Genomic DNA, 72089 nt, shown 5'->3' with positions numbered 1-72089 from the left:
TTGAATAATCACCTTCAATGGTTTATTGAATCTCGATCGTAGTGTTACACATGTTCATGATATTGGTGCCAAAAGATACGAGGTAATGATGATAGTACCACTTACTTGTGGCACTGCCGCTTGAGTCATGTTGGTATAAATTGCATGAAGAGGCTCCATGCTGATGGATCTTTATACTCACTTGATTTTGAATCACTAGTGACATGCAAATCATACCACATGAGCAAGGCCTTGTTTTCATTGAGATGAAACAAGATAGTAACTTGTTGGAAGTGATACATTTTGATGTATGCAGTCCAATGGGTGCTGAGGCATGCAGTGGATATCATTATGTTCTTACTTCAATGACGATTTGAGTAGGTACAAGAGTATTTACTTAATGAATCACAAGTCTGAAATATTGAAAAGTTCAGTTCTGTTTCAGGAGTGAAGTTCGTCGTAACAAGAGGATAAACTATCTACGATATGATCATAGAAATGAATATCTGAGTTACGAGTTTTGGTACGCAGTTAAGACAATGTGGAAATTGTTTCGCAGTTCATGCCACCTGGAACATCATAGTGTGATGATGTGTGTGAACGTCATAGCCACGCACTATTTGGTATGGTGCATGCTATGATGTCTCTTATCGAATTACCACTATCGTTTATGGGTTATGCATTAGAGACAACCGCATTCACTTTAAATAGGGCACCGCGTATGTCCGTTGAGATGACACAGTATAGACTGAGGTTTAGAGAAATCTAAACTGTCGTTTCTTGAAAGTTTGGGGCTACGACACTTGTGTGAAAAAGTTTCAGTCGAATAAGCTCAAACCCAAAGCGGATAAATGCATCTTCATAGGATATCCAAAACAGTTGGGTACATCTCCTATCTCAGATCCGAAAGCAAAGTGTTTGTTTCTAGAAACGGATCCTTTCTCGAGGAAAGGTTTCTCTCGAAAGAATTGAGTGGGAGGGTGGTAGAACTTGATGAGGTTATTGAACCATCACTTCAACCAGTGTGCAGCAGGGCGCATGTAGTTGTTCCTGTGGCGCCTACACCAATTGAAGTGAAAGCTGATGATGGTGATCATCGAGCACCGGATCAAGTTACTACAAACCTCGTAGGTTGACAAGGTCGTGTACTACTGCATAGTGGTACGGTAACCCTGTCTTGGAGGTCATGTTGTTGAGCAACAATGAACCTACGAGTTATGGAGAAAGCAATGGTGGGCCCGGATTCCGACAAATGGCTGGAAGCCATGAAATCCGAGAGAGGATCCATGTATGAAAAAAAGTGTAGACTTTGGAAGAACTACTTGATGGTCATAGGCCTATTGAGTAAAGATGGATCTTTAAAAGGAAGACAGACGATGATGGTGATAAGTCACTATTAAGAAAAGCTCGACTTGTCGCAAAGATGTTTCCGACAAGATCAAACAATTGACTATGATGAGATTTTCTCACTCGTAGCGATGCTGAAAGTCTGTAAGAATTATGTTAGTAGTTGCTGCATTATTTATGAAATATTGCACATAGGATGTCAAAACATTGTTTCCTCGACGGTTTCCTTGAGCAAACATTGTATGTGATACAACCAGGAGGTTTTGTCGATCCTAAAGATACTAGCAATTATGCAAGCTCCAGCGATCCTTCAATGGACTGGTGCAAGCATCTCGGAGTTAGAATATACACTTTGTTGAGATGATCAAAGATTTAGGGTTTGTACAAGGATTATGAGAAACTTCTATTTCCAAAGAAGTGAGTGGGAGCACTATAGAATTTCTGATAAGTATATGTGGTTGACATATTGTGGATCAGAAGTAATGTAGAATTTCTGTAAAGCATACAAGGTTGTTTGAAAGGAGTTTTCAAAGGAGTACCTGGATTGCGCTACTTGAACGTTGAGCATCAAAGATCTATGGAGATAGATCGAAAGCGCTTAATGGAAGTTTCAACAAGATGCATGCCTTGACAAGTTTTTGAAGGAGTTCAAAATAGATCAGCAAAGAAGGCGTTCTTGGTTGCGTTGTGAGGTGTGAATTTGAGTAAGACTCAAAACCCGACCCCGACAGAATAAAGAGAATAGACGAAGGTCGTCTTCTATGCCCTGGCCGTAGAATCTGAAGTATAACATGGTGGGTACCGCAAGTGATGTGTGCCTTGACTCAAAGTCTGTTGAGAGGTACAGAGAGTGATCCATGATTGAATCACTAGCAGTGGTCAAAATTTATCCTTAGTAACTGATGGACTAAGGAATTTTTCTCGATTATGGAGGTGGTTAAAGAGTTCGTCGTAAAGGGTTACGTCGATGCAAGCTTTGACACTAATCCGAATAACTATGAGTAGTGAAACGGATTCGTATAGTAGAGTAGATATTTGGAGTATTTCCGAATAGCACATAGTAGCAACATCTATAAGATGCCATAAAGATTTGTAAAGAACACACGGATCTGAAAGTTTCAGAACCATTGACTAAAACCTCTCTTACGAGCAAGACGTGATCAGACCCCATAACTATATGGCTGTTGGATTCGTTGGAATTACATGGTGATGCGAACTAGATTATTGACTCTAGTGCAAGTGGGAGACTGTTGGAAATATGCCCTAGAGGCAATAATAAATTAGTTATTATTATATTTCTTTGTTCATGATAATCGTTTATTATCCATGCTATAATTGTATTGATTGGAAACACAGTGCATGTGTGGATACATAGACAAAACACTGTCCCTAGTAAGCCTCTAGTTGACTAGCTCGTTGATCAAAGATGGTCAAGGTTTCCTGACCATAGGCAAGTGTTGTCACTTGATAACGGGATCACATCATTAGGAGAATCATGTGATGGACAAGACCCAAACTAATAGACCTAGCATGTTGATCGTGTCATTTTGTTGCCACTGTTTTCTGCGTGTCAAGTATTTGTTCCTATGACCATGAGATCATATAACTCACTGACACCGGAGGAATGCTTTGTGTGTATCAAACGTCGCAACATAACTGGGTGACTATAAAGATGCTCTACAGGTATCTCCGAAGGTGTTCGTTGAGTTAGTATGGATCGAGACTGGGATTTGTCACTCCGTGTGACAGAGAGGTATCTCGGGGCCCACTCGGTAATACAACATCACACACAAGCCTTGCAAGCAATGTGACTTAGTGTAAGTTGCGGGATCTTGTATTACGGAACGAGTAAAGAGACTTGCCGGTAAACGAGATTGAAATAGGTATGCGGGTACTGACGATCGAATCTCGGGCAAGTAACATACCGAAGGACAAAGGGAATGACATACGGGATTATATGAATCCTTGGCACTGAGGTTCAAACGATAAGATCTTCGTAGAATATGTAGGATCCAATATGGGCATCCAGGTCCCGCTATTGGATATTGACCGAGGAGTCACTCGGGTCATGTCTTCATAGTTCTCGAACCCGCAAGGTCTGCACACTTAAGGTTCGACGTTGTTTTATGCGTATTTGAGTTATATGGTTGGTTACCGAATGTTTTTTGGAGTCCCGGATGAGATCACGGACGTCAATAGGGTTTCTGGAATGGTCCAGAAACGAAGATTGATATATAGGATGACCTCATTTGATTACCGGAAGGTTTTCGGAGTTACCGGGAATGTACTGGGAATGACGAATGGGTTCCGGATGTTCACCGGGGGGGGGGGGGGGGAGCCCACCCCGGGGAAGCCCATAGGCCTTGGGGGTGGCGCACCAGCCCTTTGTGGGCTGGTGGGACAGCCCAAGAAGGCCCTATGCGCCATAGATAGAAAATCAAAAAGAAAAGAAAAAAAAGGAGGTGGGAAGGAAGAGAAGGACTCCACCTTCCAATCCTAGTTGGACTAGGATTGGAGGAGGACTCCTTCTCCCCTTGGTGGCGCAGCCCTTGGGGCTCCTTGAGCCTCAAGGCAAGCCTCCCCTCCCCTCCTCCTATATATGTGGAGTATTAGGGCTGATTCGAGACAACTTTTGCCACGGCAGCCCGACCACATACCTCCACATTTTTTCCTCTAGATCGCGTTTCTACGGAGTTCGGGCGGAGCCCTGCTGAGATTAGATCACCACCAACCTCCGGAGCGCCGTCACGCTGCCGTAGAACTCATCTACCTCTCCGTATCTCTTGCTGGATCAAGAAGGCCGAGATCATCGTCGAGCTGTACGTGTGCTGAACGCGGATGTGCCGTTCGTTCGGCACTAGATCGGAGAGGATTGTGGGACGGATGACGGGACGGTTCGTGGGATGGTTCGTGGGGCGGATCGAGGGACGTGAGGACGTTCCACTACATCAACCATGTTTCTTAACGCTTCTGCTGTGTGATCTACAAGGGTACATAGATCGGAAATCCCCTCTCGTAGATGGACATCACCATGATAGGTCTTCGTGCGCGTAGGAAAATTTTGTTTCCCATGCGACGTTCCCCAACAGTTGTGACATTTGATACACCGAAAGCACTCCTATGGTATCCGGGTGTTGCACAATCTCACGGTCGCAGGAAAAGACACTTGACATTAGAAAAGCTTTAGCATACGAACAATACGATCTAGTGCTATGCTTAGGAATGGGTCTTGTCCATCACATCATTCTCCCAATGATGTGATCCCGTTATCAATGACATCCAATGTCCATGATTAGGAAACCATGATCATCTATTGATCAACGAGCTAGCCAACTAGAGGCTTGCTAGGGACACAATCTGATCTAACTATTCACACATGTATTACTGTTTCCTGTTAATACAATTATAGCATGAACAATAGACGATTATCATGAACAAGGAAATATGATAATAACCATTTTATTATTGCCTCTAGGGCATATTTCCAACATTTTCCTGGTCTACGGGGAGAGGCTGTATTACCAAGTGACATCAGACATGATTCACCACGAGTCGCTACTTATGTGGAACAGGACAACGAGTTGGCGCGTAGTGCTCCGGTTGATTCATGACCACATTGGTATGCATAAATTGTCACCCCCATGGGAAGGACCGTTTTTCATCAGCAAGAATCTTCGGAACGGTTCATACTACTTGGTGGATCTTCGCCCTGATAGGCCAACTACAGAGGTTGAGACAACTCGCCCGTGGAATATTGCCCACTTGCGGCCTTACTACACCTAGAGCCATGAGCTCCTTTCTTTTCTGCAAATCTCAGAACTTGTAATTTTTTATTTATAAAGCAATAAAGCCGGCACCCACGAACTTCGGGGTCCTTTGCCGTGTCAGCTTCTTGAAAGCATGAGTCTTTATTGTTCCATAAAGTCGTCCAAGCATGGACGCTATCAATGCCAAAGAGCATAAGTCGCCATGCTGCACTTATTTCAAAACTAGGTACTAGTAAGCCAAAGAGGATCAAAGTTGCCGCATCGCACGGTTCAGACATGGGCGCTTTATATGATTTTGAGAATTAAGCCGGCTTACTTGGGGGCTACTAGTTCCCAAGTCGTTTTGCAGTAAGAGCGTAAGCGCTTCTGCAATCCTATGCCCGACTTTTCCCTAATCATAGGTCACTTGGGGGCTTCGACTCACTGAGTTTAGCCTGAATACCCTCTTGGCTAGCGAAAAATTACCGCATTACAAATGGTTATATTGGACTATGTGTTGGACGAGTCGCCCTATGGACCCATGTACTCTGGGTGAGTCAATCTGTTTTTTGGACCCTGAACTCGCCTAGGTTAAAACATGAAAGGTACCAGCCAGAACCACACATGGAAAATAGGGAAACCATTGGTTCACTGAACCTGCTTCACTAAAACTTGACTCGCGCCTGATCAGCCGGTCTAAATAACTTGGGCTGTTGCAAAAGCCTTCTTGGGGTAGCACTAGAGTTTTGCAAACTCGTCCTATCCTGTCGTAGCTCATCGAGCCGACGAATTTTTACGACTATCTTCATGGCACTGCTGTAAGGTTTCGTAAAACCTTTTTATGACTCGCCGCAACTCACTGAGCTGGCTCTTTGTTTATAACTCACCATGACCCAAAGGCTGGTTTATCTCTTGCCGCAACTCATTGAGTCGGTCTATGGTGTTTTCCCTGGCAAACAGGTTGAAGAAATTTTTCCTGTCAGATTATGACAGTTCCTAACTATCAAGCATTAGCATTGGTAAATGCAATTCACGATTCACAAAAGGATAACAATTCAAGAACTGTCAAGCACAAGGCATAGCTGGAAGATTGTTTCCCTGAAACCTAACAACTATCACATGGCTCACTCGACCATACCGGGCGTCATCTCCCGGTCACAAAGAGATCAAGTTGTTTTTTGAAGAACTGGTTACATGCTGAGTAACCTCAAGCCGCCTTTGGGTCACCCTGCCTTGAGCTCTCTCCATCTTCGATTTGTAAGTCGCCCAATTTCCAATTGCATTTGGACAAAGTGACATATTCACCTTCATCGTTCAGGACGACAGATAGATCTGCTTCAAAGTCGAAGGGGTTCTTGCGCCGGCGGGGATTCATGCTGGTAACTTCGAATGAAGGAGGGGTCACCTTTTTATTGTTGACGTCATACGCAGCCTGGTATTTGTTCAAATCCAAGCTGGCCGCTAGTTAAGTCGCTGCAGAGCGAGACTCTTTCACAACCCGGTGGTAATCTTCTTCGGTGAACTCCGACTCGTGATCTTTCAGTTCAGGATAACCAGCAGCTACCTCATCTGGCTTGAGTTCAGGAGCATAGGCCAGGCACCGGCTTAGGGTAGTCAGAGCTCCCTTGCGGGCGGATGACTGATACGCCTCCGTCGTATCTACTTTTCCGAACTCTTTTGCCCTTGTTTTGGACTCTAATTTGCATGATTTGAATGGAACTAACCCGGACTAACGCTGTTTTCAGCAAAATTGCCATGGTGTTGTTTTTGTGCAGAAATAAAAGTTCTCGGAATGACCTGAAAATTTACGGAGAATTTTTATGGAATTAATGAAAAATACGTGCGCAAAGATCCACCGGAGGGGGTGAGCCAGTGGGCCACAAGCCCAGGGGCCGCGGCCACCCCCCTGGCCGCGCCGTGAGGGCTTGTGGGGCCCACGAGTCTCCACCGCCTCCAAACTCAGCTCTATATATTTCGTTTTGCCCGGAAAAAAAATCAGAGAGAAGGATTCGTCGCGTTTTATGATACGGAGGCGCCGCCACCTCCAATTCTTCATCTGGAGGGCAGATCTGGAGTCCGTTCTGGGCTCCGGAGAGGGGAAATCATCGCCATCGTCATCATCAACCTTCCTCCATCGCCAATTCCATGATGCTCTTCACCGTTCATGAGTAATCTCATCGTAGGCTTGCTGGACGGTGATGAGTTGGATGAGATCTATCATGTAATTGAGTTAGTTTTGACGGGGATTGATCCCTAGTATCCGCTATGTTCTGAGATTGATGTTGCTACTACTTTGCCATGCTTAATGCTTGTCACTAGGGCCCGAGTGCCATGATTTCAGATCTGAACCTATTATGTTGTCGCCAATGTATGTGTGTTTTAGATCCTATCTTTCAAGTTGTAGTCACCTACTATGTGTTATGACCCGGCAACCCCGGAGTGACAATAGCCGGAACCACTCCCGGAGATGACCATAGTATGAGGAGTTCATGTATTCACCAAGTGTTAATGCATTGGTCCGGTTCTTTATTAAAAGGAGAACCTTAATATCCCGTAGTTTCCATTAGGACCCCGCTGCCACGGGAGGGATGGACAATAGATGTCATGCAAGTTCTTTTCGCTAAGCACGTATGAATACATACGGAATACATGCCTACATTAGATTGACGAACGGGAGCTAGTTACTTATCTCTCCGTGTTATAGCTGTTACATGATGAATCACATCCGGCATAATTACCCATCACCGATCCAATGCATATGAGTCTTTTACTACTGGTCCTTGCTACTTACTTTGCCTCTACTGCTGTCACTACTGCTGTTACTTGCTACTGCTGTCACTACTGCTGTTCCTTGCTACTGTTGTCACTACTGCTGTTACTTGTTACTTTGCTATTACCTGCTGCAACACTTTTCTGGCGCCATTGATACAACAAGTCAGGAATAGTCTACCGTCAACAGACCATTTTCTGGCACCGTTGCTATCATACCACTTTGCTACTAATACTTTGCTTGCAGACACTAATCTTTCAGGTGTGGTTGAATTGACAACTCAGCTGCTAATACTTGAGAATATTCTTTCGCTTCCCCTTGAGTCGAATCAATAAATTTGGGTTGAATACTCTACCCTCGAAAACTGTTGCGATCCCCTACACTTGTGGGTTATCACTGACCTCTTTAGTTCATCTACTTGGGGTGGCAACGTTGACAGGTAACCCAACATATTCTTGATGGATTAAATTGGCTCCTTGTTACCCATCACTGCCTTCATCGTCATCATGCTTCCCGTATACAGCTGCTCTGTAAAGGTGTAAATCGCCTTCAGCTTCATGATGCAGTCGTCTTGGAGATTGGCGGCTCGCGGACCTACAAAGGATAAACTGTGACAATTAGTATTTGCAAACTAAAGTGTGGTTTTTCTTTCCGACGAAGGGAATGTATCCTTACCAAAGATGGCTTGGGTCATGTTGGAGATATCCTTTTTTTAACCCGGAGAGCTCTTGTAGGGCGGCTTCTAGCTTTGCCTCGGCTTGTTCCGCCCGCTTCATGATGGCGACTTGATCAACATTGGCTTTCTTCTCAAATTTTTGGTATTCAGCCTTCATTTTCTCCATATCATCCAGGGCCAACCGACATTTCTCTTCAGGTTCAGTCCGAGCATTCTGTTGTTCGGCTAAGTTTTTCTTCAAGTCAGGAAGGGATGACTCGGCCCGGGTCACAGATTCCTGCAAACAAATTTTGGGGAGACAAGTTTCAGAACTGTTGCAAGCAACATCCCTGACACTTGGGGGCTAATGTATGATTCTTTTCCAAGTCATACAAAATTCAAGACCCGGCTCATCTTTCAAAAGATGACCCGGCCCTTGGGGGCTACAGGTTGAAGTTTTTATCTAATTCAAGACCCGGCTCATCTTTCAAAAGATGACCCGACCCTTGGGGGCTACAGGTTGAAGTTTTTATCTAATTCAAGACCCGACTCATCTTTCAAAAGATGACCCGGCCCTTGGGGGCTACAGGTTGAAGTTTTTATCTAATTAAAGACCCGGCTCATCTTCCAAAAGATGTCCCGACCCTTGGGGGCTATAGGTTGAAGTTTTTATCTAATTAAAGACCCGACTCATCTTCCAAAAGATGACCCGGCCCTTGGGGCTACAGGTTGAAGTTTTTATCTAATTAAAGACCCGACTCATCTTCCAAAAGATGACCCGGCCCTTGGGGGCTGTGGACATATATGGGTCTACCCAATATTGCAATAAATACAATTCATCAAATAAGACTAGTTCTCTGGAAGGCTAATGGGTGGAAGTACACATAACAAAGGACGTACCTCGTGTTTGATTCGCATCATGTTGATCAAGCTTTTCTGCATTTCATAACTAGTCTCCAGGAGACTTACAAAGCCAGAGCAGAGTTACTCAAATTCAAGTTTCTCGTAATGAGGAAGTTTCAGCTTAGTGATGTCTTGCTCTACAGAAGGATGGGCCTCTCTGGATGCATGCTTGGATAATATTGCTGTTGCAGGCTTGGAATAGCGAGTACCAGTAACAATTATGGTATCTGGATCTCCAGTCGCCTTGGAAGAGCTCGGCGGGTTAACATTTTCAGCAGTCTCCTTCAGAGGGCCTGGAGAGTCAGTCCGAACGTCAGGAATGTCATCCACATGATCATCACGAGCCGCCGCTTGGTCTTCGTCAAACTATGGGACACACGTGCTCATACCAACCACCTCAGTTGTCTTAGGAGCAGAAACAAGTCAACAGTTTTTCTCTTTTTTGCTTGTGCTCTAAGATGAAAAGACATCAAAGTTAGAACAAGTATCATTTTGGGAAGGAAAAAGGTTAAGAAAAGAATTTACCCCTATACACGAATCATTGGCGGAAGAGCCGACATTACCGAGTTGCCAGATGAAGGAGGAGAGACCCGAAGAACAAAAGTTCAAGGAGTGTAATAAAATTTTCTACAACAAGGAGAATGTGTTAACCGGAGTATACCTCACTTGGTTGTTTTCGACCAGTTGTCTTTTCGGGTAACCCGGAAACTAAGTCGCCAGAATGGCTTCGGGTCTGACGTTTGGGGGGCATACCTCGCCTTCTTGAAAAGGAAATCAAGGTCCAGATAAGCATTTGGGTGAGACATGGGAACCTTTCCACAAATCCGCCTGGACGGCCTAGGTGAAGAGGAAGTTGAGTCGGAAGAAATAGAAATTACCTCGACGACGTCATCCTGGCTTTCATAACCATCATCCTACGCACAAAGGTAACATGGCATAAGCATAAGTCGGGACATAGTGATGATAGACAAAAGGGTAAGTTTTTACCTTGGATTGTTCTCCGTCGGCTCGAGACTCGCCGACGATGGATGATTCCTTGACGGCGGCTTTGCCCTTTCTCTTCTTTTTCTTCTTCGGTGGCGGCTTAGTTGTTTTCTGGATAGTCACCTTTGGCCTTCGAGACCAAAATGTTGATCCTTTCTGGTTGATAGAATGACAAGTTAAAACCTGGGACATTGGTGAATACGTTGAAAAAGTAAAAAAAGCGGAGGCGACTTAGATTGTTACCGGTGGAGCCGGGTTGGAGAGGGAGAAAGGCTTGAGACCAATCTTGGCATAGTTTTCCGGTGACTCGCCGATTAACTTCCTGATTATGTCGACAATGTATTTTTCGGTGAGTTTTGTATGAAAAAAGCATTGGGGATGGTTCTCGCTGCCATCGTACTCGCACATCAGACCACCCCGACGACTCAAAGGAAGAATTCTCCACTCCACCCAACAGCGGACTTGGTCAACCCTGGTGAGCCCATTATTGGTCAAAGACCTTAGCTGGGAAAAGATGGGCATAAATTACGATTCTTCTTCTTCGGTAAGTTTCTCTGGCAGGTTGAAATCCATGGGTAAGCGATCTTCTCTATAACCCGGAAGTGGGTTCTCGCCGGGAGAAGTGTCACGACAATAAAACCATGACTCGACCCAGCCTTTGGGATGGCTGGGCAGGACGACAGACGGGAAACCACATTCGCGGCACCGCTGGATGTTGACCCCCAAGTTCCTAGTTGGCCTCGCTGGTAAATTCGGTCTGGCGGTTCAGATGGAAGAAGTTCCAAAACAGTAGTACTGTGGGCTCTGTCTGTAGATAGGCTTCACAAAATACTTGGAATTGGCATAGGTTACTGATGGAGTTGGGCCCCAAGTCTTGAGGGTGAACATTGAGGAAGTGCAGAGCGTCTCTAAAAAACTTTGACCCGGGAGGCTTGAAGCCTCGCTCAAGACGATCAACAAAAACAACTACTTCCCCCTCGGCAGGATTGGGAGTCACCTCGCCTGGGGCGGTCCGCCAACCAACAACTTCCTTACGATCAAGATAACCCGCCAAAGCATATTTCTCGAGATAGGCGTCAGTGGTCTTGGTTGGTAGCCAATTGCATTTCGAGATACTGACCATGACTACAAAAAGAAGGAACAAGGCGGTTTATTAATGACCATAAAAAGTGGTAACTCGCCAGTTGGGAGATCTTCAATATGACTATAGGGATGTTATGACTCGCCATTCGTTAACCAAAGGTGTGGATATGGGGATATTCTAACTCGCCAATTGAGAGATTTACGACATGTATGCAAAGGCATTATGACTCGCTATTCAGCAATCAAAGGCGTAGCTATGGTGATGTTCTAACTCGCCGTGGTGGAAGAAGGTGAGTGGCGACTCTAAAAGGAGTTTTTCCTTAGGTATATTCCCGGGAGGAGGATAAACATGTTTCTAAAGGCGAGCAGTAAATTATGGATCTACGGGTGGACAAAATTGAAAATATAGTGCCTGGCGAAATCACAAAAGCTATGAACGCGGAAAATGCGATGGGGATGCCGTATGAATCCATTAAGTGAAACATGAGGTGGCCGAGGGATGCAGCGAAACTACCATGATCTACCGCTACAAAGGATCTACCATAAAAATATTGATGAATCTAAAATAGAGGGAAATGTTCATCGCATTACTGAAGATAACCTAGAAGAACATGGGGGCAAGTTCTAACCCTAATGAATTAAAGGTGCTTACCTGAGAAAGGAGGACGATTCCAGGAGGTGGATGCAGAAGATTTGTTGCGGAAACTATGCCTTCTGTTTGCCTGGAGGCGTCCGGACCAAGATGGCTGGCGATGGAGCTTCGGGAACGGCGAGAAGGCAGAGGCGCAAGCGCGAGGAAGACGAAGCTGACGAGGAAGATGAAGTGGGGGTAGGTGACGGCGCCCCCACTCCCCCCTGCGGTTATTTAATGGCTGGGCTCTCGAAACAAAATGGGAGGCGCGGGAATAGAGGCGACAGATTGAAAATTCGCAATGATGGTGCCTGGATTTTTGGGATAACCAAATGACGGTGAAAAAGATCCGTTGGGTAGTTACATCATTAAATCCCGAAACTGGAGGGAAAAGGTGATGTCATCAAAAACTACTTGGCGGCTCAGATAATTCATGATGGACAGCGGCTTGTTGTTCGTCAAAAGATGGAAGTGATACAAGTCGCCCAAAGTGAGCGTGGAAGTTCATTGGCATGAATAAATTCAAGTCAATCTGGGGCCTAATGTTGGGGATAATACCTGCGGTGTAACCCGCCCTAGTTGGGCCGGGTCCCTAAGGGGCGACTCATCGTTTGTTGATGCAAGCCTTAGCCCAGGGGCATGGGCCGGATGGCGGTTTAGGATTGATGCACAAGATAAGGCGCCAAGGAGGTTTCCAGTCTTGGAAAGCACGACGACTTAGAGATATGGAAGACCACGATCTGTAGCGTGGCTAGGACTCTTGTAAACCCTAGGGCCTCGACCTGTATATAAAGGCGAGTCCCTGGGGGAGATAGGGCAGGTTAGAAATCATCGAGAGCTAGGTCACGCGATTTACGCCCTCCTTGTAATCGAATCCATCATCAATCTACACAAAGCAGGACGTAGGCTTTTACCTCCACACGAGGGGCCGAATATCACATCCCTGAAACCCTAACCAAAGTATGGCATTGTGCTCATATCTTCTTTGCATTGCATCCAAGAAAATTGCACCAAGATCAAAGGAAGTGGTGAAGCAAAACTCAAAAACCCTAGCCACTTCTCAAATTCAAAGAAATTCTAAACTTGTTCAAATCAATGAACCCAAAATGTCTCAAGAAAAGTTCAACTTTTCTGATAATTCATGAAAGCAAATAAACAGTGAAGAAAACTATTTTCATAACACATTTGGCATTTTATTTAAAGGCAAAAAACTACTGGATTCAAGTTTAAATTTGAATTCAAAAACTTTAAGTTTTCAAAAATGTTGAAAACTTCAGGAATGGTTGGAAATATTCCAACTATTATTCTGGTGGGTTCAAAATATTTTTACAAACTATTTTGGAGCTGAAATAAATAACAACTCAAAATAGTTAGCAAAACAGAAACAAAACAGAAAAAATGAAGAAAGACTTACCTGTCGCTCACCTCAGCCCAGGCCCAGCTCCTGTGTCGTCTTCCTCCTCGTCAGTAGGAGCAGGAGGTGGCCGCCGCGACGCCCGGTGCTTCCACGCAGCACCCTGCCTGCCTGGCCGCCGCTTCGCGCTGGCACGCGCGGGGATAACCTCCCCGAGGACGGCCCTATCCATTCCCACGAGCCATTCCTCCCCTCTCCTCTCGGTTCCTTCCTCCCCTTCTACCGCCATTGACAGGAGCTCTAGCTCGAGCTGCCCGTGCCTCTGGCCACTAGTTCTTTCCCCCGAGTGCTCCAATCGCTCCGCCTCGACGAGCTGGACATCCCTGTAGAAGTAGAAGTACCCCCGAGCCCTACAACGCCCACGACACCGTCGTCTTCGAGCTTCAGCCGCCGGCGAGCTTCGTTCGATTCGTCGCGCACAGCGCCTCCCCGAGCCATCTAAGCCCTCCACTGCACTCTCCGTGAGATCGCGATCATTTCCCCTATTCTTCCCCTCAGCTTCGTGCCCCCTAGCCACTGGACCGATGAGCCCGAGCTCTGGCCGTTGCCTCCGCTTGTCGCCGGTGACCTCCGGTCCTCCCCAGCCCTCCTTGAGCCTAGTACTGGATAAGGCCGAGCTTGGGGATCCTCCCAGTGCTCTCGGCTCTCGATCCCGAGCACTACAGCCATCTCCCGCCACACTCCGGCACAGATCCGCCGCGGATCTGGTCGCCGCCGGTCAGTCTCCGGCAGGGGATGACCTGGCCTCGCTAATCCATGTTTTAACCGCTAATTAGCCACTGACCAGTGGGCCCAGTGTTGGCGAACGTCGCATGGGAAACAAAAAATTTGCTACGCGCACGAAGACCTATCATGGTGATGTCCATCTACGAGAGGGGATTTCCGATCTACGTACCCTTGTAGATCGCACAGCAGAAGCGTTAAGAAACGTGGTTGATGTAGTGGAACGTCCTCATGTTCCTCGATCCGCCCCGCAAACCGTCCCGCGATCAGTCCCACGATCTAGTGCCGAACGGACGGCACCTCCGCGTTCAGCACACGTACAGCTCGACGATGATCTCGGCCTTCTTGATCCAGCAAGAGAGACGGAGAGGTAGATGAGTTCTCCGACAGCGTGACGGTGCTCCGGAGGTTGGTGATGATCTTATCTCGGCAAGCCTCCGCCCGAGCTCCGCAGAAACGCGATCTAGAGGTAAAACCATGGAGATATGTGGTCGGGCTGCCGTGGCAAAGTTGTCTTAAATCAGCCCTAAAACCTCCGTATATATAGGGGGAAGAGGGGGAGCCTTGCCTTGGGCTCCAAGGACCCCCAAGGGGTTCGGCCGAGCCAAGGGGGGGAGTCCTTCCCTTCCAAACCGAATCCAACTAGGTTTGGAAGGAGGAGTCCTCCCCCCTTTTTCCCACCTCCTCTTTTTTTTCTCTTTGATTTTCTTCCTATGGAGCATAGGGCCTTCTTGGGCTGTCCCACCAGCCCACTAAGGGCTGGTGCTCCACCCCCAAGGCCTATGGGCTTCCTCGGGGTGGGTTGCCCCCCCGGTGAACACCTGGAACCCATTCGTCATTCCCGGTACATTCCCGGTAACTCCGAAAACCTTCCGGTAATCAAATGAGGTCATCCTATATATCAATCTTCGTTTCTGGACCATTCCGGAAACCCTCGTGACGTCCGTGATCTCATCCGGGACTCCGAACAACATTCGGTAACCAACCATATAACTCAAATACGCATAAAACAATGTCGAACCTTAAGTGTGCAGACCCTGCGGGTTCGAGAACTATGTAGACATGACCCGAGTGACTCCTCGGTCAATATCCAATAGCGGGACCTGGATGCCCATATTGGATCCTACATATTCTACGAAGATCTTATCGTTTGAACCTTAGTGCCAAGGATTCATATAATCCCGTATGTCATTCCCTTTGTCCTTCGGTATGTTACTTGCCCGAGATTCGATCGTCAGTATCCGCATACCTATTTTAATCTCGTTTACCGGCAAGTCTCTTTACTCGTTCCGTAATACAAGATCTCGCAACTTACACTAAGTCACATTGCTTGCAAGGCTTGTGTGTGATGTTGTATTACCGAGTGGGCCCCGAGATACCTCTCCGTCACACGGAGTGACAAATCCCAGTCTCGATCCATACTAACTCAACTAACACCTTCGGAGATACCTGTAGAGCATCTTTATAGTCACCCAGTTACGTTGCAACGTTTGATACACAGAAAGCATTCCTCCGGTGTCAGTGAGTTATATGATCTCATGGTCATAGGAACAAATACTTGACACGCCGAAAACAGTAGCAACAAAATGACATGATCAACATGCTACGTCTATTAGTTTGGGTCTAGTCCATCACGTGATTCTCTTAATGACGTGATCCAGTTATCAAGCAACAACACCTTGTTCATAATCAGAAGACCCTAACTATCTTTGATCAACTGGCTAGCCAACTAGAGGCTTGCTAGGGACAGTGTTTTGTCTATGTATCCACACATGTATATAAGTCTTCATTCAATACAATTATAGCATGGATAATAAACGATTATCTTGATACAAGAATTATAATAATAACTATATTTATTATTGCCTCTAGGGCATAATTCCAACAGTCTCCCACTTGCACTAGAGTCAATAATCTAGCCCTCACATCATCATGCGAATTACATTGTAATAAATCTAACACCCATACAGTTCTGGTGTTGATCTTGCTTTGCCTGTGGAAGAGGTTTAGTCAGCGGGTGTGCTACATTCAGATCCATGTGCATTTTGCATATATTTACGTCCTCCCCTTCGACGTAGTCGCGGATGAGGTTGAAGCGTCGTTTGATGTGTCTGGATTTCTTGTGAAACCGTGGTTCCTTTGCTAGGGCAATGGAACCCGTGTTGTCACAGAACAAGGTTATTGGATTCAGTGCGCTTGGCACCACTCCAAGATCCATCATGAACTGCTTCATCCAGACACCCTCCTTAGCCGCCTCCGAGGCAGCCATGTACTCCGCTTCACATGTAGAATCTGCTACGACGCTTTGCTTGGAACTGCACCAGCTTACCGCACCCCCATTAAGAATTAATACGTATCCGGTTTGCGACTTAGAGTCTTCCGGATCTGTGTCAAAGCTTGCATCGACGTAACCCTTTACGGCGAGCTGTTCATCACCTCCATACACGAGAAACATCTCCTTAGTACTTTTCAGGTACTTCAGGATATTCTTGACCGCCGTCCAGTGATCCACTCCTGGATTACTCTGGAACCTGCCTGCCATACTTATGGCCAGGCTAACGTCCGGTCTAGTGCACATCATTGCATACATGATAGAACCTATGGTTGAAGCATATGGGACGATGCTCATATGCTCTCTATCCTCATCAGTTGCTGGGCACTGAGTCTTACTCAATCTCGTACCTTGTAAAACTGGCAAGAACCCTTTCTTGGACTGTTCCATTTTGAACCTCTTCAAAACTTTATCAAGGTATGTGGTTTGTGAAAGTCCTATCAGGCGTTTTGATCTATCCCTGTAGATCTTAATGCCTAGAATGTAAGCAGCTTCTCCTAGGTCCTTCATAGAGAAACTTTTATTCAAGTAATCCTTCATGCTCTCCAAAAATTCTACGTTGTTTCTAATCAGCAATATGTCATCCACATATAATATTAGAAACACCACAGAGCTCCCACTCAGTTTCTTGTAAATACAAGATTCTCCAACCACTTGTATAAACCCAAATGCTTTGATCACCTCATCAAAGCGTTTGTTCCAACTCCGAGATGCTTGCACCAGTCCATAAATGGATCGCTGGAGCTTGCACACCTTGTTAGCATTCTTAGGATCGACAAAACCTTCGGGCTGCATCATATACAACTCTTCCTTAAGGAAACCGTTAAGGAACGCCGTTTTAACATCCATCTGCCAGATTTCATAATCGAAAAATGCAGCTATTGCTAACATGATTCTGACGGACTTAAGCATCGCTACGGGTGAGAATGTCTCATCGTAGTCAACTCCTTGAACTTGTGAAAAATCCTTTGCCACAAGTCGAGCTTTATAAATGGTCACATTGCCGTCAGCGTCCGTCTTCCTCTCAAAGATCCATTTGTTCTGAATAGCCTTGCGGCCCTCAGGTAGTACTTCCAAAGTACACACCTTGTTTTCATACATGGATCCTATCTCGGACTTCATGGCTTCTAGCCATTTGTTGGAATCTGGGCCCACCATTGCTTCTTCATAATTTGCAGGTTCATTGTTGTCTAACAACATGATTGACAAAACGGGATTACCGTACCACTCTGGAGCAGCACGTGGTCTCGTCGACCTGCGTGGTTCGACAGGAACTTGAACCGGAGTTCCATGATCATCATCATTAACTTCCTCCTCAACCGGCGTCGCAACGACAGAGGTTTCCCCTTGCCCTGCGCCACCATCTAGAGGGATGAGAGGTTCGACAACCTCATCAAGTTCTATCTTCCTCCCACTCAATTCTCTCGAGAGAAACTGCTTCTCGAGAAAAGCTCCATTTTTAGCAACAAACACTTTGCCCTCGGATTTGAGATAGAAGGTGTACCCAACTGTCTCTTTTGGGTAACCTATGAAGATGCACTTTTCCACTTTGGGTTCCAGCTTTTCAGGCCGAAGCTTTTTTGCATAAGCATCACATCCCCAAACTTTAAGAAACGACAACTTTGGCCTTTTTCCATACCACAGTTCATATGGTGTCGTCTCAACGGATTTTGATGGTGCCCTATTTAAAGCGAAAGCAGCTATGTCTAATGCATAACCCCAAAACGATAACGGCAAATCGGTAAGAGACATCATAGATCGCACCATCTCTAATAAAGTACGATTACGACGTTCGGACACACCATTACGCTGTGGTGTTCCACGCGGTGTCAACTATGAAACAATTCCACATTGTCTTAAGTGAGCACCAAACTCGAAACTCAGATATTCACCCCCACGATCAGACCGTAGGAACTTGATCTTCTTGTTACGATGATTTTCAACTTCACTCTGAAATTGCTTGAACTTTTGAAATGTTTCAGACTTGTGCTTCAATAAGTAGACATAACCATATCTACTCAAATCGTCAATGAAGGTGAGAAAATAACGATATCCGCCGCGTGCTTCTACGCTCATCGGACCGCACACATTGGTATGTATGATTTCCAACAAGTCATTGGCACGCTCCATTGTTCCGGAGAACGGAGTTTTAATCATCTTGCACATGAGGCATGGTTCGCACGTGTCAAGTGAATCAAAGTCAAGTGACTCCAAAAGTCCATCGGCATGGAGTTTCTTCATGCGCTTTACACCAATATGACCTAAGCGGCAGTGCCACAAAAATATGGCGCTATCATTGTTAACTCTAACTCTTTTGGTCTCAATGTTATGTATGTGTGTATCACTATCAAGATTCAATATGAACAATCCTCTCACATTGGGTGCATGACCATAAAAGATGTTACTCATAGAAATAGAACAACCATTATTCTCTGACTTAAAAGAGTAACCGTCTCGCAATAAACAAGATCCAGATATAATGTTCATGCTCAACGCAGGCACTAAACAACAATGATTCAAGTTCATAACTAATCCTGATGGTAACTGAAGTGAAACTGTGCCGACGGCGATTGCATCAACCTTGGAACCATTTCCTACGCGCATCGTCACTTCATCTTTCGCCAGCCTTCGTCTATTCCACAGTTCCTGTTTCGAGTTGCAAATATGAGCAACAGAACCGGTATCGAATACCCATGCACTACTACGAGAGCCGGTTAAGTACACATCAATAACATGTATATCAAATATACCTAATTTTTCTTTGGCAGCCTTCTTATCAGCCAGATAATTGGGGCAGTTGCGCTTCCAGTGACCCATACCCTTGCAATAGTAACACTCTGTTTCAGGCTTAGGTCCAGCTTTGGGTTTCTTTGTCGGATTGGCAACAAGCTTGCCGCTCTTCCTTGAATTACCCTTCTTGCCTTTGCCGTTTCTCTTGAAACTAGTGGTCTTATTCACCATCAAAACTTGATGCTCTTTACGGAGTTCAGACTCTGCGACTTTCAGCATCGCAAACAACTCGCCGGGTGACTTGTTCATCCCTTGCATGTTGTAATTCAACACAATGCCTTTATAGCTTGGCGGAAGTGATTGAAGGATTCTGTCAGTGATAGCCTCTTGCGGGAGTTCAATCCCCAGCTCAGCTAGATGGTTTGAGTACCCAGACATTTTGAGCACATGTTCACTAACAGACGAATTCTCCTCCATCTTGCAAGCATAGAATTTATCGGAGGTCTCATACCTCTCGATCCGGGCGTTCTTCTGAAATATGAACTTGAACTCCTGGAACATCTCAAATGCTCCATGACGCTCAAAGCGACGTTGAAGTCTCGGTTCTAAGCCATACAAGACTGCACATTGAACTACTGAGTAGTCCTCCTTACGTGTTAACCAAGCGTTCTTAACATCCTGGTCAGCCGTAGCGGGTGGTTCATCTCCTAGCGCAGCATTAAGGACATAATCCTTCTTCCCAGCTTGTAAGATTAGCTTAAGATTACGAGCCCAGTCTACAAAGTTGCTTCCATCATCTTTCAACTTAGCTTTCTCTAGGAACGTATTAAAATTCAGGGTGACTGTCGCGTGAGCCATGATCTACAACACAAATATATTCAAAGTGGACTTAGACTATGTTCAAGATAATTAGAGTTTAACTTAATCAAATTACTCGCTAAACTCCCACTCAAAAAGTACATCTCTCTAGTCATTTGAGTGGTTCATGATCCACTTACACTAGCTCAAGTCCGATCATCACGTGAGTTGAGTATAGTTTCAGTGGTAAGCATCCCTATGCTAATCATATCATCTATATGACTCATGATCGACCTTTCGGTCTCATGTGTTCCGAGGCCATGTCTGCACATGCTAGGCTCGTCAAGCTTAACCTGAGTGTTCCGCGTGTGCAACTGTTTTGCACCCGTTGTATGTGAACGTTGAGTCTATCACACCCGATCATCACGTGGTGTCTCGAAACGACGAACTGTAGCAACGGCGCACAGTCGGGGAGAACACAATTTCGTCTTGAAATTTTAGTGAGAGATCACCTCATAATGCTACCGTCGTTCTAAGCAGAATAAGGTGCATAAAAGGATTAACATCACATGCAATTCATAAGTGACATGACATGTCCATCATCACGTGCTCCTTGATCTCCATCACCAAAGCACCGGCACGATCTTCTTGTCACCGGCGCCACACCATGATCTCCATCAATGTGTCGCCATCGGGGTTGTCGTGCTGCTCATGCTATTACTACTAAAGCTACTTGCTAGCAAAATAGTAAACGCATGTGCAAGCACAAACGTTAGTATAAAGACAACCCTATGGCTCCTGCCGGTTACCGTACCAACGACGTGCAAGTCGATATTATCTATCACAACATGATCATCTCATACATCCAATATATCACATCACATCGTTGGCCATATCACATCACAAGCATACCCTGCAAAAACAAGTTAGACGTCCTCTAATTTTGTTGTTGCATGTTTTACGTGGTGACCATGGGTATCTAGTTGGATCGCATCTTACTTACGCAAACACCACAACAGAGATATATGAATTGCTATTTAACCCCATCCAAGGACCTCGTCGATCAAATCCGATTCAACTAAAGTTGGAGAAACTGACACTTGCCAGCCATCTTTGAGCAACGGGGTTACTCGTAGCGATGAAACCAGTCTCTCGTAAGCGTACAAGTAATGTCGGTCCAAGCCGCTTCAATCCAACAATACCGCGGAATCAAGAAAAGACTAAGGAGGGAAGCAAAACGCACATCACCGCCCACAAAATCTTTTGTGTTCTACTCGAGAAGACATCTACGCTTGAACCTAGCTCTAATACCACTGTTGGAGAACGTCGCATGGGAAACAAAAATTTTCCTACGTGCACGAAGACCTATCATGGTGATGTCCATCTACGAGAGGGGATTTCTGATCTACTTACCCTTGTAGATCGCACAAGAGAAGCGTTAAGAAACGCGGTAGATGTAGTGGAACGTCCTCACGTCCCTCGATCCGCCCCGCGAACCGTCCCGCGATCAGTCCCACGATCTAGTGCCGAACGGACGACACCTCCGCGTTCAGCACACGTACAACTCGACGATGATCTCGGCCTTCTTGATCCAGCAAGAGATGCAGAGAGGTAGATGAGTTCTCCGGCAGCGTGACGGCGCTCCGGAGGTTGGTGATGATGTTATCTCGGCAGGCCTCCGCCCGAGCTCCGCAGAAACGCGATCTAGAGGTAAAACCGTGGAGATATGTGGTCGGGCTGCCGTGGCAAAGTTGTCTCAAATCAGCCCTAAAACCTCCGTATATATAGGGGGAAGAGGGGGAGCCTTGCCTTGGGGTCCAAGGACCCCCAAGGGGTTCGGCCGAGCCAAGGGGGGAGTCCTCCGCTTCCAAACCGAATCCAACTAGGTTTGGAAGGAGGAGTCCTTCCCCCTTTTTCCCACCTCCTCTTTTTTTCTTTTCTCTTTGATTTTCTTCCTATGGCGCATAGGGCCTTCTTGGTCTGTCCCACCAGCCTACTAAGGGATGGTGCGCCACCCCCAAGGTCTATGGGCTTCCCCGGGGTGGGTTGCCCCCCCGGTGAACACCCGGAACCCATTCGTCATTCCCGGTACATTCCCGGTAACTCCGAAAACCTTCCGGTAATCAAATGAGGTCATCCTATATATCAATCTTTGTTTCCGGACCATTCCGGAAACCCTCGTGACGTCCGTGATCTCATTCGGGACTCCGAACAACATTCGGTAACCAACCATATAACTCAAATACACATAAAACAACGTGGAACCTTAAGTGTGCAGACCCTGCGGGTTCGAGAACTATGTAGACATGACCCGAGTGACTCCTCGGTCAATATCCAATAGCGGGACCTGGATGCCCATATTGGATCCTACATATTCTATGAAGATCTTATCGTGTGAACCTTAGTGCCAAGGATTCATATAATCCCGTATGTCATTCCCTTTGTCCTTCGGTATGTTACTTGCCCGAGATTCGATCGTCAGTATCCGCATACCTATTTTAATCTCTTTTACCGGCAAGTCTCTTTACTCGTTCCGTAATACAAGATCTCGCAACTTACACTAAGTCACATTGCTTGCAAGGCTTGTGTGTGATGTTGTATTACCGAGTGAGCCCCGAGATACCCCTCCGTCACACGGAGTGAGAAATCCCAGTCTCGATCCATACTAACTCACCTAACACCTTCGGAGATACCTATAGAGCATCTTTATAGTCACCCAGTTACGTTGCGACCTTTGATACACACAAAGCATTCCTCCGGTGTCAGTGAGTTATATGATCTCATGGTCATAGGAACAAATACTTGACACGCAGAAAACAGTAGCAACAAAATGACACGATCAACATGCTACGTCTATTAGTTTCGATCTAGTCCATCACGTGATTCTCCTAATGACGTGATCCAGTTATCAAGCAACAACACCTTGTTCATAATCAGAAGACCCTGACTATCTTTGATCAACATGCTACGTCTATTAGTTTGGGTCTAGTCTATTAGTTTGGGACAGTGTTTTGTCTATGTAGCACACATGTATATAAGTCTTCATTCAATACAATTATAGCATGGATAATAAACGATTATCTTGATACGGGAATTATAATAATAACTATATTTATTATTGCCTCTAGGGCATAATTCCAACACCCAGGCCAAGTCAAACGCAATCAGGGGCTGGTCAGCGCGGGATTATCCCTGTGAGGCTGACCAGTGGGTCCCCCCTGTCGGGTTTGACCTGATCAGGTCAGGCGAGAGCTGACGCCATGATGACGTGGGCCTGACGCAATAAGTAGCTTTTCTGTTTAAAAAGAATTCCAGAAAATGCCCAAAACTTTTAAAAATCATAGAAATTAGTCTGTAACTCCAATGAAAATAATTTATATATGAAAAAGTATCAGAAAATTCCAAGGAATCTGAATATGTCATTTTCAAACATGTTTGAAAATGTTACTGGACCAAACATGTAAAATGATGAATAAGTTAAATTTAATAAATGCTTTGGAGATGGAATTTGAAAATCATTTGAATACCACTTTAAATGCTATGATCAAACATTGTCCAATCAGAACCAGCAACTTAACATATCATTCCCATGCATGTTAAAAACAAGTTGATCTGAGCATCAGGTCGAATCAATTAAAAATGGTATTCGAGAATACCTCGTTTGAAGTGATATTTGAATCTGATTCAAATCAACTCCAAACTTAATAAATGATAGCTACATTAGCATACCACCATGCATCTTCATGCCATGCTCATGCATCATTTTGTTGCATATGATTGTTATTGATTTTTGTCATTTCTTTCGGTAGGCTCCGCTCCTCCGGATGCCACCGAATATCCGACTGACGGATATTGTCCCTCCTCTGAGCAACAAGGCAAGCAACCATTTTGATCATCCCGATAAATCACACGTTCTCGCTCCTGCACTTACTTATTGCATTAGGATCAAATGCTTCAAATGCTTTTGCCACGTTAGTTGTATCCACTTCCTTTGCATGACCTGTCTTTGTCACCGTAAATAGCTGAACCGTGCAACCTAGCATACCTGGTAGATGCTTGAGCCATGATGTGCCTTATCCTGCTATGCATGCTATGCTTAGAGTTGTGTATGGTCTGTCATGTGGGAGATGAACAGAATTGTGAGAATGTGTTCAGTAAGTAAAGGTTGTGTGTTGAACCTGATTTGGTAAAGGTACCGGTGGAAGGCTATGTAGGAGTACATGGCGGGTTGTTTCATTGGAACCGTCCTTAGGAACTGAGTTTCGTGTATGTAATCCAAGACTAGATACTACCACACGTTGGGATACTTAATTGACCCTCTCGACTTATTAATCGCTTAGTACTCGGTCCAGGAGTTGCAAGTAGTTTCTGGTGTTTATAGTCATGCTGGAGGCCGTGCATAGCGCTGACCTGAGAGGTGGGCTGTGATGCGGTAGGCAGTGGCACGGTGTACCAAGTAGCACCCGGATGGTGGGCTTGGGAACCCTGCACACATCATTTGGGGCTGTGGCGGAAACCTTGGCCGGACTTCCGTGCGGGTTACCCTCAGATAGGCGATAGACCTGGACTAAGTATTAGCGTGGTTAACGGTCGTGGCCGACTCCCTCGCTAGGCTTCCGCTTGAAGGTTGCCGAGGTGCATGACGTGCACATGGCGATAAGTGGCGAGAGCGTGTGTGAATAAGTACACCCCTGCAGGGTTATGATCTATTCGAATAGCCGCGTCCGCAGATATGGACTACTTGGAGACATATGTTGTTCATAGATAACTTTAATGGCTACTCATAAAATTGTCAAGATAAGCGTGAGTGTCGTGGACGACATTTCCGTATGGAGACGGAATGATTCCATGATGGAGTATTGTTGTGGTGTTAGTGGACTCGTGTGCGAGCAATCAAGTTGTCAAAATTATTTAAAAATGCAAGTTGTCTAGCCACGAGTCAAATGCTGGCTTTCCGCATGAAACCCCACAATTCCTTATTGATACATTGCATGAGTAGATAGTTATCCTAAAGTCTTGCTGAGTACTATTGTACTCACGTTTCCTTAATAATTTGTTGCAGAGGTTGTTAATGACCCTAATGGAGGGTTCTTCCTAGACATCGACGTCGACGAGTAGCTGGTATCCCAGCTACGATCTAGCCCTAGGGTGGGTCTGTAGTATAGTCAGGCCATGTGCCTTCTAGTGTCATCTTTCTGTACTCAGACAGTTCATCTACTTCCGCTGGCTTGTAACTTGAGTGACTGTTATGATGGGTCATGAGAACTCTACTGTGTAATATTATGTGTGAGGCTCTTCCGAGCCTTGTAAATAAAGCTTGTATGTTTATGGTTATGTTGTGATGCCATCGATGTATCTATACATATCGGTATGCCATGCGTACGTGTGTCGTATTGATATGTATGGGGTTCGATTACCTAGTCGTAGGCTTTAGTAGCATTCCTTACAGGGAAATGCCCCTTTGTGATCCAACGAGCCATGGTAGTTCGCTACTGCTCCGTACACATTGGTTGACCGGCATGTGTCCTTCTTAGCTGCTATGTCTGTCCCCTTTGGGGAAATGTCACGCGATGTAATGGAGTCCTGGTAGCTTGCTACGGCTCGTCTACATTCGCTGGTGACAGACACCTGCTTTGCTGGGTCATGTATGTCCGTCCCTGTGCGGAACTGCCACTTTGGTTTATGACTAGACATGTCGATCCGGGTTCTTTGTCATTGGATTGCTAGTGACACAATTGCATACGCGAGTCAAAAGGCGCAAACGGTCCCGGCTAATGTAAGGCTGCAGCCGTGGGGTTAACCGTGCGTGAGACCGCAAAGAGATGCGATGTGTTAGAGGCTGGATTCCTATGGCTTAGGATCGGGGTCCGGACACCGAACCTGGGTAAATCTGAGTCTCGCTTTTGCTCACCCCCTTTGAGTCGCCACCAAGGTGCCATGGCTCCTTCACTAAGTCCTTATACGAGGACATCTGTCATGACAAAACCACGACACCAAGCATCTTTCAAATTTTCTCCTCCCCTTTGTTTGAAATAGGACACTTCATTTTTTCTAAGTGAGCAAGAGAGAGGAGGAAGTAGCCATAGTAACAAGGAAAGATAAATATTTTTGTATTTTTGATTTCTTGAAGCAAGAAAGATATAACAACAAATAAAAAGAATACATGTGAATGATAATTTGTGTGAAGTTACTTGATAGTTGGTGATGATATTCCCCAATAACGGTGCCAGAAATCCTTCGTGATGCTTGTGATTTGTGTTGGGTTTTCCATGAAGAGGAACGGGTTATCATAGAACAATGCTGGTAAGTATTTCCCTCGATTAATAAACCAAGGTTTATTGAACCAATAGGAATATCAATCCTCAACCGTCTTCAGCGACTGCACACAAAAGAGCAAACAACTTGCACCCAACACGGGCAAGAGGGTTATCAATCCCCTTGATCTCGTTATTTGCAAGTGAATGAGGTGTGTAGATAATAGTAGATAGTTGTGACTTGCAAAATAAAATAAAATACAAATAATAACATAGAGGAAATTATAAGTTTTCTGAATATATAGGTGAATAGACCTGAGGGCCATAGTGTTCTCTAGTGGCATCTCTCATGAAAGCACATACGATGAATAAGCAAATTACTGTTCGACGATTGATAGAACATCAGATAGTCATGAGATTTTCAGACAATGATCATATCTATATAGGCATCACATCCATAAGAAAATAGACCGACTCTTGCGTTCACCTAGTACTATTACTCCACCCATCAACCGCTATCCAACATGCATTTAGAGTATTAAGTAAAACAGAGTAATGCTTGGGGAACGATGACATGATGTAGACAAAGTAAACTCAATCAATATGAATAAAACCCATCATTTTATCCTTAGTGTCAGCAACACAAAGACGAATCTTGTCCCTTTTCTGTCACTAGGATATAGAAATTCACTAGGTTGAATCCACTACAACACGCATCTTGCACTGAAGAAAATCAAACTACTTGGCCAAAAAAAATCAATAGATCGGATAGATTTACAAAGCTATGATGATCATGCAAATAAGAATCATAAACTCAGAGAAGATTCAAATACTTTTCATGAATAATCTGAACATAAACCCAAATTCATCGGATCCCACCAAGCGCACCGTACAAAAGAATTACATCAGATAGATCAATGCGAAGATGTGGTGATCATTGTATTGAAGATCAAGGGAGAGGGATAGCCATCTAGATACTAACTACGAACCCATAGGTCTGTGGTGAACTACTCAAACATCACCACGAGGCCACCAAGGTTGATGAAGAGGCCCTCCGTGGTCGACCCCCCTCCAATAGAGTGTTGGAACGTTGCTCCTGATGGGGTCACCGTGGAACAAAGACTTGCGGGAGTGTAAAAAGTGTTTGGTCGATATATTTAGGGTTTCTGGAATATTTGGGAATTATTAGGCCAGAGAACGAGCCAAGAGGGGCCACAGAGAGGCGACAAGGCATTAGGGCGCAACCACCCACTGGCCACACCCTTTTGCCTTGTGGGCTTGTCGTGTGGCTTCACGTCTCGTCCTGAAGCTTCGAGGTCTTCTTTTGGTCCAAAAAAATCATCAAAACATTTTATGGCAATTGGACTTCGTTTGGTATTGAAAACGTAAAAAACAAAAAAAAACACAAAGAAAACATCAACTAGCGCTGGGCACCGGGTGAATAGGTTAGTGCTAAAAAATAATATAAATTAGAGATAATATAACATCATGGAACAATAAAAAATTAGAGATAACCTACTTGTGGTATCTTCTAACAGAGGTCGTCTTTCCAGACTGCTCAAGGGATACTACCCTATGGATGTTTCTCGACTTGATGGATAATTGGGATGCAGGGTACAACTGGGGATCTGCCAGCCTCGCCTACCTATACCGTTCGATAAGAGAAATATCTCACTATTCGTTTATGGATGTACATATGTTGCTTTAAATTGTGTCATCCGGTCATCAATTGGTATTTGTAGCTAGATGACACAACACAGCTGATGGAAGAAATGTGTGGTATCTGTGGATTTGTCTGGGCCTCTCTCTATTTGGATGTGGGGGTGATTGCGGGTGGGCTGTCCCGAGGAAATGAAACGGTGTCCATGGATGGAGTATGGCGGAGATGGCGACAATACTCGTTACCCGACTACCACGTATGCTTGGGACATGGTGGAGGTCTACACGGGCAAGGCCATTGCATTGTACTAGGTCCTCAACAATGATCTAGACACTTTGACAGCTTACGATGTATGCCAACAAACTTACCAATCATTGTGGAGCCATTTTCACATGTCCCTACCAATCTTTTTGTAGGTAAACTGATGGCCGTATCATGACCGAGACTGGGGGTTCGAGTTGAACGTCATGTGTATCGAGGACAATCTTGCTCGCCGGTGCATTTTCCCATTGATATGTGTGTATGCCGTCGAGTGGCACTTACCAAAGAGCTTGGCCACACAATTTGGTATATTCCAAAATACGACACCGACATGCCCCATTAATAGCGGTGGCTTCGACCTCCACTAGTGAGGGCATTATTCTCTATTGCCATGTTTTTATTCTATTTGACGTTATTATGATGTTTTATGTTTTATTGTTTCTTATGCCTTGCAGGAAGAGTAGGTAGCATTGTCAGTCGATCACACACTAGGGATGCGAGCAAACGAAGCACGTGTAAGCATGGAAGACAGGAGGTGACACAAAGATGGGGAAGGAGAGCGGTTGACTGTGATGAGTACGGGGATCACACGATTTGGTATGATGATGGCGTGAAGTTCCGTGTGCGCATGAGGCCATAGTGGATGACAGAAAATATATCATCACTACACGGGATGACTCCGAGGAAGCCTACCATGACGACATTTGAAATCTGAAAGGTGAATTTAGGGAGTATGGACCCCTGATGCATAGTGTCGTAAGTTGTGTTCACTTTCTTGAGATAGCGGTTGGATGAAATCTACTTTAGTCAATGCCATTCACTTATTCATTTGCAGGCTTCCGAGCTCAATAGAACCATTTTTATGGCTCAGATGCGCTAGGTTGTGACCCCGGGACCCAGGAATCCGAGAACAAGCCGAGGGGAACAATGAAGGTAACATCGAGCCTCCTAGCCTTACGTGGGTTGCAAGATAGTTTCACTAACTTACCATTCATATTATGTTCTTGTTTATTTGTTATTACCGAAATTCGTGGCCCGTTGTCGCAAGCTAGTGGGCCTGGTTGGGTGCCGTACCTCGGCTAATGGTCATGTTCCTGCAGGGTCGATGCGCATCTATGGGTACCCCGATTCATAATCGAGATCACTGAATGTACGTGCACAATGATCCTAGAGATCAATGCTCACTGAACACACATAAACCGAATAACTAGAGTGTTCCATCCATTACGTACCGTTTTACTTGAATGTGGTCTTTATGGCCAAGTCTTCATATATTTGAGGCAAAAATCTTCAACGATAGCGTGAACCCATGCCATCCGCCTTAACCCTACAGGAATTCTGACTGGGAAGCATCTCAGCTCGCACGTACATCACCGAGGTATTCTTCATCATATCCTCTTATTTTATGCCTGGCCAATAAAATAACCAGTGGCAAGCCAATGATTACTTTGAATGTAATCACAAGCAACCCATGTTTGGAACAAGGCAATAACAATGCATGATATAGCACTAAGTAGGTAGGTTGCGGAAAACTAATTTTGATTGCAATGACATGATCAAATCAATGTGTAAAAGCATGCATCAATTGGTTGCAGATATCCTTATGAACGGGCTACAAATATCAATATAAGAAGGGGTTAAACATGTCATTTTCAATCATCATGTCAAGTCATCTGACTTAAATCAAGTATGATCTGTCGGAATCAGGGCTCCACAGACCCAGAAAGGTTCGAACTCTGGGGTGCGTTCACTCTCCAACCCTGTTCTACCTCTCAACTTCACTGCAACTCTTCGACGGCTCGATCTAAGGAAAGAAAACAAGAACACGCGAGCAGTTTACCCAGGTTCGGGCCACCTTGCGATGTAAAACCCTACTCCTGCTTGTCTGGATTGCTTGAGGTGGAACACGAGTACAAAGGCGGGTTCTTGCCCTAGTGGAGATAATGAGGATCGGACCCCGTACTACAAAGATCGGGCCTCTCTTTTATACCGGCCTTGGTCCTCTTCCCCCCGAAAACACACTCGGCATGAAGGGTTGCCACAACGACCATTTTGAAAGGGGACAAGACCGCGGTCTGCCCTGAGAAAGGTGGTCTTCACGTGCAAAATCCTTTCTTCGTGACGTGCTGGTAGGCTCGGGGGTGACCTCCGTCCCACAGAGCCCCCAGCCTTGGTCCTCTTGCACCGAAGGGGAAACCTATGGGGGGTTGCTCTGGGAGCCCGCTAGCTGGCCCCACTTGCTTGGCACGAAAGTGGAAAGCTCTCCTGTCCATGCTTGTTGGCACCGCTCCTGCGCCGCGTGGGCAGCCTGCGTCACCCACGTGGAAGCACCAGGTTATGAGACCCTCGTCAGGTCGCTCGTGATGAGCTCATCCCACGAGAGCCTCGGGGTGGCCCCTGGCGATGATCCTTAGGCGCTTGTATCACGAGGCAAGGGCCCTCATGAGGGTCTTCCTTGCCGAGCTTGCTGATGGACCGAGTCGGGCTTGTGTAGTCGCGTAGCGCATGGGGCCACGGGCCAACGGGCCTGGGTACCCCCGGTCCCATGGGCCTGACAGTAGCCCCAGGTCCCGTGTTGTGCATGGTGATACGTCTCAAATGTATCTATAATTTTTGATGGTTTCATGCTATTATCTTGTCATTTGTGGATGTTTTATGTACCTTTTATATCTTTTTGGGACTAACTTATTAATTCAGTGCCAAGTGCCAGTTCGTGTTTTTTCTGTGTTTTTGGCTCTTTTCAGATTTGATTTTGGAACAGAGTCCAAACGGAATAAAATCGCCGAAATAAATTTTTCCCAAACGGAAGAAGATCACGGGGCTTGAGGGCCCAGCCAGGAGGGCTACAGGGGGCCCACAAGCCCCCTATCCGCCACCAGGGGGGCTAGCAGGCATGTGGCCTCCCTAGCGCCCCCTCACCTAGTTCCTTCGCCTATATATTCCCTAAAATACAGAAAAATAATCAAGGGATCCACGAAAATACTTTTCCACCGCCGCAAGCTTCCGTTTCCGCGAGATCTCATTTGGAGACCCTTCCCGGTGCCCTGCCGGAGGGGACTTTGGAGTTGGAGGGCTTCTACATCAACATCATCGCCCCTCCAATAACTCGTGAGTAGTTCACTTCAGACCTAAGGGTCCGTAGTTAGTAGCTAGATGGCTTCTTCTCTCTCTTGGATCTTCAATACAAAGTTCTCCATGATCTTCATGGAGATCTATCCGATGTAATCCTGTTTGGCGGTGTGTTTGTCGAGATCCGATGAATTGTGGATTTGTGGTCAGATTAGCTATGATATATATTTGTGTCTTTGCTGATTTCTTATATGCATGATTTGATATCCTTGTAAGTCTCTCCGAGTCTTGGGTTTTGTTTGGCCAACTAGATCTATGATTCTTGCAATGGGAGAAGTGCTTGGTTTTGGGTTCTTACCGTGTGGTGACCTTTCCTAGTGACAGTAGGGGCAACAAGGCACACATCGTGTAGTTTCCATCAAGGGTAACAAGGTGGGCTTTGTCGTAGATATGAGATTGTCCATCTACATCATGTCATCTTGCTTAAGGCATTACTCTGTTCTTTTGGACTTAATACACTAGATGCATGCTGGATAGCGGTCGACGTGGAGTAATAGTTGTAGATGCAGAAAGTATCGGTCTACTTGTTTTGGACCTGATGCCTATAGATATAATCATTGCCATAGATGACGTCACGACTTTGCGCGGTTCTATCAATTGCTCGACAGTAATTTGTTCACCCACCATCTACTTGCTTTCATGTGAGAAGCCACTAGTAAACACTACGACCCCCGGGTCTATTGACACCAATCGTTTCCGCTTTCGCTTTTACTTCGCTTTGTTACTTTGTTGCTTTCAGTTCTCACTTGGCAAACAATCTATAAGGGATTGACAACCCCTTCATAGCGTTGGGAGCAAGTTTTTGTGTTTGTGCAGGTGATGATCCACAAGTAAAGGGGATCAATCGCAGTCCTTTCGATAAGTAAGAGTGTCGAACCCAACGAGGAGCAGAAGGCTCTGATAAACGGATTTCAGCAAGGTAATAACTGCAGGCACTGAAAGTAGCGGGAACAAGTGATGGTGTAGCAAGGTGAAACGTAGCAAGCAAAAAGTTAAAAGTAACAAGTAGTAGAAACGGTGCAGCAAGTGGCCCAATCCCTTTTGTAGCAAGGGACAAGCCTCAACAAAGTCCTATAGGAGGGAAAACGCTCCCGAGGACACACGGGAATTTCTGTCATGCTCGTTTCATCATGTTCTTATGATTTGCGTTCGTTACTTTGATAGTTTGATATGTGGGTGGACCGGCGCTTGGATACTGCCCTTACTTGGACAAGCATCCCACTTATGATTAACCTCTCTCGCAAGCATCCGCAACTACAAAACAAGAATTAGGACAAAGTCTAACCATAGCATTAAACTAGTGGATCCAAATCAGCCCCTCACGAAGCAACGCATAGACTCGGGTTTAAGCTTCTGTCACTCCATCAACCCATCATCTACTTACTACTCCCCAATGCTTTCCTCTAGGACCAAATATGGTGAAGTGTTATGTAGTCGATGTTCACATAACACCACTAAAGGAAAAGACAACATACAACATATCAAAATACCGAACGAATATCAAATTCACATGACTATTATCAGCATGACTTATCCCATGTCCTCAGGAACAAAAGTAACTACTCACAAAGCATAATCGTAATCATGATCAAAGTTGTAATGAATAGCATCAAGGATCTGAACATAAACTCTTCCACCAAGTAATCCAACTAGCATCAACTACAAAGAGTAATCAACACTACTAGTAACTTTACAAGTACCAATCGGAGTCGCGAGACGAAGATTGGTTACAAGATATGAACTAGGGATTGGAGAGGAGATGGTCCTGATGAAGATGTTGAGAAATATGACTCCCCTCCGACGAGAAGAGTGTTGGTGATGACGATGGCGACGATTTCCCCCTCCGGGAGGGAAGTTTCCCCTGCAGGATCGTCCTGCCGGAGTTCTAGATTGGATCTGCTCAAGTTCTGCCTCGTGGCGGCGGCGAACCACGAAAAAGCTCCAGAATGATTTTTTCTGGAACAAAACCCTTCATATAGAAAAAGAGGGGGGCTAGTGGGCCGCCAGGGAGCCCACAAGCTTGCCCTCCGCCACCAGGGGGTGGCGGTGGCAGGGCTTGGGGCACCCTGGTGTCCCCCCTCTGGTACTTCTTTCGACCAATATTTTTTATATAATCCCAAAAAAATCCACATAACTTTTCAGGGCATTTTGAGATCTGCAGAATAGTGGACTAAGATTTGCTCCTTTTCCAGTCCAGAATTCCAGCTGTCTGAATTCTTCCTCTTCAAATAAACCTTGCAAAATAAGAGAGAAAAAGCATGAATATGGTACCACAAAGTAATATAACTGCCCATAAAGCAATAAATATCAACATGAAAGCATGATGCAAAATGGACGTATCAACTCCCCCAAGCTTAGACCTCGCTTGTCCTCAAGCGAAAACCAAGTTCCATAAACATGTCCACATGTTAAGGGACGAAGGTGTCGATAAAACATAATACAGACATGAGGGCATTATGATCACACATAGGACAACAATACATCATAAATATTCTTATGGGAAAGTAACAATTCCTTCACAAAGCAAAGCATGAAGCAGAAACCTTATCGAGAAGTAACCAACAACAGTCCAAAGTCATTGAAGCAATTGCAATTTATCACAACATCAGAAAGAGTCAAATAAGAGCTTGTAAGGCAAACCCATATACTCAATCATCTCTTTGTTTTCCACAATTGTTACAACTCACGTGGTACTCATGGTGTCAAAGTTTCAGCTGGACACAAAGGAAGATAGGGGCTTATAGTTTTGCCTCCTAACGATTTACCTCAAGGGTAAAGTCAACAATAATAAAGCATAAGTACTCAACTCCAAGTTGATATATGAATATAGATCTTTCCCAAACATGTGACGGCAGCCAAGACAAAGGCAAAAATAGGGAATTGGTGAAGATCACCATGACTCTTACAAGGGCAGAAAGTAAAGGTACAAGATAGGCCCTTCGCAGAGGGAAGCAGAGGTTGTCCTGCACTTTTGAGGTTTGATTGCGTGTCCTCTTAGTGCGGAGGAACGTCACTTTATATTGCCTGCTGTGATAAAGAACTTTATTATGCAGTCTGTCGCTTTTATGTCTTCCTCATCACAGGTTCGTACAAAGCTTATTTTCCACACACTAATAGATCATACATATTAGAGAGCAATTTTTACTGCTTGCACCGATGACAACTTACTTGAAGGATCTTATTCAATCCATAGGTAGGTATGGTGGACTCTCATGGCTAAACTGGGTTGGAGGTTTATGGATGCACAAGTAGTATCTCTACTTGGTGCGGGAGTATTGGCTAATATGAGGTGGAAGCAATCGTCACATGCTAAGGGATCTCTAATCATATAACATTGTTTGGAACCAAGCAAACACAATTCATTATGTTGTCTTCCTTGTCCAACATCTACTCCTAAGCATGTAATAGTTTGGTGAGTGCTCACAATTGTAAAAAGTGTCTAAGATGATATATTTATATGTGAACCTCTCTTTCCTTATTACTTCTAATTAATTGCAACAATGACTCAGGTCTATGTTGATTTATTCTCAACCAGTTTCAATCATCATACCTGTCATATGTGAAGTTATCACTTTCCATAAGATCGTCTCATGATCTTTCATGCTATCGTTCTTTTCATACTATTGATCATGGCACAAAGCAAAGCCCTTGACTAAGATACTCTTTATTATATATCTCGTAAGCTCGAATACATCGGGGGAGAGACAAAAGCAAAAGACTCAAACTAAATACTAAAGACCTATTCCTCTAAAACAAGAAATAAAAACTGAAAAGGAAAGAACTAAAACAAAGGTAAAAGCAAAAGATATAAAGGTGATACGATACCAGGGCAACTCCCCGAAGCTTGGAAGAAGCCAAGGGGATTGCCCATACCAATGCTTAGTTGTCTTCCTTCGGTGGTGATGGTGGTGGAGTTGTCGCCTTTGATTCCAAGAGAGCTATCAATCTTTGATTTATACCTTTGAGATCTGTGACATGGTTTTCCAACAAAACAACTTCACGAGAAAGGGAAATATTGTGAGCACGAGTTGTTTCGCAAAACCTCAAGAGTTCAATCAAGGATGGAGACAACACGTGGAGGAAGGGTTGGAGAAAATCTACTCCTTCAACGTCTTCAATGTTGAACATAGGTTTAACTTCCTCCCTAGCTTGGGTTTTCTCCTTAGCTTGGTCCCTGGCTTCCATGACTTCTACTCTTTTCAGATCAGCATCTACTTCCTCATGAACTTGGTGAAGATCATTCTCCCCAATAGATTCCTGAGACATCTTTGCTCTAAATCTGCGGCAGACAACAAGCTCGAAACGAAAACAAAGGAAAACTGCGCGATACGGAGATCAAAACCTTCGGGCGAGTATATATTATTTTTTCTGGACCAGAAGGAGTGCTCCGCAAGAAAATGGAGTCCGGGAGGCACACGAGGTGCCCACAAGCCCTCCCTCCGCCACCAGGGGGGTAGGGGGCGGTGTCCAAGCTTGTGGCCGCCTCGTTCGCTCTCCGGACTGCTTTTTATTTTTCTAATTTTCCAAAAATTCCAAAACGGAGGAAATTTCCTACTGGAAAAGCATCGGAGTCCAATTTCTTACCGAAACAGATACCTCTTCGTTTTTAGGGTCTGAAACAGGCTGATAAACATCCCTTATGTACTCCTCTGGAGTTATGACATTGATGATATTGGTCTCAACATTTATGGGAGTACTAGAGACGTAGTGCTTGATTCTTTGCCCATTTACCACTCTAGGAAAATTTCCTTCTATGTTATTGATTTTGATGGCACCGGAACGATATACTTCCTCGATAACATAAGGACCTTCGCATTTAGAGAGAAGCTTGCCTGCAAAGAATCTCAAACGAGAATTGTATAGCAAGACATAATCACCTACATTGAACTCTCGTTTCTGTATTCGTTTGTCGTGCCATCTCTTAACCTTTTCCTTGAACAACTTGGCATTCTCATATGCCTGGGACCTCCATTCATCCAACGAGCTGATATCAAACAACCGCTTCTCACCGGCAAGTTTGAAATCAAAGTTGAGCTCTTTGATTGCCCAATAAGCTTTGTGTTCCAGCTCAAGAGGTAAATGACAGGCTTTACCGTAAACCATTTTATACGGTGACATGCCCATGGGATTCTTATAAGCAGTCCTATAAGCCCATAGTGCATCGTCAAGCTTGCTAGACCAATTCTTTCGAGTTCTATTGACGGTCTTTTGTAGGATCAATTTGATCTCCCTATTACTCAACTCCACTTGACCACTAGACTGAGGATGATACAGAGATGCAACTCTATGGTTGACATCATACTTAGCGAGCATCTTGCGGAAAACACCATGAATGAAGTGTGAACCACCATTAGTCATCAGATATCTAGGGACTCCAAATCTTGGGAAAATAACTTCTTTAAGCATCTTAATAGAGGTCTGGTGATCAACATTTTTAGTGGGGATAGCTTCTACCCACTTAGTGACGTAATCCACATCAACTAAGATGTGAGTGTACCCATTGGAACTCGGGAAGGGTCCCATATAATCAAAGCCCCAGACATCAAATGGTTCAGTGACAAGTGAATAGTTCATAGGCATTTCCTGACGCTTATTGATATTCCCTATTCTTTGGCATTCGTCACAAGATAAGACAAACTTTCGGGCATGCTTGAAGAGAGTGGGCCAATAGAAACCTGATTGCAATACCTTATGGGCAGTTCTATCTCTAGCATGGTGTCCTCCGTAGGCTTCGGAATGACACTTGTGTAGGATCTGTCCCTGTTCATGTTCAGGCACACAACATCTAATAACACCATCTACTCCTTCCTTATAAAGGTGAGGATCATCCCAAAAGTAGTGTCTCAAATCAAAGAAGAATTTCTTCTTTTGCTGATAGGTGAAACTGGGTGGTATGTATTTGGCTACGATATAATTTGCATAATCGGCATACCATGGTACACTATGTGAAGTGCGGATGACATTCAATTGCTCATCAGGAAAGGTGTCATCAATAGGTAGTGTGTCATCAAGGACATTCTCTAGCCTAGACAAGTTATCTGCTACAGGGTTATCACCACCCTTTCGGTCAATGATGTGCAAATCAAATTCCTGTAGCAGGAGAACCCATCTGATCAGCCTAGGGTTAGCGTCCTTCTTCTCCATAAGGTACTTAATAGCAGCATGATCAGAGTGAATAGTGACTTTGGAGTCAACTATATAAGATCTGAACTTTTCACATGCAAACACGACTGCTAAAAATTCCTTCTCCGTAGTGGCATAGTTTCTTTGGGCACTGTCTAGAGTTTTACTAGCGTAGTGAATGACATTCAACTTCTTGTCAACTCTTTGTCCTAGAACAACACCAACAACATAATCACTAGCGTCACACATGATTTAAAAGGGCAAGTTCCAGTCAGGTGGTTGAACAATAGGTGCGGTTATCAAAGCCTTCTTAAGTATTTCGAAAGCTTCCTCACAATCCTCATGAAAAACAAAAGGAACATCCTTTTGCAAGAGGTTGGTAAGAGGCCTAGAAATCTTAGAGAAGTCTTTAATGAACCTTCTATAGAAACCAACATGACCTAGGAAACTTCGTATACCTCTGATATCTGTGGGGCAAGGCATTTTCTCAATTGCATCAACCTTAGCCTTATCAACTTCAATGCCTCTTTCAGAAATTTTGTTTCCTAAAACGATACCTTCATTAACCATAAAGTGGCACTTCTCCCAATTCAAGATGAGGTTGGTATCTTTGCATCTCTGTAAGACTCGATCAAGGTTGCTGAGGCAATCATCAAATGAAGACCCGTAAACGGAGAAGTCATCCTTGAAAACATCGACAATCTTTTCACAAAAGTCAGAGAATATAGCCATCATACATCTTTGAAAGGTGGCAGGTGCATTGCATAAGCCGAAGGGCATACGTCTATAAGCAAAGGTACCAAAGGTGCAGGTGAAAGTGCATTTCTCCTGATCAGATTGTGCAACAGGTATTTGCGAGAAACCTGAATAACCGTCTAGAAAGCAGAAGTGTGTATGTTTTGATAGCCTTTCTAGAATTTGGTCGATAAACGACAAAGGATAATGATCTTTGCTAGTTGCCTTGTTCAGTTTCCGGAAGTCTATCACCATCCTATAGCCGGTAATAATCCTTTGTGGGATTAGTTCATCCTTATCATTAGGAACGACGGTGATACCTCCCTTCTTAGGTACGCAATGTACTGGACTTACCCAATCACTATGAGCAACAGGATAAATGATTCCTGCTTCTAGAAGCTTTAATATTTCTTTTCTAACGACCTCTTTCATCTTAGGATTCAATCTCCTTTGATGGTCAGCAACTGGTTTGAAGTCAGGATCAGTTTTAATCTTGTGCTGACATAGAGTGGGACTAATACCCTTAAGATCATCAAGAGTATATCCAATAGAAGCACGGTGGTTCCTCAGAGTTTTTAGTAACTTCTTCTCTTCGTGCTCTGAGCGGAGAGCACTAATAATGACAGGATATATCTCCTTCTCATCAAGATAGGCATACTTAAGAGTATCAGGCAACTGTTTAAGCTCGAACACAGGATCACCCTTCGGTGGGGGAGGATCCCCAAGCAGTTCAACAGGCAGATTATTCTTGAGAATAGGATATTGTTCTAAGACAATTCTATCTATCTCATCTCTCTCCTCCATATGCATATCATTTTCATGCTCAAGCAGATATTTCTCTAAAGGATCCGTAGGAGGTACGACAATAGAGGCAAGAGCAATGATTTCATCCCTACCAGACGACTCTGTTTCATGGGGCTGTCTTCCAAACTTGGAGAATTTAAATTCATGAGACACACGCTCGAAACTAATAGTGACGGTCTGCTTAGTGAAATGAATGTGAGCATTGATAGTGTTGAGAAAGGGTCTACCAAATATGATTGGACAAAAGCTATCTTGTGCAGTATCAAGGACGAGGAAATCAATAGGATACTTCGTCTTACCACACAGGACTTCTACGTCTCTCACAATTCCCAGAGGGCAGATAGTGTCTCTATTAGCTAGCTTAATAGTGACATCAATGGGTTCTAACTCAGCAGGTGCAATCTCATCTTTGATTTCATCATATAGAGAACGGGGTATTGCACTAACACTACATCCCATATCACATAAACCATGGTAACAGTGATCTCCTATCTTGGCAGAAACAACGGGCAGGCCAACTACAAGTCCGTATTTGTCTTTCACGTGAGGTTTAGCAATTCTAGCGGAGTCCTCACAGAATTTGATAACATGCCCATCTATGTCTTCGTCTAAGAGATCTTTGATAATAGCAACACTAGGTTCAACTCTAATCTCCTCAAGGGGTGCAAGTGGTCTAATGTAACCCCTACGTATCACAGTTGGAGCTTTAGAATAATCCTTTATCCTAGAAGGGTATGGTGGTTTCTGAGTGTAAGCACAAGGAACAACAGGATCACTAAAAGCAATGACTTTCTCCTCAACTAGATTGGTTTTGGCTATGTTGCTTTCTACAGGAGGATGATATTTAAACCACTTCTCTTTGGGAAGATCAACATGAGCAGCAAAAGATTCACATAGAGAAGCTACTATCTCAGAGTCAAGTCCATACTTAGCGCTAAAATCTTTAGAAGTGTTTGTCTCAACAAAAGATTTAACGCAATCAAACTGGAAATTCATACCTGACTACTTACCTTCCTCCAGCTCCCAATCTTCAGAGTTGCGTTTGATTCTTTCCAATAAATTCCACTTGTCATCAATATAGTTCTTCATAAAAGAACTGGTACAAGAAGTGTCAAGCATGGTACGATCTTCATGAGAAAGCCGAGCATAAAAGTTTTGAGTGATGATTTCTCTCGAGAGCTCATGATTGGGGCATGAATATAGCATTGATTTAAGCCTCCCCCAAGCTTGAGCTATGCTTTCCCTGTCACTGGGCTAAAAGTTATAAATAAACTTCCGATCACGATGTACTAAATGCATAGGATAGAACTTTTGATGAAATTCCAATTTCAACCGATTGTAGCCCCATGATCCAGTATCATCACATAGCCTATACCATGTCAACGCCTTATCCTTCAAAGATAAAGGAAAGACTTTCGTCTTTACCTCATCCTCGGGCAAACCTGCAAGCTTAAATAAACCACAAACTTCATCTACATAGATCAGATGCAACTCTGGATGTGAAGATCCATCTCCCGTGAAAGGATTAGCCAGCAGTTTCTCAAGCATACCCGAAGGAATTTCATAAAAGATATTTTCAGTAGGTACCTCAGGTTGAGGAACAACTCCTCGTGCTTCCATTCGTGGTGAACATATCCCGAACAAACTCCTCAAAGGAACAGTTTCCATAGTGACAAGTGACAATAAATTTCAGCACAGTATATAAATGTTTCCTTACCAATTTCCACTTACCAAAGGTGCTTCACTCTCCGACAACGGCGCTGGAAAAGAGTCTTGATGACCCACAAGTACAGGGGATCAGTCATAGTCCTTTGGATAAGTAAGAGTGTTGAACCCAACGAGGAGCAGAAGGCTCTGATAAACGGATTTCAGTAGCGGTAACAAGTGATGGTGTAGCGAGGTGAAACGTAGCAAGCAAAAAGTAACAAGTAACAAGTAGTAGAAACGGTGCAGCAAGTGGCCCAATCCCTTTTGTAGCAAGGGACAAACCTGAACAAAGTCTTATAGGAGGGAAAACGCTCCCGAGGACACACGGGAATTTCTGTCATGCTCGTTTCATCATGTTCTTATGATTCACGTTCGTTACTTTGATAGTTTGATATGTGGGTGGACTGGCGCTTGGGTACTGCCCTTACTTGGACAAGCATCCCACTTATGATTAACCTCTCTCGCAAGCATCCACAACTACAAAAGAAGAATTAAGACAAAGTCTAACCATAACATTAAACTAGTGGATCCAAATCAGCCCCTCACGAAGCAACGCATAGATTGGGGTTTAAGCTTCTGTCACTCCAGCAACCCATCATCTACTTACCACTCCCGAATGCTTTCCTCTAGGCCCAAATATGGTGAAGTGTTATGTAGTTGACGTTCACATAACACCACTAGAGGAAAAGACACCATACATCATATCAAAATACCGAACGAATATCAAATTCACATGACTATTATCAGCATGACTTATCCCATGTCCTCAGGGACAAAAGTAACTACTCACAAAACATAATCATAATCATGATCAGCGGTGTAACGAATAGCATCAAGGATATGAACATAAAATCTTCCACCAAGTAATCCAACTAGCATCAACTACAAAGAGTAATCAACACTACTAGTAACCTTACAAGTACCAATCGGAGTCGCGAGACGAAGATTGGTTACAAGAGATGAACTAGGGATTGGAGAGGAGATGGTGCTGACGAAGATGTTGATGAAGATGCCTCCCCTCCGTCGAGAGGAGTGTTGGTGATGACGATGGCGACGATTTCCCCCTCCGGAGGGAAGTTTCCCCGACAGGATCGTCCTGCCGGAGCTCTAGATTGGATCTGCTCAAGTTCCGCCTCGTGGCGGCGGCGAAACCACGAAAAAGCGCCCGAATGATTTTTTCTGGACCAAAACCCTTCATATAGCAAAAGAGGGGGGCTAGTGGGCCGTCAGGGAGCCCACAAGCTTGCCCTCTGCCACCAGGGTGGGTGGCGGTGGCAGGGCTTGTGGCGCCCTGGTGGCTCCCCTCTGGTAGTTCTTTCGCCCAATATTTTTTATATAATCCCAAAAAAATCCACATAACTTTTCAGGTCATTTGGAGATGTGCAGAATAGTGGACTAAAATTTTCTCCTTTTCCAGTCCAGAAGTCCATCTGCCTGAATTCTTCCTCTTCAAATAAACCTTGCAAAATAAGAGAGAAAAGGCATGAATATGGTACCACAAAGTAATATAACAGCCCATAAAGCAATAAATATCAACATGAAAGCATGATGCAAAATGGACGTATCAGCAGGCACTTGTGATACTCCTTCACTGGATCGATACCTTGGTTCTCAAAACTGAGGGAAATACTTACCACCGCTGCGCTACATCACCCTTTCCGCTTCGAGGAACACCAGCGCAAGGCTCCAAGGCCACGGGGGAAATCCTTTGCATATTTGCCTAGGAAGTCCCTTAAGGCGTAGCCGTAGCAGAAGGATTCCTGGTTCCGTAGCACGTTTCTGGCGCCGTTGGAAGGTCTTTTGTTGTAGTAGCACACGACTCCTCCGATGGTGGGGGAGGGAGGCGAAGCGTCGCGGGTCCCAATTTTCTGTGGGCCATGCTCGACGCGTGGCGCTCAACACGTCGTGGAACTCTTTCCCTTCCCGCAACGCGTCGGGAACCGCTCCGAGTGAGTTGACGTAAAGCCTACGCGCAGCGCCCACCGTCATTGCTCTCTTGACCAGCGCCACCCACTTGCGCCGTCCTTCTCGTGTAAGATTTCTCGTTGGCCCAGGGCATTAATGGGGCAGCTCATTGGAGGAGCGAGGAGGCGCGAGCCCTCGCCGTCCGTGGGCTAGGCTTGGCACGTGGCGCTCAATAGGGCATGTGTCGCCTCCACCCCCCCGACGCCTTGGGCACTGTGGTTGTGCCTACAAAACCACCGCGCCCAAGGGGTGGAACTGCCACCTAGCTACTCCCACGTCTGCCTTCTTCCCACGCTTCTTTGTCATCCTTGCGCTGGCACAACCTTCTTCCCTTAGATCCATGGCGGCCAGTGGGGATGCCACGAGTGCCGGAGCATTGGCGGGGCCCTTGGTACTGCCGTCGCCCCCCCCGGGGGGGGGGCAATCCAACCCTAACACGCAGACACTGGGCCGCCAGCGATGAGTAAGTGCATTGTCGACATCGCTTTCCTTTGCATGTCTTGTGTGGTCTAATGAATCTGCTCACCCGGCTTTCCAGGGTGCCTGCACCCAAGAGGCGCAGGGATGCCCCACCAAGGGCGCCCCTCGCACGCCGCCTGTTGGTGAGGCCTCTTCCTCCGTACTTGTTCCGGCAGGTCCTGGAGGGTCCGGTGCCCTCTCTGGGGCAACGATAGAGCCCTCGGGGCGCGCGGCGGAAGTCATAGCGTTCATCCCTCATAGCCCCGGCTGCGGGGCGGACCTGGCCCTTAGGGAGACTGCCATCATGGAGCGGGAGGCATTCGTGGACCTTCGCAAGTGGGAGGCCACCCGGACCGCCCGCGACCAAGGGGCAGAGCTCAAGAGCCTTGGGACCGTGGAAGGGTACGTCCTCGCCGGCGAGGCCGCCGGAGGCCCTTGCTGATGCAGACGTAAAGGTAGCTCGAGAGAGGGCAGACGCCTTGGAGGAGTACCAGGACGAGCTCGTCTGACAGGATGCCTTCCTCCAACTGAAGTATGACGCGCTCCAAGAGAAGGTGAGCGTTCTCAAGGCCCATCTGCAGGGTGCCCAAGCTGCCCAGCAGGCCACCTTCACGAGTGAGGAGGAGGCCAAGGAGGAGCTGAAGTCACTCCTAGCCTAGGTTGGCGAAGCCGTCGACGCCACGCAGGCGGCCAAGGATGACGCGGCGCACACACGGCGTATGGAGGCGCACGCACGGCGTATGGAGGCACAGTGCGCCTAATAATCCCTAGAACTGGCCCGACGCGTGGGCGGCGTGCTCCACCGCTTCGTTTGGGATGCCCCTGCGCTGCTGCGAGCGCATGGTGACGGAGGCGACCCGACTCCCTCCTCAAGGTGGTGGAGACGCTGGAGTCACGCGCCTCCAAGGTGGAGAAGACATCTTGTCCAACGTGCGCAACCTCCTCGACAACGCGCTGACACGTGTCTTCTCCAACTTGCGCTGCCACAACCCCACGTTTGACATTTCCCATGTGATGGAGTCGGTGCCCATGGAGCTCTGGAGCCCCCTCAGGGACGAGGTGCGCGAGCATGTGGAGTTCTTGGTCGGGCGATTCGCCCAAGCGGTGCCTTTCGAGGAGGGCGGAAGCCTCGACGCTGCAGCTTTCGAGGGCCACAACGAGGATGACGCCTCCTCTGCTTGACCTTCCCCAACCTTTTCCTATTGCACCAAAGAACCCTTGGCCTTGGGGAGGGGGGCTCAGACATTTTGTAACTTACTTTTGCCTTGAGTAGTGGTTGCCTGGTATGCTTGGGGTGCCTTTGTTTCTTCTGCGAGTCTTCTGTTTTTCCGTGCACTTCCTTTGCTCTAGCTGGCGAGGGCCCACAGCACACAGTCCTCGAGGTCCCTTTCGTGACGTGCGTCCATGTCGCGAGTTGGCAGCCCCGGAGCGCTTTTAGTGTCTGCCCCCGCCTAGTTGGGCAGTTGTCTCACATCGTGGCTCTAAGGGGCCTCTCCGCGAGGCTCCTTGCTCCAGATTTCACACGCTCGTCACCTTCAACTTGGGCCCCACACAAGAATCCCACCATTGGAGGCCTTGGTGAAGCGTCCTGAGGCCCAGGTAAAATGACGCGCACAGAGGCACGCCCATGGGCCATGGCCCGCGCATCGGGGCCGGCAAACCTCGAGCGCTGTCTAGCCTCGCGCTCCCTTGGCCATGATTCCCCGCGAAGCCGTTGGGGGCTGCCCCTCGACTAGGCCCCGTAGGCGCACCGCGAAGCCCCCGACGACGGTTGTTTGTGCGGGCCTCGCGAGGCTGATACCTTCACGAGGGCCCGTCCGAGCCGCCTCGTGGTGGTGCTTCGGGAACTCGATCTTCCTTCTTTTGTGTCGCCCTCTTTTTCCTGCAATGCAACATGTCGGCTCCATGGGGGCGTGTAAAAGGTGTTACGTCCTTCACGCCTCAAACTAATTTGAACGCTATTTTGGGTCAAAAATAAACTTCTCCCTGGTACTCCCTGTCGAGCTTGCACCTCCTCCGCGGTCGCTCCGATGCCTCATGGTGCTAAGGCCCAGCCCCCGAGTGTGGGTGTGAGGGCTCTCGAGGCGTGGTGCTCAGGGGCTTTTGTGAGATCGATAGAAGAGGTGTCTAGAAGGGGGGGGGTGAATAGACTACTTACATATCTTAAAATGCTAGTCTTTTCCTAGTTCAATGGTTGTCAGATTTTAGCAATTGTAACAAGTCTAGTGCACCCTACACATGCTAGTAAACAAATATGGCAGCGGAAAGTAAAGACTTTGCACATGTAGTAAGGACTAGATTTTAGGAAGATCAAACGCGAAGAAGTTGGCACGACGATGTTTTGCATCGCTCTGATAGGTGGCACTATCGTACGTCCATGTTAGTGGAAACTTCAACCCACGGAGGGTAACAACTGCGAGAGTCCACGTAAGGCTCCACCCACAAGGGATCCACAAAGAAGCGACCTTGTCTATTCCACCACGTCTTCCGTCCACACATGACTAGCCTCACTCATGGTATATCTTCACGAAGTAGGCGATCTCCTTGACCTTACAAACATATTGGTTCAACTCCACAACACGAAGTAGGAGGCTCCCACGAGACACCTAACCAATCTAGGAGGCACCACCCTCCACAAGGAAATAAATGTGGTAGATCGATGAATTCCTTGCTCTTGTGCTTCAAAAGATAGTTTCCTCAACACTCAATCACTCTCTCTCAGATTTGGCAGGGGTAGGAGAGATTGATCTTGGGTAAAGCAACTTAGGGAGGCTAGAGATCAAGTTTCAAATGGTTGGAATGGAATCTCTTGATCTCAACACATGAGTAGGTGGCTCTCTCTTAGAAAAATGGATCTAGAAAGTGTGTGTGTGTTCTAAGTGCTTCCTGTGTGAATGAGAGGTAGGTGGAGGGGTATATATAGTCATCCCCCCAAATCCAACCGTCAGAACATTATTGCCCAACTCGATGACACCGAAATGAATGTCGGTGGTACCGAGTTGCATTAAATGTGGCAACTTTTGAATTCTCAGTGAAACTGATATAGGAATCTTGGTGGCACCGATACATCGACCTAGACCAGTTTGCAAATCTCGGTGAGATCGATTTCAAACTCGGAAATTCCGATTTGTGAAATCTTCTCAACAGAAAGTTGGTGACTGAATGTCGTTGTCACCGATTGGAATGTTGGTGGTACCGAGATGGTGGTGTTTGACATAGGTTCCGTGAAGTGTAAAATCGGTAGGGCAGAATGAAAATACGTGGCGACACCGTTTTGCTGATGTGGGGTTGGACAAATATATTTTGTGGGAGAATGGTTGAGTATTTTTGGTGGCTACCTCTAAGCACTTGAGCAACCAATTCATCATAATACCTCACCCCCTTTTTAATAGTATTAGCTTTCTATGGACTCCAAGTGATTTCTCACAAATATAAAATGAAGATTCTTCTTACTTGAAGCTTGAGCCAATCCTATTCCTTTCTTGCATCAAGGGTCATCTCCTCACAATCATATAGCAAAGGCTCTCTATGGACTATACGTGAAATATACTAGGTAAAAGTGTTAGTCCAAGAGACAATGTATGTTGTCATTAATTATCAAAACCACCAAGGGAGCATATGTGTTCTATATCTCCCCCTTTTTGGTAATTGATGACAACATACAAACAAAGCTTCAAATAAAGATAAGCATTAGAATATGAAAAATTTGAAAGATACATGACTAGTAGAAGCTCCCCCTAAATGTGTGCAATCCCTTTTAAAGGATACTTGATTTGGACTGCATGTGCACATACAAGGTAGAAGGACAAGAAAAGTCATATAAATCTTGGCTATATGCATCAGACATATGTGAAAGAAGATCTTCCATGATCAAGACTCGCTCTTGCAAACAGTATGTGCAAGAGACAAGTGATCATCCTGAACAAGGATATGATGCATATACTTACCTTGAGTTACCAATAGGAGTACAATTGGGAAAACAAATGTTAGATAACACAAAAGTATTCTATTGTAAAGATGCAAAGAGCTTCAAATGTACCAAGATATTGAAGACATATTGAAAATAGGTTTAGGTGATAAGTATGTCTCCAAGAGAATTAAAACTTTCTCCCCTAAGAATGAATATGTAAGAATTTCCTCTCCCCCTGAATCATATCATGTTGATATTGGGAGTAGGTAGGGCGAGACAAGCTCAATCCAAAGATGGTGAAAAACAGATATATCTGAAACAATCTTATCTCTCTCCCCCTTAATAGTGTTGCTCCCCCTGAACATGTAAGGTTTGATATATCTCCCCTGTGGCAGATCTCCCCTTAGGAGACCTTCCTTTAGGAACATATATCTCCCCTCTTGATTCCCCCCCCCTTATGTAAGCTTATTGGTGATATTTCTCCTCCTTTATGTATGCTTATTGAAAGCTTTGATATTTCTCCCCCTTTGGCATTAATTTCCAAGAAGTTTAGAAGGTAAGGGCTCATTGAGAGAAAAGGGATCCTTGATACTTCTCTCTTTGATAACGGTTCCTTGAATTTGACTTTCTCCCCCTTAATAATATGTAAGATTTCGTGAACTATGTCCCCCTATGTTAGGGATCTTGGATGTTTCTCCCTCTTATATTGTGTGGGATCACTTAGGATTTCTCCCTAAGGCAAAAGTCAAGAAAATATCATAAAATCATAGGCAGTGATATGTTTCAGAGTCACCGAGGCATTATGATTTAGTAGAATCGAGTATAATAGCAGGCCTCTGGAAGAAATTGGTTGACCGGATTTCCGAGATCGGTGAAACCGGGTTGCAATGAAAATCGACTCCTTAACTCAAAATAGACAGAAAATATCCATAGACTTGAAAAAGGAAATTATAGAAAACATTTTTTTTGTTGTTTTTGAAAATATATACATACATCACGAAATTATAGATGAGATTTATATGGTTCCAAGAAGGCATGCAATGACAAATGTGAACCATACAAGAATCTCCATCTAGATGTGGGGCGGTGACTAGGTCACCTATATTAGAGTATTTGATTTGAGGAGTCAAACAGGAATGCTTGATCACAGGTCATACTCATCGTTAAGCGCAAAATGGGGTTACCATTTTTTGATTAAGAATTTTAATGTCTCCATATCGCTTGAGTTGCTTTACATCATGACTTTGTGCAAAGCTTTATCAAGGATATGAGTACATACCTTCGAATGATGTTAATGACGTGGCATGTAGGTGAACTTGTCGTGGATGCTCAAAGTTGATGATGATCATATTGAGTTGGGAGCTATTCTTGTCATTTTGATTCTTTTTTCACCTACATTGGTTAGTCATGCAAGGAAGAATATAATATATCCAAATGACATGAGTGAATTTCATCATCATATAGTTGTCAAGGATATGATTTTGATGTCTTCTTCCTCCATCTTCGAAGAAGGGATTGTTGATACTTGGCTATGAAAAGATTGGTGTTGATGTGAGTTGATGGCAATCTTGTGGAGTTTAGTTCTTCCAAGTACCTACAAAAGGTTAGATGCAATACAAGGGAGCATAGTTTCCAAGATATAATATAGTGTCAAATCAATAGCATAATCGAAAAGACAATCAAGCTCATGCCCTTGCATGCAGCCGAGTGAGTCTAGATCAAGTTTGAAGCATCAATGATGGTCAAATCACTCCTCAAATGATAAAAAAATTCACATCAAGTGGTTTGGTAAAGATATCAGCTAATCTTTTGTCAGTACGAACATGCTTAAGATCTATATCTCCTTTACCAACATGATCACGAATGAAATGATGTCGCACTTGAATATGTTTTGTTCGAGAATGTTGCACATGATTATAGGAAATTTTAATAGCACTTTCATTGTCACACAATAATGGAACATTTCTAACATGAATGGCATAATCCTTCAGAGTTTGAGTCGTCCATAGTAATTGCGCACAACATGATCCGACGGCTATATATTCAGCTTCGACAGTAGATAAAGATACCGAGTTTTTTTCTTGGATGACAAAGACACAAGAGATCTCCCAAGAAATTGACATGCAATCGAGGTGGATTTTCTATAAACCTTATCTCTGACATAGTCCGAGTTGGAATAGCGAACCAGATTAAAAGAAGAACCCTTGGGATACCATATGCCAAAGTTTTGTGCATGTATTAGGTATCTCGCAATTCTTTTAACGACCAATAGATGACACTCATTAGGTGCCGCTTTGTGTCGGGCACACATGCAAACACTTAACATGATATCAGGATGGGGGGAACATAGATATAGTAATGAACCAATCATTGATGGATCAACTCTTTGATCAACCGGTTTGTCCTCCTTAGTGAGGTCAATATGTCCACTAGTAGGCATGAGAGTTCTCATACCTTTTCACTCTTGCATATCGAACTTCCTTATTTAGTCCTTGGTGCACTTGGTTTGAGAGATAAATGTACCTTCTCTCGATTGTTTGATTTGCAATCCAAGGAAGAATTTCAGCTCACACATCATTGACATCTCATATTTTTCTCACATCAACCTTCCAAATTTCTCACTAAAATGTGGGTTAGTAGAATCAAAGATAATATCATCCACATATATTTGGAACACAAATAGTTCTCCGTTAACTCTTTTAATGAATAAGGTTGCGTCAGTTTTACCAATCTCAAAATCTTTTTCAATGAGAAACTTCCGTAGGATAAAAAGTATGTCTACAGGGGGGGGGGTGTGATTAGACTACTTGACAAGATAAAAACTTAGCCTTTTCCCAATTTTAGTGTGGGCCAGTTTTAGCAATTATGGCAAGTCAAGTACACCCTACACATGCGGTTCTAAGAGTATAGTAGCGGAATGTAAAACATGCAAGTGTAAAGTAAAGGAGTAAGGTAGGGAGATCAAACGCATGAGGTGGACACGACGATTTATCGCATGGTTCCAATGTGTGGCGCTATCATACGTCCATGTTAGTGGAAAATTTAACCCACGGAGAGTAACGACTGTAAGAGTACACAGAGGGCTCCACCCACAAGGGGTCCACGAAGAAGCGGCCTTGTCGATTTCACCAGGGCTTCCGCACACGCAAGACTAGCCTTACTCACGGTAGATCTTCACAAAGTAGGCGATCTCCTTGCCCTTACAAAAATCTTAGTTCAACTCCACAACACGAATTAGGAGGCTCCCAAGCGATACGTAACCAATCTAGGAGGCACCATCCTCCAAAATGTAATAGATGTGGTAGAACAATGAACTTCTTGCTCTCGTGCTTCTAAAGATAGTCTCCTCAACACAAAACCACTCTCTCACACAATATGCATGGGTAGGAGAGATTGATTTGGTGGAAAGCAGCTTACGGAGGCTAGAGATCAAGTTTCAAATGAGTGGATTGGAATATCTTGGTATCAACACATGAGTAGGTGGCTCTCTCTCTCAGAAAAATGGATTTGGCAATGAAGTGTGTGTTCTGAGTGCTTTTCTCTCGAATGAGAGGAGGTGGAGGGGTATATATAGACTGTCCCCAAAATCCAACCATTACACCAAAAGTGGCCAACTCGGTGACATCGAAGTCATGAAGTCGGTGGTACCTACTTGCGCTAAAGCTAGCAACTTTTGAATCTCGGTGGAACCGATATACACAACTCGGTGACACCGAAAAGGTGGCTAACGGTGAGATGACACAACTCGGTGTCATCGATACCCAAACTCAGAAATTCTGATTTTGTGTTCCGAGGCAACATAAAGTTGGCCACCTAAACTCGACAACACCGACATGGTTTCGGTTGCACCGATTTTTTGGCTTTGGCTAGGGTTTTGTGTGAGATGAAAATCGGTAGGGCCGAAATGAGAAAGTTGGTGGCACCGATTTTGTGTATGAGGCTTTGGACAGAATGGTTATGTGGGAAAAATGGCTGAGTATTTTTGGTGGCTATTTCTGAGCACTTGAGCAACCAGTTCATTTTAATACCTCGCCCCTTTTAATACTATTGGCTTTCCTATGGACTCAAAAGTGATTTCTCACAATTATAAAATGAAGACTTTTCTAGCTTGAAGCTTGGGCCAATCTTATTCCTTTCTTGCATTAAGGGGCATCTCCACATGAGCCTTTAGCCAATGCATCTTTTGAACTTTTCTGAAATATACTTGGATAAACATATTAGTCCAATGATGCCTATGTTGTGATCAATCATCAATACCACCCAAGGGAGCAACTGTGCTTTCACTCTACCCCTTTTTGGTAATTGATGACAACATATAGATCAAAGATTCTACAAAAGATATAATCAATGATTTGCATTGATGCTTTGAGAAGTATGTGAAAAGCAAGAGCTCCCCCTAAATTTGTGCATTATTTAAAATTTGTATTTGAATGCAAATGCACAATCAATTAGGACCATGGATCACTCTTCCATGTCACATACATCTTGGTGGTGCACATACATGATAAGAATGAATAGTAATGCACATGACACCAAAAAGATAATTGAATGATCATCACATAGATAGCTAAATGAAAATAATGTAGAATCAACCAAGCAAAGCGTATGATCAAACACAAGAAAAAGTATAATTTCATACAAAAGACCAAAGTTTCGAAAACCAAAATGTGAGCAAATAAAGTTAAAATCTCTCTCTCTCTCTCAGCCTACAATCAATACATTTCTCCCCCTTTGGCAACAAGTTACTAAAAAGTTCAAAAGTATAGAGCTAATCGTCTCTCTGGGAAGCTGATGACGGGGTTGATAGAAGAGTGTCCACGAAAGCTTCTGCTGAATGTGGTGGAGCTGGAGGAGTGGATACTGGAGGTGCGGGAGCTAGGGCTGAAGCTGAAGGTGCAGATGCCTGAGCTGATGAAGTTGGTCTTGCTTCCGACATTGGCACAACTACTGACCGGGGCTTGGTGCTGAACTGAGTGGTAGTGCGAGGAAGCGAATCTTCATCATCACTAGTAGAACTGGGTGTCTTCACACCGTCAACGTCATGCTTGAGCTGATCAACACTAGCAGATATCTCATTCACTTTGACATCAAAATCATGGAAATTTGTTTCCATGATTCCCTTCAAACTCTTCCAATTTTGCAGAATCTCCGAGATGTTCTTCTCCATACCTTGGATAGAGCTAAATAGAAAAGCCATTTGCTCAACTTGAGTCCTGAGCCGTGGAACTGGTGGTGGCACGTTTCTAGCAGCCTCAGCTTGTGCTGCCATTCTAGCTGCAGCTGAGCTGGGATCATTGTCATCCATCACCACTTCATTGTCTTCAAATTCTGGCTGAAGAGGTAAATGGGGATGATCAAGGAGATATGCATTCTTGCCTAACTTGGCATTGATAAGCATCTGGATGTATGGTGCATATCCACAAGATCTTTTCTGATTAACAACATTCCTTCTGATTGTCTCTACTATCAAGTCCATCACACTGAATCTAGTGTGAGTGTCCAAATGGTGCAGCAAGTTGATGGTGTGACCTCTAATCATTTTCTCATCACCCGATTTAGGCATCAAGGTTAGTCTCAGAATGGTATTGGTTGTAGGTATCCCTGCTTGCAATAAGTATACCAAGATAAACTTGTGAGTTTCCATACACGTGCGAGGAATTGGCTTGTACATGTTGGACATGGAGTTGTGCCTCATCTTCTGCTTAGAGTATACATCAACATCACACTCTTTCTGCTTAGGGGCACCAATGATAGTGGCCCACTCATCAACCATGGATTCATACTTGTGACCATCAGTCATCCAGACAATAGAACCATCACCATAGAAATGAACAGTTGAATAGAATTACAGAATCATTTCCTCATTCCATGGGGTTATCTCTTTTCCAATAAAATCTTCAGTGTCCATTGACTTGAAATTATCTTGCACATGGGGAAAGGAATTTTCATTTGCTTTGATGTAAGCCCAATCAACATATCTCATATCACTAACAGTTGGATTTTTGTCATACAAAATAGTCTCATAGAAATCTTGTTGTTCCTTGTTGCGTAACCTTGGATCAATAGCAGTTCTTCTTCTTATGGCATATGGATCTGCATCTCTTCATTTTCTCAATCCTAAATCTTTCCTCTTCTTCATATCTTCACCTACTCAATGAGCAGCATTGTGTAGTGGCAGATTGGGTCTAAGCTTTCTGACAATAGGTGCATTCTCTTCTTCTTCCTATGCAACAAAGGTACTAGAAGCATGACCTTTGTTCTTGGCAGCTGTAGGAATATCCTTTGTAGTCCTTTTGGAATGTAGATCCTTTTTAGCCATAGAAGCAGGCTTAGGAGCAGATTTCCTGGGCATGGCATCAACGATGAGCTTCTTCTTCTTTTGAGGAGGAGGGGCATCAGCTCGGATCTCATCTTCTCCAGCAGCATATTTTGGGTTCTCATACATGGAAGTAGGTCTTCCAACAATATGAAACACCCTCTTCGTGTCTCTCTTCACACCAGACTTCTTAGGAGGATTATCAAGGGAAAGTGTCATCCCTTGCCTTGCAAATTCAAGAGCTCTAACATCAGCAGGCTTAGCATACTCTTCCATGACAATCTTCTTGACATGAGCTTTCTCTTTTAGTTTCCGAGTAGCTGAAGTTTCCTGTGGCACAAAATCTGAGTCCTCTTCATCTCGGTTAAGCTTCTTTCTCTGCCTGGTGGCTCCCTTGGGCAAGCAGTGGGAGCTGTAAGAACCAAGGTCAAAGTCTGTCTTCTCAGGACTTCTGCCTGAGTCCATCTCAATACTGTCCTCAGTGAAGTTGTTTTGGCTATCGCCAGATCCTGACATCCTGATAGACAAAGCACACAAGCAACCAACAGACGAGCAGACAAGCAACCCTGTGAAATAGATATAGAAGAGTAGAAGGATCGAGCATCACAAAACACAGAAGGTTTTCAAAAAATTTGAACAAAGAAATCCTTAGTTTTAGATTTCTGCAGATCAAAATTTGGTAGCACCGAGTCTGAATTTTCGGAGTCACCGAGACATATGAACTTCTTCACAAAGACTTGGCAGTCACTTCGGTGGAACCGAAAGAGATCACTTGGTCTCACTGAGTTCATTCTCAGGAACCCTAGACTCAATATCGGTGGAACTGATTTGTGCAATTCGGTGTCACCGAGATGCGTTCTGCGGACGGCTAACCCTAAAAATCTTTCCTTCGCTGATCTACGGGAATTTCTGGTGGAGAGGAGGGTTTGCACATGGTGGCGTATAGAGAAAAATTTCTAATGCGCATGAATTAGAGCAATTGAGTGCAAGATAAAGACGGAGCCGTAACCTAGCTTGGTGACGGTCCGACTATGGTGGTGACTGCTACTGGCACAAAAGACCTTCCAACGGCGCCAGAAATAAGAGTGTTGCTTGATACTCCGGAGCAACGACACCGTGAATACTTCTGCTACGGCTACGCCTTAAGGGACTTCCTAGGAAAATATTCAAAGGATTTCCCCCATGGCCTTGGAGCCTTGCGTTGGTGTTCCCTCGAAGCGGAAAGGGTGATGTAGCACATCGGTGGTAAGTATTTCCCTCAGTTTGAGAACCAAGGTATCGATCCAGTGAAGGAGTATCACAAGTGCCTGCACAAACACAAAAAGATTTCTCCCAACGCTATGAAGGGGTTGCCAATCCCTTATAGATTGTTCGCCAAGTGAGAACTGAAAGGAGAAAAGTAACAAAGGAAAATAAAAAACGAAGGTGGAAACGATAGATGTGAATAGACCCGGGGGCCCTAGTGTTTACTAGTGGCTTCTCTCATGAAAGCAAGTAGTCGGTGGGTGAACAAATTAATGTCGAGCAATTGATAGAACCGCGCAAAGTCGTGACGATACCTATGGCTATGATTATATCTATAGGCATCACGTCCAAAACAAGTAGACCGATAATTTCTGCATCTACTACTATTACTGCACACGTCGACCGCTATCCAGCATGCATCTAGTGTATTAAGTCCAAAAGAACAGAGTAACGCCTTAAGCAAGATGACATGATGTAGATGGACAATCTCATATCTACGACAGAGCCCACCTTGTTACCCTTGATGGCAACTACACGATGTGTGCCTTGCTGCCCCTACTGTCACTTGGAAAGATCACCACACGGTAAGAACCCAAAACCAAGCACTTCTCCCATTGCAAGAATCATAGATCTAGTTGGCAAAACAAAACCCAAGACTCGGAGAGACTTACAAGGATATCAAATCATGCATATAAGAAATCAGCAAAGACTTAAATATATATCATAGATAATCTGATCACAAATCCACAATTCATCGGATCTCGACAAACACACCGCCAAATAAGATTACATCGGATAGATCTCCATGAAGATCATGGAGAACTTTGTATTGAAGATCCAAGAGAGAGAAGAAGCCATCTAGCTACTAACTACGGACCCGTAGGTCTGAAGTGAACTACTCATGAGTCATTGGAGGGGCCATAATGTTGATGTAGAAGCCCTCCAACTCCAAAGTCCCCTCCGGCAGGGCACCGGGAAGGGTCTCCAGATGAGATCTCGCGGAAACGGAAGCTTGCGGCGACGTAAAAGTATTTTCGTGGATCCCTTGATTTTTTTTTGATTTTTAGGGAATATATAGGCGCAAGATCTAGGTCAGGGGGGCGCCAGGGAGGCCACAAGCCTGCCCACCGCTGCCCCTGGTGGCGGAGTGGGGGCTTGTGGGCTCCCTGTATCCCTCCTCGCTTGACCCATAGGCCCCATGATCTTCTTTCGTTCGGAAAAAAAAATCATTTTGGGGATTTTATTCCGTTTGGACTCCGTTCCAAAATCAGATCTAGAAATAGCCAAAAACACAGAAAAAACAGGAACTGGCACTTGGCATTGAATTAATAAGTTAGTCCCAAAAAAGATATAAAGGGTACACAAAACATCCAAAGATGACAAGATAACATCATGAAACCATCAAAAAATATAGATACGTTTGAGACGTATCAGTGACGGTGGTGAAGAATCCGTCGACGGGGCGAATCCCAACGACGGAGGTGCTCGGGGATGCAAATGCGAGGACCAGGGGTCCAGGTGCGGTAGATTAGGGTTTGTGGACGAAGTGTTTGAAGAGGTATTTTCAAAACGCTCATCGGTCAGATTATATACCCGTCACTATCGGTGTCACCGATATTACAAAATCAGTGTCATCGAGTTCTTGTGTTGTCAGCTGACAGGGAAACTTGGTGTAACCGAGTTAGTGATTTTGGTGGTACCGAGGTTGAAAACCCAGATCAACTTTGGAATTCGGTTGAACCGAGATTTTGGGGTTGGTTACCCCAAAATTCTCAAGAGGTTTTGGAAGGCAGCCTTTGACGATACGAAACTCTGAGTGCTCCTTCACACAGAGGGATCAAAAAGTGCCGGTTCAAGTTTTGTGATAAGGCATGAATATAACTTGAGATGAGAAATCATAGATAGCTAGAGTAGGGTCCTAGGCATTCTTGTCCATCCAATTGGCAAAAGATAAATCAAGATCCAAATAATAACAATTGGATGTCCTCGAATGAGCAAAAATATGCATACCAACATGCTCAGAGAATAATATGATAGATAAAACATGGTGAACATGCACAACCATTCTCGCATCTATCAAGCACTTGGGCGATGACAAAGTCATCTATATATGAGTATATTGACTTAGGATCCAAGTAAGAATACTTGATCATAGGTCATACTCATCGATTAAGCACAAGTGGGGTTAACACTTTTACATAAGCATTAATGTGTTGATATCCTTAGGAGATGCTTATACTCAATATTTAGAGTAAAGCCCCCCTTGATATGACATCCCCCCTAAGATGGATAAATTAACCTTAGGTTTTGTCGTATAAGACTTCAATAGGTGAAGTAGTAGTGGATGCTCTATGTTGATGAAGATCATCTTAAGTTGGGAGCAATCCTTGTTGTTTCTTACTCTTCTCACCTACATGGGTTAGTCCCAAAGCACAAGGAACATATGCAAGAATAACTATGTACATGATGTGACATACATATGGAATGATGTCCAAAGATACATTAATTACATTGTCCCTTGCTTACCTTTGAGGGAATATGTGACTTCTTGAACTAATGCATATGGTTAAGGTTGATTGCATATTGTTCTTGCCAAAATGTATAAGAGTGAATTTCATTGGCAGAGTCACCCCTCAAGAACTTTCTTGTTCTTCCTCTTGGGGATCCACATCAACTTGATGGGAATCCTTGGAGTTGTGGTAGCACTAGATGAGTTAGTGCTAGACATTTCCTTGGGAATCCACTTGACCTTGACTTGGGGTTCTTCTTCAAATAGGTCAATGTCCTCTTGAAGCTTTCCCTTGCCCTTGTGGTCTTGTGGTAGAAGGCCATGTTGTGAGCTTGTTCCTTTGGGAGGACTAGGATCATACTTCTCCTCTTGAGGAACAAACTTAGGAATGGGATATGTACCTTCTTCCCAATTATCTTTGTTAACGTTGAAGTAGCCAACACCTTGTTTCTTCCGATGCCCTCCTTGCTTACGCACAATTTCCTCAGATTGCTTACTTATGGAAAGACTCTTGAAGACATGTCTCTCTATAATCCCTTTCAATAGATCATTTTATTGCTCAAGTGTAACTTGGATAAGAGAATCATTAGTGGAATCAAGAGAGCTACTAGCAACAACATCATTATATTTAGCTTTAGTGTTGTTGTTACTAGAAGAAGGATATTTCTTGCCTTTGTTAGTAGTGTTCTTAGGTTTCACTTGTGGAACAAAAGTAGGCAAGAGTAATCATTTAGCTAGATAATAAGAAATCTTGTTTCGAAGGTTACCATTGATTGCTTTTAGGAACTAATGCTCTTGCTCCGAATTGAGCTTCTCGAAGCGTAGCTTCTCATGAGTTCTTGCAAGCTCTCTATGATCCCCTAGAGTAGCTTGATGTCTTCTTCTAGAGATGCTCTTGGTGTATTTGTCCTTCTTCTCCGATTCCTTGCCTCTCCGTGAGTGTCTTCGTTCATAACGATCTTCTGTACTCCTTCTCTCTCTGTGAGGTGACTCATCCCTTGAGCTTCGTCTTTGAGGTGATTCTTCTCTTCGTTTGTAGGGAGCCGAGCACTCATTGGAGTAGTGTCTGGGCTTCCCAGAGTTGTAGCTGTTTCCATCACGACTGGACGAACGCTTCTCATCATGTCGTGAGCTTGAGCTTCTCTCTTTGTCTCAACTCTTGTAGAACTTGTTGAATTTTCTGACCATGAGGCTTATCTCTTCATTAGTGACAAGATTGTCCTTTGAAGTAGCGGGAGTATCGCTTGAAGCTTTGTAAGCACCACTTGATTTGTTGTGCAACTCATCTTTATCCTTGAGTGACATCTCATGAGCAAAAAATCCTACCAGTGACTTAAGTTGGCTTGAGATCTTTGTAGTTTGGTATCATTTGAATCAATCTCCACATGGTGTCATACTTTCCATCAAGATCTCTAAGTATCTTCTTGACGATGAATTTGTGGGTCATATCTTCGCTTCCTAAGTTGGCAATCTCATTTGGGATGAGAGCTATCCTAGAGTACATTTTAGTGACACCTTCACCATCCTTCATCTTGAACTTGTCAAGCTGACTTTGGAGCACATCCAACTTAGATATTCTGACAGAATCAGTACCTTCATGCATATCGATCAAAGCATCCCAAATCTCTTTTGCATTCTCAAGGCGGCTGATTTTGTTGAATTCTTTGGGGCATAGACAGTTGAAGATGATGTCGCAAGATTGTGCATTGAGTTGCAACATCTTCAGTTCATCCGCTATCGCATCACAATCCGGTTCACGCCCTTCTCCGAAGAAGTCACCTTGCACACCAACACGAATAACATCCTATACGGAAGGATTAAAGCCAAGAATATGCATTTTCATCTTATGCTTCCAACTAGCAAAATTAGTGTCGTCGAAGTACGGACCTCTATAGTGATAACTCCCCTCAGTAGACGCCATACTCTCCTAGGTTGTGAAACCAATGCAATGGAGACAAAAGCTCTCATACCACTTGTAGGATCAAAAGTATGTCTAGAGGGGGGGGGGGTGATTAGACTACTTGACAAGATAAAAACTTAGCATTTTCCCAATTTTAGTTGTGGGCCAGTTTTAGCAATTATGACAAGTCAAGTACACCCTACACATGCAGTTCTAAGAGTATAGAAGTGGAAGATAAAACATGCAAGTGTAAAGTAAAGAAGTAAGGTAGGGAGATCAAACACATGAGGTTGACATGACGATTTTTGGCATGGTTCTAATAGGTGGCGCTATCGTACGTCCATGTTAGTGGAGACTTCAACCCATGGAGGGAAACGACTGTGTGAGTCCATGGAGGACTCCACCCACAAGGGGTGCACGAAGAAGTGGCCTTGTCTATTCCACCATGGCTTCCGCCGATGAAGGACTAGCCTTACTCACGGTAGATCTTCATGAAGTAGGCGATCTCCTTGCCCTTACAAACATCTTGGTTCAACTCCACAACACGAAGTAGGAGGCTCCAAAGTAACATCTAACCAATCTAGGAGGCACCACCCTTGAAAAGGTAATAGATGTGGTAGAACTATGAAATCCTTGCTCTTGTGCTTCTAAAGATAGTCTCCTCAACACAAAATCACTCTCTCATAAAATAGGCACGGGTAGGAGAGATTGATTTGGTGGAAAGCAACTTGGGGAGGCTAGAGATCAAGTTTCAAATGATTGGATTGGAATATCTCGGTCTCAACACATGAGTAGTTGGATCTCTCTCGGAAAAATGGATCTGGCAATGAAGTGTGTATTCTGAGTGCTTCTCTCTCGAATGAGAGGAGGTCGAGGGGTATATATAGCCTGTCCCCAAAATCCAACCGTTACACCTAGTCTGGTTTTTTCTTCGAGTTCACAAAGCCGTGAGGTTGTTTGACGTAAACCTCCTCCTCAATTTCACCATTTATAAAAGCACTTTTGATATCCATTTGGTAAAGAGTAATATCATGGTGATTGGCATTAGCGAGAAGAATTGATCACAACACGTCCAAGTATATAAAAGCACTTTATAAAACAACATGTCCAAGTAACGGAAGAATTGATCACCATTTATAAAAGCACTTTTGATATCCTCTAATTGTTGTTTCTTGGGGTTTAGAAAGCCGGGAGGTTGTTTGACGTAAACCTCCTCCTCAATTTCACCATTTATAAAAGCACTTTTGATATCCATTTGGTAAAGAGTAATATCATGGTGATTGGCATTAGCGAGAAGAATGCAGATGGATTCAATTATAGAAATGGGGGCATAAGTCTTACCATAGTGCATACCTTTGACTTGTGTGTATCCTTGTGCTACGAGATGCGCCTTGTTGCGTACAACTTGTCCATCCTAATCTTGCTTATTCTGAAGCACCCATCTTGTAGATGTTGTGCTCTTCTTCCAGATTTTCAACAAGTGTCCACACTCGATTCCTCTCGAAGTTGTGTAGATCTTCGTGCATGGCATTCACCCAATCCGGGTCTTGAAGGGCTTATTCTACCTTCAAGGGCTCAATGCTAGAGATGAAAAAAATAATGCTCGCAAAAGTTAGCTAAACGAGATTTAGAGCGAGTGATTCTCCCACTTTGTATGTCACCGAAGATTTGATTCAGCGGATGATCTTTGTCCACTCTTGCTCGAACTCGTGACATCTTATTCTTGTTGGATGGTGGAGCTTCTTCATCATCATCTTCTTGCATGTTCTTGTTGACGGTATCATATTCTTGAGGTGATGGTGAGAAAGATTTAGGTGGATCATCACGATGTATTTATTCTTCGTCTTCATCATGTCGTGTACCGTTTGTGGATGCCTCCATGTCATTTTGTTGTTCGCGTTGACACGAAGTAGGGGCTTCCACCTGAATTGATGAAGTACTTTCTTTCACCTCCATGGGACGAATCTTGTCGATAGATAGATCTTGGATGGCTTTCGAAGGTTCGTTATCTCCTACATCATTTGGAAGTTGTTTGACCTGTGAACCGTTAGATTCATCAAACTTCACATCTACCGTCTCTTCAACTTTTCAAGTGAAGGTTTTGTAGACACGGTAAGTGTGAGAGTTTGATTCGTAACCAAGTCGAAAACCTTCATGAGATTTAGGAGCAAATTTAGTATGATGATGCTTATAAAGAATGTAGCACTTAGAGCCGAATATTTGAAAGTATCCAACTTGGGGTTTGTTACCAGTGAGTAGCTCGTATGACGTTTTATCGAGAAGCTTGTGTAAGTAGAGTCGATTTATGGCGTGACAAGCTATTTCCATGGGTTCTGCCCAAAAATATCTTGGCGTCTTGTATTCGTCAAGCATCGTTCTCGCCATATCTATGAGAGTCCCGTTCTTCCTCTAAACAACTCCATTTTGTTGAGGTGTGTACATCACCGAGAACTCATGTGAGATACCTTGTTAGTCAAGAAAAGTATCCACATTTGTGTTCTTGAACTACATTCCGTTACCACTCCGAAGTTTCTTGATCTTCACTTCAAATTAGTTTTGGGTTTCTGAGCGAAATTATTGAAAATCTTTTGTACCTGCAACTTATCATCAATAAAGAATATTCATGTAAATTTGAAAAAAAACATCAACAATGACTAAACCATAAGAATTTCCACACATGCTGTTATAAGCATTGGGACTAAAGAGATCTTGGTGAAGCAGCTCGAGTGGCCTTCTGGTAGACATGATGTTCTTCACGGGATGACTTCCACAGACTTGCTTTCCTGCTTGACAAGCACTACATAGTCTATCTTTGTCAAAGATAACATCTTTAACACCAAGAATATGATCACCTTAGATGAGCGTGTCAAGGTTATGCATACGTACATGTCCTAACCTTCTATGCCATGACCAACCTTGAGAAGATTTTGCAATAATAGATGTACAAGGTTTGGAATTTTAGTGAAATCTACAATGTATAGATCACCTCTACGGAAACTACTAAAGATCATGTTATAATTGTCGCTACGAAACACTTGGTATTCAACTTTCGTAATAGCACACTGAAACCAAAGTCTGCTAGTCTACATACGGAAAGAAGATTGTATCCAAGGGATTCAACAAGCATGGCATTTTTAATGGAACTATCATTAGATATGGTCACCTTACCAAGACCAAGTACCTTACCCTTGGAGTTGTCTCCAAAGGTCACATATCTTCGAGGTCCACGGTTTGGTGTGATCTCATGGAACATGTCTTTATCTCTGGTCATGTGATCGGTGCATCCACTATCAAGAGCCCACTCCTTTCCTTCGACCATGCAGTCTCTAAGGTTCGCCATAAAACTAAGGTTCCTCATGGTCTTCTCATACTCGATGTCAAACTGTTCATCTTCATTGTTGTAGCCATGCTCTGCATTGTCATCGTTGGATGAAATATCCTCGTCATAAGAAACAAGAATTTCATGAGAAATTTGACTATGACAATGTTCAAGTTTATGCATGCGAATGGCTTCAACAATGACATTGTTAATGGTAATGACATCTCCTTTAGCACACATGAGGTCACGAAGCTCAAAAAGGCATTTATCAAGATTTGGATCGGTTGGCTTCATTTTGTGAAAGGCAATGCATTTATGGAAAATGATCTCAAGACATTTTGGTGAATAATCAGGATATATTTTCTCCAAGTTTTTCCACAAAGTGTGAGCACACTCGAAATTTTGCAATTGATTAAGAAAATTTGTTGGAAGTCCTCTACTGATTAGATTTCTAGTGTTAAGATTACCAAGCATATCAAGTTCTTCATCATGAGAAGGGTGCAAATTAGTGGGAGGCTCATAGGGATATTTAACATACTTGCGCAAATGGAATTTATCAAATATATCAAGCATTTCATCTTTCCATTGTCTAAAATATTCCCCGTCAAGAATAGGCACTCTACAACTAATAGTCCCGAAACTAGGCATATCCATCTTCCTCCAATGGTGTTTAAATCAAGGTTTTGGAGACCTTGCTCTGTTACCAATTGTGAGATCGATAGAAGAGGTGTCTAGAAGGGGGGGGCTGAATAGACTACTTGCATATCTTAAAATCCTGGCCTTTTCCCAATTCAATGGTTGGAAAATTTTAGCGATTATGACAAGTCTAGTGCACCCTACACATGCTAGTCAACAAATATAGCAGTGAAAACTAAAGACTTTACACACGTAGTAAGTAGTAGAGTTTATGACGATCAAACGCCAAGAAGTTGACACAACGATTTTTCGTATGGTTCTGATAGGTGGCTCTATCATACGTCCATGTTAGTGGAGACTTCAACCCATGGAGGGTAACGGCTGTGAGGGTGCACGGAGGGCTCCACCTACAAGGGGTCCACGAAGAAGCGGCCTTGTCTATTCCACCATAGGTTCCGTCCACACAAGACTAGCCTCACTCATGGTAGATCTTCATGAAGTAGGAGATCTCCTTACCTTTATAAACATCTTGATTGTAATCCACAACACGAACTAGGAGGCTCCCAAGCGACACCTAACCAATCTAGGAGGCTCCATCCTCCAAAAGGTAATAGATGTGGTAGAACGATAAACTCCTTGCTCTTGTGTATCAAAACATAGTCTCCTCAACACTTAATCACTCTCTCTTAGATTTGGCAGGGGTAGGAGAGATTGATCTTGTGGAAAGCAACTTGGGGAGGCTAGATATCAAGTTTAAAATGGTTGGAATTGAATCTTTTGATCTTAACACATGAGTAGGTGGCTCTCTCCCGGAAAAATGGATCTCGCAAGTGTATGTGTTCTGAGTGCTTCCCGTGTGAACGAGAGGTAGGTGGAGGGGTATATATAGGCATCCCCAAAATCCACCCGTTACAACATTATTTCCCAACTTGGTGACACTAATCTTGGAGGCACCGAGTTGCACTAAGTGTGGCAAATTTTTAATTCTTGGTGAGACTGATATAGGAATCTTGGTGGTATCGATATGATGACCTAGACCTGTTTGCAAATCTTGGTGAGACCAATTTCAAACTCGGAAATTACGATTTGTGAAATCTTCTCAATAGAAAGTTGGTCAGTTAATCTCGTTGGCACCGATAGGAATTTTGGTGGTACAGAGATGGTGGGGTTTCGCATAGGTTATGTCAAGTGAAAAATCGGTTGGGATGAATGGAAATACTTGGTGGCACTGATTTTGCTGATATGGATTTGGACATAGATATTTTGTGGGAGAATTGCTGCGTATTTTTGTGGCTACCTCTAAGCACTTGTGCAACCAATTCATCATAATACCTCGTCCCCTTTTAATAGTATTGGCTTTCCTATGGACTCAAAGTGATTTCTCACAAATATAAAATGAAGAGTCTTCTTGCTTGAAGCTTGAGTCAATCCTATTACTTTCTTGCATCAAGGGGCATCTCCTCACAATCCTATAGCCTATGCTCTCTTTGGACAATACCTGAAATATACTAGGTAAAAGTGTTAGTCCAAGAGACAATGTATGTTGTCATGAATTATCAAAACCACCAAGGGAGCATATGTGCTTTGAATCTCCCCCTTTATTTTAATTGATGACAACATATAAACAAAGCTTCAAATAAAGATGGGAATTAGAATATGACAGGTTTGAAAGATACATGACTAGTACAAGCTCCTCCTAAATGTGTGCAATCCCTTTTAAAGGATAGTTGCTTTGGACCGCATGGGGCCATACAAGGTAGAAGGGCTGCTGCTTGCGGGGCCCTCCTCGCGAGGCCCCTTGAGGAAAGTCCCGCAGGGAGGACGCTTTGTCTCAATGGTGCGTGGTTGTCCGCTTGCGTCTGGGCATTGCATGATAAGTATGGGCCCCTCAGGCCTTGATGAGGTGACATGCACGCGGGGTGTGCCCGCGAGCTAGAGCCCAGTTCTCTAGGTTGCGAGCACCGCGAGGGAAGACATGGGCCAAGACACCATGCCCAGCCCCCATGAGCGTGATGCCCATGTAAAGCTAGTGGACACATGCCGCGGGGGGGGGGGGATCTTTGCTGCCTCTTCCCTAGCATGAAGCATGGGGCTTCCGCCAGGTGCGGGCATGATAAGAGGACAGAAAACCAAGGAAACTCCACGAAAACTAGAAAACCAAGACCTTCACGAGAAAACCCAAAGCTAACTTGTTTGCCAGCCCAGTGAGCTCGTTTGCAAGTCGCAGACAAGAACGAATAAAAGCGGCCATCGTGTCCAGCACATGCCAACCAAGAAAGAAATGCGGTTGCCGTATCCAGCACGGGTCAACCTTAAAGAAGTGTTAGTTGCGGCCCGGGGGATGTCTTCTTCAACCGTTCCCCAGGCACGATGCAAGGGGCTTCCACTATGGCGTGGGCATAGTAGTGGTTCAATAGTCATTTCACCAGCGTTGAGAATAGGGACTTCCGCTTGGGTGTGGGAGGAGCCCTCCACCAAGGCCATGACGTAGTTCGTCGTGGGCTTCCACTTAGGAGGTTCCGGGCGTATACAACCCACTCATTCTTACCTGAGAGTGTCATGGGTAGTCCTCCGGGTGCTTGACTCCAAGCTCGCATCCTCCGTATCCACGCGAGTGGCGTGTGGCCTAGAGACATGTGCGATCTTGAGGGTCCCCCACCCTTTGTTCCCCGGCGCGCGGTGTCTGGCCTGGGGACATGTGCATCTGTGAAGGCCCCCACCCTCTATCTCCACACACGCGACGCCAATCCTAGAGACATGGCTGCCTCTGAAGGGGTCCTCCCCCATAGGGCTCGCTTCTCACCCTCCCTTGCACCTCGGCGAGGAAACACGTACGTCGGCGCAACGCTCCTGTGGCCCAAGTGTGAGAGCCATCACGTCCCATACGGCTTGAAGAGTTCGGTTGGACGGTGAGAGCTTGACACTAAAACTTAGGATTAAGACAAATGACACCATATCGAGTGAAGGCTAATCAAGTCCATTACATACTCAGGGAACGCCCACTTGGGGTGATGCAAAGTACTAGGAACTGCTTGATCTGAAAAATCCAAAAAGTCACTTCACAACCCAACCGTCGCGGGCGCGTCAAGACGCCTGTCGTTATGTACCACGGGGGTCTACCCCATTGGCATGGGACAAGTGAGTCCTGAGGCAGCAGATTCGTGAGGCTTCACGAGCCCGCAGGATCCCAAGACCTCGCGAGGTGCGCTTTCCCTACACCCCTTGAAGCTTGTTAATCTTCGAAACGGTGAAATCCCATGGCCTTGGCACCTTGAGCCACTCTCCTGGCCCACCGGGGCGCGAGTCGGGGCGCGCCTTCATGGGTCCCCAGGTGCCCCTCATCGTACCGGCCATACCCGACGGCTCTAGGGTGGAGCCCCAGATCCCGATCCGACAGGAGCACCTCGAGCGACCCCTTATGCTAGAGGGGAGCGAGCGCCGACTTGGAGTGCGAGGCCCATGACTCGAGTGCCCGGCGCGACACCCCTCTCCACAATGGGCCGTGGTCGTGGCAACAGGGTGGCACTATCTTGGTGGCGCATGCCATGTGGTCACCTGTGCCAAGCGTCGTTTTGGGGAAGATCGCTTCCATCGTCGCTGCAGGGTTAACGAAAGTTGTCACCGAGGTCGCCCCTTCCCCTGCCGCCGCGGTCACTTCCGTGTTCGGCGGCATGGGCATGGTCTCGATGCCGAGCGGCACGCTTGCTGTGGGAGGTCCCGACTTCTTGGCAATCCTCCGTGTTGTTGGTGTTTACGTTGTGATGGGCGCTGAACATCCCGCCGGCTTCTAAAGGTGCGCTACCGCGAGGGTCTGTCAGTGGCCCAAAGCAGGTCACTGAGGCCCGAAGGAGCAGGAACATAGTGTGGGGAGGGATTTGCAAGGGCCCCTTCAGGCTACAGATCAAGTGAGCCACCGTGCAATGGCTTTGGCGGCTAGGTGGACAAGCCCCTTGCCTCCGGCGCGGGGGGCCGAAGCGGGGCGTAGGGCGGCAAGGCCTCCTAGCAACGGTGATGTGGTCCGCCCAGGCGGTGTATCGGTCGTCTGTCGGGGAGTGGCGAAGTAGTTCGCTCGCCATGAGTAGCGTGTCTTGCACATTGAGGTCCCCCACGTGAACGCATGTCGAGAGAGACGCCTCGGGGGACGCAGCAGGGCGACCGGCTTGATGCGTCGGTGTCCACAGGAAGCCCTGCCGCCCTCGAGCAGCGGGAGCGAAGACGGTGGTGGCCACAGCGCTGGTGGGTCGATAACGACCGTCCAGTGCCGAGAACTCGGGGCACGCGGGGCAGGCGTCGGCCATGCGGTCGGTGAAGCTGGAGACGAAACTGGAGTTGGAGGGTGGCCGCACACTCCTACCTGGCGCGCCAAATGTCGAATTGGGGCTCCACAGATCTAGAAAGGTTCGAACTCTCGGGTGCGCTCACTCTCCAACCCTGTTCTACCTCTCAACTTCATTGCGACTCTCCAGTGGTTCGATCTAAGGAAAGAAAACAAGAACATGCGAGCAGTTTACCCAGGTTTGGGCCACCTTGCGGTGTAAAACCCTACTCCTGCTTCTCTGGATTGCTTGAGGTGGAAGACGAGTACAAAGGCGGGTTCTTTCCCTATTGGAGATAATATGGAACGAATCCCCCCCACTACAAAGGCCGGGCCTGTCTTTTATACTGGCCTTGGTCCTCTTCCCCTGGAAAACACACTCGGCGGGAAGGGTTGCGAGAGCGGCCATTTTGAAAGGGCATAGGACAGCAGTCCTCCCTCACAAAGGTGGTCTTCTCCTGCAAATGCCTTTCTTCGTTACGTGCTGGTAGGCTCGAGGTGACCTCCGTCCCACCGAGCCCCCAGCCTTGGTCATCTTGCACCGAAGGGGAAACCTTTGGGAGGTTGCTTTGGGAGCCTGCTAGCTATCCCCGCTTCCTTCGCACGAAAGTGGAAAGATCTACTGTCCGTGCCCGCTGGCACCGCTCATGCGCCGCCTGCGCAGCCTGCGCCACCCACGTGGAGGCATGGGGTTATGAGACCCTCGTTAGGTCGCTCCTGACGAGCTCATCCCACGAGCGACTTTGGGGTGGCCCCTCGCGATGATCCACAAACGCTTGCCTCGCGAGGAAAGGGCCCTCGCGAGGGTCTTCCTTGCCGAGCTTGCTGATGGGCCCAGCCGGCTTGTGCACCCGCGTCGCGCCTGGGGCCGCGGTCCGATGGGCCTGGGTACCACCGGTCCAAGGGGCCCGACATCATATTTCTCACACACACCAAGATTGTGAAAATATTGGACGAAGTTTAAGAAGCACCACCCAACTGTCCTTGATTGGGGACACGACTATTCAAATAGTTTTACACTCTCAAGAGGTTGTCCGTTGTACCCACAAGACTCGGGAAACTTCCGCGTCATCCACGACTCGCGGTATTTTACATACTTGAGGTAAGTACCCGACTAATGCCTTTCTCGTGGTGACACTAAACAAAGAGTCCACTCATTGGCACACAACCCGCATGATGTACATCACATGTATCATCCATGAAGGGACCAACGGTGTGCCTGGTGTCTATAAAAACAACCCATGGTCGTCTTTTTCGGCATGACCCCATATCGAGAGTGACCACGTCACTCCCACCACTAGTAGTGCGCACTCTCTACTAGGAACGAACGGAGTAATCAACAAGGCCCCATCCCATAAGGGGTATCGTGGTTGTACATGTAAGGTTGTGACGGTCGACAAATCTTAAATCTCTCTGTATTTGAAAACACATAGACACAACTTGTCTTGGTACACCACTTCATTCTCAAGTGGTTACCTAACTAAACACCCTCTCCCTCTGGTATTAGTGGCACCCGACGGAGTTTTCCAAAAGTCTTTGAAATCGCTTCTCTTCCGACACCATGCATATCCCCATCCCATTAGCGTAGCAACTACTAGCATCCTAGCTACTTCCCACCCGCACAACCCTCATAAGGAGGTAGGGTCATGTTCAGTGCCAGTATCAATGAGGTAAGTAATGGTGGCAACTGATACGTCTCCATCGTATCTACTTTTCCGAACTCTTTTGCCCTTGTTTTGGACTCTAATTTGCATGATTTGAATGGAACTAACCCGGACTAACGTTGTTTTCAGCAGAATTGCCATGGTGTTGTTTTTGCTAAGAAATGAAAGTTCTCGGAATCACCAGAAAATTTACGGAGATTTTTTCTAGAATTTATGAAAAATACTGGCGCAAGAATCAACAGAGGAAGTGGAGCCGTGAGCCCACAAGACCACCAGGCGCGGCTCCCCCTAGTCGCGCCTGGCAGGCTTGTGGGGCCCACAACGCTCCACCGCCTCCAATCTCAGCTCTATTTAGTCCGCCTCGCCCGAAAATAAACTCAAGGAGAAGAGTTCATCGCGTTTTACGATACGGAGGCGCCTCCACCTCCTGTTCTTCATCTGGAGGGCAAATCTGGAGTCCGTTTCGGGCTCCGGAGAGGGGAGATCGTCGCCATCGTCATTACCAACCTTCCTTCATCGCCAATTCCATGATGCTCTTCACCGTTCATGAGTAATTTCATCGTAGGATTGCTGGACGGTGATGGGTTGGATGAGATCTATCATGTAATCGAGTTAGTTTTGACGGGGATTGATCCCTAGTATCCACTATGTTCTGAGATTGACGTTGCTACTACTTTGCCATGCTTAATGCTTGTTACTAGGGCCCGAGTGCCATGATTTCATATCTGAACCTATTATATTGTCGCCAATATATGTGTGTTTTAGATCCTATCTTGCAAGTTGTAGTCACCTACTATGTGTTATGACCCGGCAACCCCGGAGTGACAATAGCTGGAACCACTCCCGAAGATGACCATAGTATGAGGAGTTCATGTATTCACCAAGTGTTAATGCGTTGGTCCGGTTCTTTATTAAAAGGAGAACCTTAATATCCCGTAGTTTCCATTAGGAGCCCGCTGCCACGGGAGGGATGGACAATAGATGTGATGCAAGTTCTTTTCCCGAAGCACGTATGACTGCATACGGAATACATGCCTACATTAGATTGACGAACTAGAGCTAGTTACTTATCTCTCCGTGTTATAACTGTTACATGATGAATAGCATCCGACATAATCATCCTTCACCGATCCAATGCCTACGATCTTTTTCTTACTGGTCCTTGCTACGTTTCTTTGCCTCTACTGTTGCTACTGTTGCTATCACCCTACTTTGCTACTGATACTTTGCTGGAGATACTAAATCTTTCAGGTGTGGTTGAATTGACAACTCAACTGCTAATACTTGAGAATATTCTTTCGCTTCCCCTTGAGTCGAATCAATAAATTTGGGTTGAATACTCTACCCTCGAAAACTGTTGCGATCCCCTATACTTGTGGGTTCTCAAGACTATTTTCTGGCGCCGTTGCCGGGGAAGCACAACTATATTCTCTGAGTCACTTGGGATTTACGTGTGTTGGTCACTATGAGGAATCCGATAAACCCAAGAACTAATGTCTTGCCCTGAACTACAAGGACAGGTAAGGAACTGCCATCTAGCTCTGCACTTGATTCACCTGGAGTTATGACTAAGTTTGCGACACCGCCTCCTGCTAGAAATCGTGATATGTCGCGTGTGCTTGATGATGCTACTTCTATTGCCCATGATGCTTATGATGATGCTATGCTTGATACTGCTTTGCCTGATGATGCTATGCTTGATACTGCTTTGCCACTAGGTGCATTCCTTGATGCACAAATTGCTAGAGTTGCTGCTAGATGTGATGATACTTCTGAAACTGCTGATACTATTGAAGTAGAACCTGCTATTATGCCTGAATTGCCTGATATGCTGAGCGTTATGTTATGGAGGGAGAGATAGCTGAGGATTTTCTTGCGTGTAAGGATAGCTATGATGTTGAGAAATTACTGCTCAAGTGGAAAGAAAAATCTTTGAATGCTAAGATGAAATACGACCCGAAGTTTGGTACTTCGCCTATCTTTGTGACCGATAAGGATTATGAATTCTCTGTCGACCCTGAGTTAATCACTATGGTCGAATCTGATCCTTCTCATGGTTATGAGTCTGAAATGGTTGTAGCCCATCTTACCAAACTGCACGATATAGCCACCCTATTAACTAGTGAGGAAAAGATCCGTCACTACTATATCCTCAAGCTGTTTCCTTTCTCGCTAAAGGATGACGCTAAGACTTTGTTCACTTCTCTTGCTCCTGGTTGTGTGCGTAGCCCCCAGGATATGGTCTACTACTTCTCTGAAAAATATTTCCCTGCCCATTAGAAGCAAGCTGCCTTGTAGGAAATATACAACTTTGCTCAAGCTGAAGAAGAGAGTCTCCCACAAGCTTGGGGGAGGCTCGTCCAGCTGCTGAATGCTTTGCCTGATCACCCTCTTGAGAAGAATGAAATACTTGATATCTTCTATAATGGACTTACCGATGCTTCCAGAGACCACCTAGATAGTTGTGTTGGTTGTGTTTTTAGGGAACGAACTATAGAACAAGCTGAGATCCTATTGAATAACATCTTGTGCAATGAGAATGCTTGGACTATTCCCGAACCACCTCCAAAGCCAAAGAAAAGAGGTATTCTATTCCTCAGTCCTGAAGATATGCAAGAAGCTAAGAAATCTATGCGAGAGGAAGGCATTAAATCCGATGATGTCAAAAATCTACCACCTATCAAAGAGATCCATGGTCTTCATAACCCGATACAGGTAGTAGAATTAAATTCTCTACGTAGGTTTGATGAGACTGATATTCCTTTTGATAAACCTGCTAGCTTATGCCTGGATGAATTTGATAACTTTGTTGCCAAACAACAGAGTTTCAATGATTATGTTAGCACACAATTGGAATAGAATGCTCGTATGCTTAGTCATTTAAGTGCTTGTGTGGACAGGAATGTCAATGATCTTAAGCTCCTGAGTAAACATGCCTCTATGGTTACTACTCAAGTAGAACAAGTACTTAAAGCTCAAAATGACTTGCTAAATGAGTTGAATGACAATTCTGTCAGAGTCGTTACTAGAGGCGGTAGAATGACCCAGGAACCTTTGTATCCTGAGGGTCATCCTAAGTGAAT

The sequence above is a fragment of the Hordeum vulgare genome, chromosome 4H, assembly GCF_904849725.1.
Source record: "Hordeum vulgare subsp. vulgare chromosome 4H, MorexV3_pseudomolecules_assembly, whole genome shotgun sequence".
NCBI classification, from domain to species: domain Eukaryota; kingdom Viridiplantae; phylum Streptophyta; class Magnoliopsida; order Poales; family Poaceae; genus Hordeum; species Hordeum vulgare.
Note: the sequence above shows the minus strand (reverse complement) of the source record.